Genomic DNA, 72,089 nt, shown 5'->3' with positions numbered 1-72,089 from the left:
CGGTTACTGAGATTTACGAAAAATAGTTGCGTACACGAGAAAGGTGTACTGTATTTAAAAGATATCGCATGTACATTACAGGTGGGTATAGGATTCGGGCCCATTTGTACCATGCACATTTAAATCTTGTGGTCTATCAAAATGATAAATTTTATTGTTTATGATAAACCTATGAACTCACCAACCTTTTGGTTGACACTTTAAAGCATGTTTATTCTCAGGTATTAAAGAAATCTTCCGCTGTGCATTTGCTCATTTTAGAGATATTACTTGGAGTCATTCATGACATATTTCAAAAGACGTTGCATTCGAGTCGATGAGTTCATCAAGATTATTATTAAGTCAATTATAGTTGGATATATTATGAAATGGTATGCATGCCATCAACTTTCGATGTAATGAAAGTTTGTCTTTTAAAAACGAATTCAATGTTTGTAAAATGTATCATTTAGAGGTCAAATACCTCGCAATGAAATCAATTGATATGAAACGTTTATAATCGATATGAACGGGTCATTAAATAGAACTCTCCTCTCTCTCTCTCTCTCTCTAAGATGTTTGGTGGGAGAGAAATGGGTGTGAAATGAGTTCAAGATAAGGTTGGATCAGTTTTGGGGCTTAAAACCCGTCCACAAAGTGAAAAGACCAAAATACCCCAAAAGATACCCTTAAAATGGGTTAAAAATGTCACTTCAGCGACTTTGTCGCGTTTTGTGACTACCTGTCACGTTACGCGACAACCAGGACGCGACAACACCAACTCGAACGCGATAAAGTGGTCAGGTGGGGGATTTCCAAGTCGTCGCGTTGCAACCTATTTCATAGCGATCCGCGATTAACCAAAACGCGATATGTAGTGACCCAAACTTTTCCATGTTTATATATATATTAAATGAAATTGTTATTTATATGATTAAGTGTTTCCAACATGTTAAGCAATCAAACTTGTTAAGACTTGATTAATTGAAATAGGTTTCATATAGACAATTGACCACCCAAGTTGACCGTTGATTCACGAACGTTAAAACTTGTACAAACTATACGATGACATATATATGGTTATATATATAGTTAACATGATTTTATTATAAGTATGTATCTCATTAGGTATTTTAACAATGAGTTATATACATAAAAATGAGACTATTAATTTAAGAAACTCGAAAACGATATATATAACGATTATCGTTATAACAACGTCTTACTAGGTACATATGAATCTTATTAAGATATTGATACACTTGGTTAATTATGTTAAATGATAATTAAATATATTATTAAGTGTATTAACAATGAAATACATATGTAAAAATAAGACTACTAACTTAATGAATTCGAAACGAGACATATATGTAACGATTATCGTTGTAACGACATTTAACTGTATATATATCATACTAAGATATATTATATATCATAATATCATGATAATATAACAATTTAACATCTCATTTGTTATAATAAACAATGGGTTAACAACATTCAACAAGATCGTTAACCTAAAGGTTTCAAAACAACATTTACATGTAACGACTAACGATGACTTAACGACTCAGTTAAAATGTATATACATGTAGTGTTTTAATATGTATTCATACACTTTTGAAGGACTTCAAGACACTTATCAAAATACTTCTACTTAACAAAAATGCTTACAATTACATCCTCGTTCAGTTTCATCAACAATTCTACTCGTATGCACCCGTATTCGTACTCGTACAATACACAGCTTTTAGATGTATGTACTATTGGTATATTGTAACATCCTCATTCGGGCCTAGATGTAAGATTACTAATGTGCCCTTAAGTTAGTGTAGTGTTATTATATGCTTTTATTTTTATTTAATGTTTGGTATTATTTAATGATGAGGTTAGGACCAGTTTGTGACAAGGGTCACAGAACAGGTTTGTTTATTTAATTTGGACTTCTTTTGGGTTGCCAAATGATGTACGAAAGATATCAGATAACTGATAAATACCCGTGTGCCACACAGTGTGGGATTTTAACCCACTTTTGATGCCTTATGCAGTGCATTTCTTGCACTTTCCAGACCCTTCCCAAATATTACCCCGTACCTAAATTCTTCCCCTTTGAAACCCTAATTGCTAAAACTAGTTCTTGAGCTCAAATTGTTCTTGGAATCGTGTTCTTTGTTGTCTACTGATTCTAACAAGGTAAGAAACATGTGTTTTTGTGTTCAATTCGTGGTTAAATTCATAGTTTTGTGTAAGTTTTGTAAAAAGCTTGATTTTGTGTCAAAACCCATGAATTTGATGTTGTTATAGTCCAAACTTTGTGGGTTTATAGTCTATAACATGTAGTGATTGAGTTGTGGTAAGTTTTGGTGTCAAAAATGAGCTCTAGATAGTTTTGGCGATTTTAGCTTGAAGTCCGTAACTTGTGTTCAGCTTCTGAAGAAGATGAACACAGTCGGCCGACTGTCGGTCGACAGTCGACCGACTGAGGGTTGAACCGGCCGATTAACGAAGACAACCGACCGACTGAGATTTACATTCGGCCGATTGAGGTAATACCAAGTGAGTCGACCGACTGAGAAGGTCAGTCGACCGATTGTGTAGACAGTCGACCGATTGGATCAGTTTAGCGGACAGTTTTCTGACAAAATTTTCTGTATTGTGTTATTTGGTGTTTATGGACATAAACTAACTCGTGTATATGTATTTCTCAGGAGAAAAGGAGAAAGAGAAGGTTCAGTGATTAGATAGCTGAACACCTTCTCGTTTGCCGGTAATCGGTGAGTGGGACTAACTGGAGAATATAGTATATAGAAGCATGTTATATTATGATTGCAATGCTTGTTAGATATACTTATTGTTGTGGTTAGTTAGTACTTGTGATGACTGCATGTTGGTTGATGCTTGTCTGCTGGAGCCCAGTGCGTCCCTATTGTGTGGTGGCCTCGGTAGGAGAGATCAACCTGCGGGTTGGGTTCCTCATGTGGTGGCCTAGACAGCCGTGGTGTATATATATGTGAATGACGCGTCCGTCGCGTGTGGATTATGTATATACATACGGTGGTGGAGGAACTTCTGGTAAGCCCCAGTCCGATCAGCTGGTGGTTAATGGTTTGGCCGAGCCGCCAGAGTCTCTGTAGACGGCACTTGGGTGATGTTTGTGTGTTAGAATAAGTGACATGATTAGTATAACACTTATGTATGCTATGGCCTGTAGTTAGTCGTTCTCACTTAGCTTCGTGCTAATTCCCCTCCATCTCCTCCCTGCAGGTTATTAGCTTTTGTAGATTATGCTTTTGGGGAGAAGACGGGCATGAAGATGTTATGTTTGACAGGAGTCAACTCTGATGTTGTCTTGCTTTATGAAAACAATAATCTTTTTGTAAATATGTCTTCTCTGAATAAACAAGTATTTTGTAATGACACGTGACACAGGTTGCATTAACAATAGTTAATGTGGATATCGTATTAAATTAATATTATGCTTCCGCCACGTATTTAAAAAAAAAAAAAATCAGCGGTGTCACATATATACACTCCAATGATCAGCTCTTAGCAGCCCATGTGAGTCACCTAACACATGTGGGAACCATCATTTGGCAACTAGCATGAAATATCTCATAAAATTACAAAAATATGAGTAATCATTCATGACTTATTTACATGAAAACAAAATTACATATCCTTTATATCTAATCCATACACCAACGACCAAAAACACCTACAAACACTTTCATTCTTCAATTTTCTTCATCTAATTGATCTCTCTCAAGTTCTATCTTCAAGTTCTAAGTGTTCTTCATAAATTCCAAAAGTTCTAGTTTTATAAAATCAAGAATACTTCCAAGATTGCAAGTTTACTTCCAAGTTTTCTAAATCCATTCCAAGTAATCATCCAAGATCAAGAAACCTTTGTTACTTACAGTAGGTTATCTTTCTAATACAAGGTAATAATCATATTCAAACTTTAATTCAATTTCTATAACTATAACAATCTTATTTCGAGTGGAAATCTTACTTGAAATTGTTTTCGTGTCATGATTCTGCTTCAAGAACTTTCAAGCCATCCAAGGATCCTTTAAAGCTAGATCTATTTTTCTCATTTCCAGTAGGTTTATCCAAGGAACTTGAGGTAGTAATGATGTTCATAACATCATTCGATTCATACATATAAAGCTATCTTATTCGAAGGTTTAAACTTGTAATCACTAGAACATAGTTTAGTTAATTCTAAACTTGTTCGCAAATAAAAGTTAATCCTTCTAACTTGACTTTTAAAATCAACTAAACACATGTTCTATATCTATATGATATGCTAACTTAATGATTTAAAACCTGGAAACACGAAAAACACCGTAAAATCGGATTTACGCCGTCGTAGTAACACCGCGGGCTGTTTTGGGTTAGTTAATTAAAAACTATGATAAACTTTGATTTAAAAGTTGTTATTCTGGGAAAATTATTTTTATTATGAACATGAAACTATATCCAAAAATTATGGTTAAACTCAAAGTGGAAGTATGTTTTCTAAAATGGTCATCTAGACGTCGTTCTTTCGACTGAAATGACTACCTTTACAAAAACGACTTGTAACTTATTTTTTCGACTATAAACCTATACTTTTTATGTTTATATTCATAAAATAGAGTTCAATATGAAACCATAGCAATTTGATTCACTCAAAACGGATTTAAAATGAAGAAGTTATGGGTAAAACAAGATTGGATAATTTTTCTCATTTTAGCTACGTGAAAATTGGTAACAAATCTATTCCAACCATAACTTAATCAACTTGTATTGTATATTATGTAATCTTGAGATACCATAGAAACGTATACAATGTTTTGACCTATCATGTCGACACATCTATATATATTTCGGAACAACCATAGACACTCTATATGTGAATGTTGGAGTTAGCTATACAGGGTTGAGGTTGATTCCAAAATATATATAGTTTGAGTTGTGATCAATACTGAGATACGTATACACTGGGTCGTGGATTGATTCAAGATAATATTTATCGATTTATTTCTGTACATCTAACTGTGGACAACTAGTTGTAGGTTACTAACGAGGACAGCTGACTTAATAAACTTAAAACATCAAAATATATTAAAAGTGTTGTAAATATATTTTGAACATACTTTGATATATATGTATATATTGTTATAGGTTCGTGAATCAACCAGTGGCCAAGTCTTACTTCCCGACGAAGTAAAAATCTGTGAAAGTGAGTTATAGTCCCACTTTTAAAATCTAATATTTTTGGGATGAGAATACATGCAGGTTTTATAAATGATTTACAAAATAGACACAAGTACGTGAAACTACATTCTATGGTTGAATTATCGAAATTGAATATGCCCCTTTTTATTAAGTCTGGTAATCTAAGAATTAGGGAACAGGCACCCTAATTGACGCGAATCCTAAAGATATATCTATTGGGCCCAACAAGCCCCATCCAAAGTACCGGATGCTTTAGTACTTCGAAATTTATATCATATCCGAAGGGTGTCCCGGAATGATGGGGATATTCTTATATATGCATCTTGTTAATGTCGGTTACCAGGTGTTCACCATATGAATGATTTTTATCTCTATGTATGAGATGTGTATTGAAATATGAAATCTTGTGGTCTATTGTTACAATTTGATATATATAGGTTAAACCTATAACTCACCAACATTTTTGTTGACGTTTAAAGCATGTTTATTCTCAGGTGAATACTAAGAGCTTCCGTTGTTGCATACTAAAATAAGGACAAGATTTGGAGTCCATGTTTGTATGATATTGTGTAAAAACTGCATTCAAGAAACTGATTTCGATGTAACATATTTGTATTGTAAACCATTATGTAATGGTCGTGTGTAAACAGGATATTTTAGATTATCATTATTTGATAATCTACGTAAAGCTTTTTAAACCTTTATTTATGAAATAAAGGTTATGGTTTGTTTTAAAAATGAATGCAGTCTTTGAAAAACGTCTCATATAGAGGTCAAAACCTCGCAACGAAATCAATTAATATGGAACGTTTTTAATCAATAAGAATGGGACATTTCAGTTGGTATCCGAGCGTTGGTCTTAGAGAACCAGAAAATTTGCATTAGTGTGTCTTATCGAGTTTGTTAGGATGCATTAGTGAGTCTGGACTTCGACCGTGTTTTCTTTAAAAATGATTGCTTAACATTTTTGTTGGAAACTATATATTATTAACATGTATATATTATGTGATATATTAATCTTTTAACATGTTTGATATTGTGTGATAGATGTCTACCTCTAGCACAAATCCCATTGACTCACCTAATAATAACGAAGAGTCGAATATATATTGGACTGATTCACAAGTTCCCGAAGAAGAACCGGAAGAAGAATCAGAACCGGAAGAGGAGGAACCGGAGGAGGAAATAGAACCGGTGGGGGAAATAATAAAACGGTTAAGTAAAAGAAAATCCTCAACCAACCGACCAAGGTTAATTATGGTCAATGGTGTTTCCGCCAAGGAAGCAAAATATTGGGAGGATTACCAATTCTCCGATGAATCGGATTCCGACGAGAATTCCGATGATGTTATAGAAATTACCCCAACTAAATTTAAAAAGGCAAAAGAAAATAATAAGGGAAAGGGCATAAAAATAGAGAAATCTAATTCCAACCCCGATGAACTTTATATGTATCGTCAACCCCCGAAGCCCTTAAGTTGTAACAATGACCCGGGAACCTCTAAACCACCAGGTTTTTCTAAACCGTTGTGGAAAACGACAGCTCGTATTAGGAGAACATCATATATCCCTAGAAACTTGGCAAAACGAACCAAAACCGAAGAAGAAGAAACGAGCGAGTCAGAATAAGATAGTTGTATTCGTGTGGTGTAATATATGTAATATAGTGTGCTTATGCTTTATGATATATGTAAAAATTGCTTGTATTAATAAGTATTTTTTTTTATGAATCTTACTCTTGTCTATTTTACAGTATAAAAACACAAAATGGATAGACAACCCAATATTTTAAGAGACCTACCCGGAGACATGATTGATGAAATCTTGTCTAGAGTCGGTCAGAATTCTTCGGCACAACTATTTACGGCGAAATCAGTTTGTAAGACATTCGAAGAACGTTCCAAGAATGTCTTGGTTTATAAGAGACTTTCGTTTGAAAGATGGGGGATATCACATTGGGAAACCCATAAGTTACGATGTGTTTACTTTGACGCATATATTGCGGGGAACCCAAATGCTATTTTACGCAACGGGTTAAGAAATTATTTTGACTCAATGTATCCGAATATAGGACTTCATGATTTAGAAAAAGCGGCTAACATGCAACATAAAGAAGCATGCTATGCTTACGGGTTAGTAATGTTCGCTTCTCACCAAAGTGAGAAAAAGAACATTGGGCTACAACTATTAAACAAAACGTTCTCACAAGTGACGGAGTCGGTAATTGGGGTAAGAAATGAGGTTTTTAGGTTATTACGAGACTGTTGGTCATTACGTAACCCTCGTCCCTTTGACGACGTTACAACACGCTGTCTTATCAACGGCCATAACGGTTATGTTCCACAAGACCAAGGATGGGAAGTAGTCCTAGTAAAACCAGAATGCATGACTTGTTTCAGGACGTATGAATTACGTGTCTTTATTGCCTTTGCTGAACGACTTGTGTACTAGCTAGAATTATCTTGACAACTATCTTGTATCAAAGTTATTGTGTGCTATATTTCATGCTTTATGTAAAATAAGCGGTATTGTAAGTTTATAAAATATTGTATAAAAGTTTGAACGCGAAATATTATTATAATCAGTTTTTCATATAGAATTGTAGTAGTTGAATTGTATATTAGCTACTAAGTATGAACTTAACGGGTAGGTACTACCCGAATTTAAACTTATAAAACGCTAATATGAAGAAAAAGCTTTTATAAATGAGTTCATATTATGCTACGAAATACTATTAACTACTCTTAATATTCTGTATGATTAACTTGTTCCATTTGACTATTTTGAAGGAAATGACACCGACTACTCGACACACCGTGAATATGAATGAAGAGGAATTCCGTACTTTTCTAGCTTCAAACATAGCCGCAGTACAGGCTGTGCTACATACCAACAATAACCTTGGATCTAGCAGTACAGGAAATCGTGTAGGATGCACCTACAAAGAATTCACTGCCTGCAAACCTTTGGAATTTGATGGAACCGAAGGACCGATCGGATTGAAACGGTGGACCGAGAAGGTCGAATCGGTGTTTTCCATAAGTAAGTGTACTGAAGAGGACAAAGTGAAGTACGCTACGCATACCTTCACAGGTTCTGTGTTAACATGGTGGAATACCTATCTAGAGCAAGTGGGACAAGATGATGCGTACGCACTACCGTGGTCAGCATTTAAGCACTTGATGAACGAGAAGTACCGTCCCAGAACCGAGGTCAATAAGCTCAAGACAGAACTTAGAGGGTTACGAACCCAAGGATTTGATATTACCACGTACGAATGACGATTCACAGAATTGTACCTATTGTGTCCGGGAGCGTTCGAAGATGAAGAAGAGAAGATCGACGCATTTGTGAAAGGATTACCGGAAAGAATCCAAGAAGATATAAGTTCACACGAGCCCACCTCCATACAACAGGCATGTAGAATAGCTCACAAACTAGTGAACCAGATTGAGGAAAGAATTAAAGAACAGACGGCTGAAGAGGCCAATGTGAAGCAAGTCAAAAGAAAGTGGGAGGAAAACGGTGATAAGAATCACCAATACAACAACAACAGCAATTACAATAATAATCGCAACAATTATCCCATCAATCGCAACTACAACAAACGGCCCAACAACAACAACAACAACAACAACAACAACAATAACAACAACAACTACAACAATCATCCCAACAACAATAACAACCGCAACAACAACAACAATCAGAAGCAGCTATGCCAAAGGTGTGAAAAGTATCACTCGGGGTTCTGCACCAAATTTTGCAACAAGTTTAAAAGAAATGGTCATAGCGCGGCGAAGTGTGAGGTCTACGGACCAAGGGTTAACAGAACGAAAGGAACAAATGGTGTCGGAATGAGTAATGGCGGAGCAAGTAGTGTCGGAGCAAGTTATGCCAATGTAGTTTGTTATAAATGTGGAAAACCGGGCCACATTATTAGAAATTGCCCGAACCAGGAGAACACGAATAGACAAGGCTGCGGAAGAGTTTTCAATATTAATGCGGCAGAGGCACAGGAAGACCCGGAGCTTGTTACGGGTACGTTTCTTATTGATAATAAATCTGCTTACGTTTTATTTGATTCGGGTGCGGATAGAAGCTATATGAGTAGAGATTTTTGTGCTAAATTAAGTTGTCCATTGACGCCGTTGGATAGTAAATTTTTACTTGAATTAGCAAACGGTAAATTAATTTCAGCAGATAATATATGCCGGAATTGAGAAATTAAACTGGGTAGCAAAATATTTAAGATTGATTTGATACCAGTAGAGTTAGGGAGTTTTGATGTAATAGTTGGCATGGACTGGCTGAAGAAGGTGAAAGCAGAGATCGTATGTTATAAAAATGCAATTCGCATTGTACGAGAAGAAGGAGAACCCTTAATGGTGTACGGAGAAAAGGGCAACATGAAGCTACATCTTATTAGTAATTTGAAGGCACAAAAACTAATAAGAAAAGGTTGCTATGCTGTTCTAGCACACGTCGAGAAAGTACAAACTGAAGAAAAGAGCATCAATGATGTTCCCGTCGTAAAAGAATTTCCCGATGTATTTCCGAAAGAATTACCGGGACTACCTCCACATCGATCTGTTGAATTTCAAATAGATCATGTACCAGGAGCTGCACCAATAGCTCGTGCTCCTTATAGACTCGCACCCAGCGAGATGAAAGAACTGCAAAGCCAACTGCAAGAACTATTAGAACGTGGTTTCATTCGACCAAGCACATCATCATGGGGAGCTCCTGTTTTGTTTGTCAAGAAGAAGGATGGTACATTTAGGTTGTGTATTGACTACAGAGAGTTGAACAAACTTACCATCAAAAACCGTTATCCACTGCCGAGAATTGACGACTTATTTGATCAACTACAAGGCTCGTCGGTTTATTCGAAGATCGATTTACGTTCTGGATATCATCAAATGCGAGTAAAGGAGGATGATATTCCAAAAACTGCTTTTAGGACGCGTTATGGTCATTACGAGTTTATGGTTATGCCGTTTGGATTGACTAACGCACCAGCTGTGTTCATGGACCTTATGAACCGAGTGTGCGGGCCATATCTTGACAAGTTTGTCATTGTTTTCATCGATGACATACTTATTTACTCAAAGAATGATCAAGAGCACGAAGAACATTTGAGAAAAGTTCTAGAAGTATTGAGGAAAGAAAAACTGTACACTAAGTTTTAAAAAGTGTGCATTTTGGTTGGAAGAAGTTTAATTCCTCGGTCACATAGTGAACAAAGAAGGTATCCAGGTGGACCCGGCAAAGATCGAAACCGTTGAAAAGTGGGAAACCCCAAAAACTCCGAAGCATATACGTCAATTTTTAGGATTGGCTGGTTACTACAGAAGATTCATCCAAGATTTCTCCAAAATAGCAAAACCCTTGACTGCATTAACGCATAAAGGGAAGAAATTTGAATGGAATGATGAACAAGAGGAGGCGTTTCAATTATTGAAGAAAAAGCTAACTACGGCACCTATATTGTCATTGCCTGAAGGGAATGATGATTTTGTGATTTATTGTGACGCATTAAAGCAAGGTCTCGGTTGTGTATTAATGCAACGAACGAAGGTGATTGCTTATGCGTCTAGACAATTGAAGATTCACGAGCAAAATTATACGACGCATGATTTGGAATTAGGCGCGGTTGTTTTTGCATTAAAGACTTGGAGGCACTACTTATATGGGGTCAAAAGTATTATATATACCGACCACAAAAGTCTTCAACACATATTTAATCAGAAACAACTGAATATGAGGCAGCGTAGGTGGATTGAATTGTTGAATGATTACGACTTTGAGATTCGTTACCACCCGGGGAAGGCAAATGTGGTAGCCGACGCCTTGAGCAGAAAGGACAGAGAACCCTTTCGAGTAAAATCTATGAATATAATGATTCACACTAACCTTACTACTCAAATAAAGGAGGCGCAACAAGGAGTTTTAAAAGAGGGAAATTTAAAGGATGAAATACCCAAAGGATCGGAGAAGCATCTTAATATTCGGGAAGACGGAACCCGGTATAGGGCTGAAAGAATTTGGATACCAAAATTTGGAGATATGAGAGAAATGGTACTTAGAGAAGCTCATAAAACCAGATACTCAATACATCCTGGAACGGGGAAGATGTACAAGGATCTTAAGAAACATTTTTGGTGGCCAGGTATGAAAGCCGATATTGCTAAATATGTAGGAGAATGTTTGACGTGTTCTAAGGTCAAAGTTGAACATCAGAAACCATCAGGTCTACTACAACAACCTGAAATCCTAGAATGGAAATGGGAAAACATTACCATGGATTTCATTACTAAATTGCCAAGGACTGCAAGTGGTTATGATACTATTTGGGTAATAATTGATCGTCTCACCAAGTCAGCACACTTCCTGCCAATAAGAGAAGATGACAAGATGGAGAAGTTAGCACGACTGTATTTGAAGGAAGTCGTCTCCAGACATGGAATACCAATCTCTATTATCTCTGATAGGAATGGCAGATTTATTTCAAGATTCTGGCAGACATTACCACAAGCATTGGGAACTCGTCTAGACATGAGTACTGCCTATCATCCACAAACTGATGGGCAGAGTGAAAGGACGATACAAACGCTTGAAGACATGCTACGAGCTTGTGTTATTGATTTCGGAAACAGTTGGGATCGACATCTACCGTTAGCAGAATTTTCCTGCAACAACAGCTACCATTCAAGCATTGAGATGGCACCGTTTGAAGCACTTTATGGTAGAAAGTGCAGGTCTCCGATTTGTTGGAGTGAAGTGGGGGATAGACAAATTACGGGTCCGGAGATAATACAAGAAACTACCGAGAAAATCATCCAAATTCAACAAAGATTGAAAACCGCCCAGAGTCGACAAAAGAGCTACGCGGACAGTAAAAGAAAAGATATAGAGTTTGAAATTGGAGAAATGGCCATGCTTAAGGTTTCACCTTGGAAAGGCGTTGTTCGATTTGGTAAACGGTGGAAACTAAATCCAAGGTACATTGGACCATTCAAGATTATAGATCGTGTCGGACCAGTAGCTTACCAACTGGAGCTACCTCAACAACTCGCGGCTGTACATAACACTTTTCACGTCTCAAATTTGAAGAAATATTTTGCTAAAGAAGATCTCACTATTCCGTTGGACGAAATCCAAATCAATGAAAAACTTCAATTCATTGAAGAACCCGTCGAAATAATGGATCGTGAGGTTAAGAGACTTAAACAAAACAAGATACCAATTGTTAAGGTTCGATGGAATGCTCGTAGAGGACCCGAGTTCACCTGGGAGCATGAAGATCAAATGAAGAAGAAATACCCGCATTTATTTCCAGAAGATACGTCAACACCTCCAACTGCTTAAAATTTCGGGACGAAATTTATTTAACGGGTAGGTACTGTAGTGACCCGAACTTTTCCATGTTTATATATATATTAAATGAAATTTTTATTTATATGATTAAGTGTTTCCAACATGTTAAGCAATCAAACTTGTTAAGACTTGATTAATTGAAATAGGTTTCATATAGACAATTGACCACCCAAGTTGACCGGTGATTCACGAACGTTAAAACTTGTAAAAACTATACGATGACATATATATGGTTATATATATAGCTAACATGATTTTATTATAAGTATGTATCTCATTAGGTATTTTAACAATGAGTTATATACCTAAAAATGAGACTATTAATTTAAGAAACTCGAAAACGATATATATAACGATTATCGTTATAACAACGTCTTACTAGGTACATATGAATCTTATTAAGATATTGATACACTTAGTTAATTATATTAAATGATAAGTAAATATATTATTAAGTGTATTAACAATGAAATACATATGTAAAAATAAGACTACTAACTTAATGATTTCGAAACGAGACATATATGTAACGATTATCGTTGTAACGACATTTAACTGTATATATATCATACTAAGATATATTATATATCATAATATCATGATAATATAACAATTTAACATCTCATTTGTTATAATAAACAATGGGTTAACAACATTCAACAAGATCGTTAACCTAAAGGTTTCAAAACAACATTTACATGTAACGACTAACGATGACTTAACGACTCAGTTAAAATGTATATACATGTAGTGTTTTAATATGTATTCATACACTTTTGAAGGAATTCAAGACACTTATTAAAATACTTCTACTTAACAAAAATACTTACAATTACATCCTCGTTCAGTTTCATCAACAATTCTACTCGTATGCACCCGTATTCGTACTCGTACAATACACAGCTTTTAGATGTATGTACTATTGGTATATACACTCCAATGATCAGCTCTTAGCAGCCCATTTGAGTCACCTAACACATGTGGGAACCATCATTTGGCAACTAGCATGAAATATCTCATAAAATTACAAAAATATGAGTAATCATTAATGACTTATTTACATGAAAACAAAATTACATATCCTTTATATCTAATCCATACACCAACGACCAAAAACACCTACAAACACTTTTATTCTTCAATTTTCTTCATCTAATTGATCTCTCTCAAGTTCTATCTTCAAGTTCTAAGTGTTCTTCATAAATTCCAAAAGTTCTAGTTTCATAAAATCAAGAATACTTCCAAGATTGCAAGTTTACTTCCAAGTTTTCTAAATCCATTCCAAGTAATCATCCAAGATCAAGAAACCTTTGTTACTTACAGTAGGTTATCTTTCTAATACAAGGTAATAATCATATTCAAACTTTAATTCAATTTCTATAACTATAACAATCTTATTTCGAGTGGAAATCTTACTTGAAATTGTTTTCGTGTCATGATTCTGCTTCAAGAACTTTCAAGCCATCCAAGGATCCTTTGAAGCTAAATCTATTTTTCTCATTTCCAGTAGGTTTATCCAAGGAACTTGAGATAGTAATGATGTACATAACATCATTCGATTCATACATATAAAGCTATCTTATTCGAAAGTTTAAACTTGTAATCACTAGAACATAGTTTAGTTAATTCTAAACTTGTTCGCAAATAAAAGTTAATCCTTCTAAGTTGACTTTTAAAATCAACTAAACACATGTTATATATCTATATGATATGCTAACTTAATGATTTAAAACCTGAAAACACGAAAAACACCGTAAAATCGGATTTACGCCGTCGTAGTAACACCGCGGGCTGTTTTGGGTTAGTTAATTAAAAACTATGATAAACTTTGATTTAAAAGTTGTTATTCTGGGAAAATGATTTTTATTATGAACATGAAACTATATCCAAAAATTATGGTTAAACTCAAAGTGGAAGTATGTTTTCTAAAATAGTCATCTAGACGTCGTTCTTTCGACTGAAATGACTACCTTTACAAAAACGACTTGTAACTTATTTTTCCGACAATAAACTTATACTTTTTCTGTTTAGATTCATAAAATATAGTTCAATATGAAACCATAGCAATTTGATTCACTCAAAACGGATTTAAAATGAAGAAGTTATGGGTAAAACAAGATTGGATAATTTTTCTCATTTTAGCTACGTGAAAATTGGTAACAAATCTATTCCAACCATAACTTAATCAACTTGTATTATATATTATGTAATCTTGAGATACCATAGACACGTATACAATGTTTCGACCTATCATGTCGACAAATCTATATATATTTCGGAACAACCATAGACACTCTATATGTGAATGTTGGAGTTAGCTATACAGGGTTGAGATTGATTCCAAAATATATATAGTTTGAGTTGTGATCAATACTGAGATACGTATACACTGGGTCGTGGATTGATTCAAGATAATATTTATCGATTTATTTCTGTACATCTAACTGTGGACAACTAGTTGTAGGTTACTAACAAGGACAGCTGACTTAATAAACTTAAAACATCAAAATATATTAAAAGTGTTGTAAATATATTTTGAACATACTTTGATATATATGTATATATTGTTATAGGTTCGTGAATCAACTAGTGGCCAAGTCTTACTTCCCGACGAAGTAAAAATCTGTGAAAGTGAGTTATAGTCCCACTTTTAAAATCTAATATTTTTGGGATGAGAATACATGCAGGTTTTATAAATGATTTACAAAATAGATACAAGTACGTGAAACTACATTCTATGGTTGAATTATCGAAATCGAATATGCCCCTTTTTATTAAGTCTGGTAATCTAAGAATTAGGGAACAGACACCCTAATTGACGCGAATCCTAAAGATAGATCTATTGGGCCCAACAAGCCCCATCCAAAGTACCGGATGCTTTAGTACTTCGAAATTTATATCATATCCGAAGGGTGTCCTGGAATGATGGGGATATTCTTATATATGCATCTTGTTAATGTCGGTTACCAGGTATCCACCATATGAATGATTTTTATCTCTATGTATGGGATGTGTATTGAAATATGAAATCTTGTGGTCTATTGTTACGATTTGATATATATAGGTTAAACCTATAACTCACCAACATTTTTGTTGATGTTTAAAGCATGTTTATTCTCAGGTGAATACTAAGAGCTTCCGCTGTTGCATACTAAAATAAGGACAAGATCTGGAGTCCATGTTTGTATGATATTGTGTAAAAACTGCATTCAAGAAACTGATTTCGATGTAACATATTTGTATTGTAACCATTATGTAATGGTCGTGTGTAAACAGGATATTTTAGATTATCATTATTTGATAATCTACGTAAAGCTTTTTAAACCTTTATTTATGAAATAAAGGTTATGGTTTGTTTTAAAAATGAATGCAGTCTTTGAAAAACGTCTCATATAGAGGTCAAAACCTCGCAACGAAATCAATTAATATGGAACGTTTTTAATCAATAAGAACGGGATATTTCACGATACATGTACTCCAAACGCGATACATGCAGCTCACTTTCATTTTTTCAGTTTCCAGCTTCAATTTAAGAGTTCAGGACTGAGGTTGACAGATTCTGATTCTGATGTAAATTCTGAAAATGCATAAGTGTTAGGTTCCTTTTTAGTGGCGCTTTCTGATGCACACATTTACTGACACTTTCAGGAACATTTTCTGATGCACAAAATTCAGGATGTTACATGGATCCTCTTATTATTCTTGTTAGTTATTTTTTATTTTTTTTTTATTTTGACAAAAAAACTATAACATTGATAACCGATCCGAAGATCAACGAGTGCAGACGATACAATGAGCCCAAAACAAGCCACACGAATTTAAACTCCCTATACTAACGAGTTCACCAACAGGGTGAAAACAAATCGCTAATACAAGGAAAGAAAAACATGACACAGCTATAACAGGAGGACTCAAAATTCCGGCTACACTAAAACACGACCCAACATACAACGGTGACCAGAAGAACGCTGGTCACAACAAACATATTAACGTGTGATGACCCGGAAATTTTTGACCAAATTTAAACTTAATCTTTAACGTTTCCGACACGATAAGCAAAGTCTATAAAGTTGAATCTCAAAATTTTTGAACTATTCAATTACCTTTCGATTGTTCTCAATGATTCGCGAACAATTATAGGTAAATAGATACATATATATACCATAACTTGAAAACGTAACAAAGTGTTGAGTATATGATACTGTGCATTAAACTTATTGGTTTGATTATCTGATTGATATATTTAGATACAGAGTTAAAAGATTATGCCAAACGATTGAATTAAAAGATAATTATTGAGTCCCTTAAGGATTATGATATTATTATGGGTCTCTGTTGAAAGGTCCACGTTGATTTGGGAAATCATTCATTCTTAACGGTATTCGGAATAAATGGTAAAGTGTTTGTTTAAATAACGTAATTTGGACACATACAATAATAAGGAATATCAACTGTTGGAATTAGATATATGAATAACTTGCGATATGTATTTTAAAACGTGTTTATTAATATCGAAAATATATATTTAACAATACGATAAAATATAATATTAACTTGGTCATAAAAACGAATTGTTATTATATATATATTAACAAATAGCGAGACGATGATTTATAGAAGTAAATGATCAAAATACTCGAAAGTTTAAGATATACTTTGAGTGGTATAGTTTAGGGATAATTTAAGGCTATATTTTGACAAAGGTACGTGACACGAAATGTAAAATACAAGTTTTCTCAGCGTACGAAAGGACATTTGAAAAACCGGAACTGGGACATAAGTCGAGTGATGACGTACGACTTATCGGAACAAAAATTACAAGTCAACTATGCATGTGAATTTAATATAATATATAATTAATTATATAAATTAAATATATTATATAAAATTATGTCGACAAACAAAAAGTTAAAAGTTTATGAGCTGGATCAGAGGGCCATGCGATCGCATGGCCTTGAAGCACAAATCCCATGCGATCGCATGGGGTGCTTTTTCAGAAAAGATTCTATAAATTGCACGATTTCAGTTCTCACACTCTTAATATTACTCCTAAGTATTTATTTATATTATTATTATTATTATTATTATTATTATTATTATTATTATTATTATTATTATTATTATTATTATTATTATTATTATTATTATTAAGATTAATATTATTATTAATCTTATTATTATTAGTATTATTAATTAGTATTATACATAAAATACTACGACGAGGTTATGAGCGTGTCACCTTCAAAATGGGTTTTCGAGCGGGATAGAGCTAAGGAAATTATGGGTAATGTTTGGGGGTATATTTATGAATCAAACCTAGTGTTTATCATCTCCGTTACGTCTACGTACTTTTCTACAATATTGAATCTCAATATTAATACGTTGAGATCTACCATTATTTAATATACCGAGTTTCGGTCACATTACGATGAACAACTTTATGTGCTGCTAAGGTGAGTTTCATATGATCCCTTTTACTCAATATATTTTTGGGCTGAGAATACATGCGACTGTTTATAAATACTGAAAATACTAGATTTATATGTGTGAGTTTATAGTATCCCTTTTTAAATACTTTAAATATTTTTGGGCTGAGAATACATGCAAATGCTTTATTAACCGATATACAATATTTATATGCGTGAGTTTCATTTGCTCCCTTTTTAATAGCTTTTGCAATCTATATTTTTGGGCTGAGAATACATGCACTTTATTTTAAACACAATGGATACAAGTACATGCTAAATTCTACACTGAGTTTGAACCGAAAATCCCTTAGCTTTGGTAACTAGTAACTGCCGGTTATAAGAACTGGTGGGCGCGAGTAGTTATATATGGATCCATAGGGCTTGATATCCCCGTCCGAGTTAGAGCGCTAGCCTTTTAACGGACGTATGCTATTTGAGAAGCGTACACGTTGGTTTGCGTGTACTATTAAGATGATTATACAAAGGGTACAAATTATATATACGTTAAGTTTAGTTACCAGGGTTCTCAATCTTGTAGAATATTTTGATAAACGTTTTTGGATGAAACAACTAAAATCTTGTGATCCATCTTTATATACAGATTATGCGAAACATACAAACTATGAACTCACCAACCTTTATGTTGACACTTGTTAGCATGTTTATTCTCAGGTTCCCTAGAAGTCTTCCGCTGTTTGCTTATATGATAGACAAGCTATGTTCATGGAGTCTTATATGGCATATTTTTCAAGAAAACGTTGCATTCACCAATTCATCATCATGTACCTTATTTTGACTGCATTGTCAACGGAAGTACTATTGTAAACTATTATATACGGTGATTGTCTATATGTAGAAATCATCAGATGTCGAAAACCTTTGATTTAAATATTCATTTATGGTGTGCCTTTTCAAAAGAATGCAATGTTTACAAAAAGTATCATATATAGGTCAAATACCTCGCAATGAAATCAATGAATGACGTGTTTGTCCATATGAATTTGGAGCGATCGTCATATAACGAGACAGAAATCATACAACGAAAAATAAAAAATAACCGCCTTCATCCGTCGCAAGATCGTCGAAAAAACTGCCAGAGGAAAATCCGGCCACTCAACTGACATCCACGACCGTTCCAAGGCAAGAGAACGTCTCCAAAGATCCGATCAGCGAACACATAAAGAGCTCCGACAAATCCACGACAAAAAAATTCAGGCTGGAAAATATGACCCGAACAGCCACCACCTCGCACCCTCGAAACCCAGAGCCAGAAGCCAAAAATACCGGCAGCAAATACACCCTCTGAAACCAGAATGCCAACTTGGCACTCGTCTCCTGGCCCAAAAAATGAATCGTTACCAGGAAAACCAAACTCCAGTGAAGAAATAACAATTCCGGCGAGGCACACTCCAAACAGAAATACAGTCAAAACAGAAACCCGGTGGTGAAGCCCACAAGTACAACGGCGGACGACAGAACGTCGCCCAACCGGTGCACCGAGGAGGAGCACCGCCGAAGTTCTGGCGAGACTGAAGGGAACGGAGATGGTTCAGGAAGCATGTCCGGTCAAAACAGAAAACAGAGCCGACGACCACCGTGGCTTCCGATCATCCTTCAACAACTTCCACGAAAACGGAGGCAGTCAAAGAAGGAATTGCCGGAAAAACCACAACAGTCGCCAGGAAAAAAAATGAAAAGTGAAGAAATACGGGCCACCGTAGAGGTGACGATGGCCGGAGAAGGGACCAGAGGTGTAGATCTACAAAATGCAAGTGAGATAAAGAAAAAAGATGATCGGAGAAGAAGAAAAAAATGGGAGTTTAGATCTGCACACTTCCCAAGTTAGAGGAAAAAAATTTCAAAAGTTTTTACTGTTTTTTTCATTAACTTGAATATATAACAAATCCGCCTACTGTCCATTATTATTCTTGTTAGTGTGCATCATCAATTTAACATACATAAAAGGTAGTAAGGTAGTAAGCTTGTAAAGGAGTAGCAAAGTTTGGACGGTGGAATTGGGTAGTAGGAAACAAGGTTTCGTTATATTTGTTTACCATGGGACCGACTTTCCTTTTTAAATTAAAAAGGTAAATATAAATAAAATATACATGAGTTACGGAATATTTTGGAACGGGCATGGCTTTGGTAAATAAGATCAGCTCAGTAAAAACTTACATGTTGTGATGCTGTCACAAGGTAGATAATTTTTACCTATTGATAAGTTCTAGACGGGTCACGAAAAATTCACCATTCATTGTGGTAAAATTTGATTCCGTTAATTCATTTGACTAATTTGACTTACCGGATAATTTAACTACTCCGTAATCCGTACTAGTTATTTCGTATTATATAAAAATCCATACACATAAGTAAAAAACTTAAAATGAAAAATATATTATTTTTTTTTTTGAAAAGCAATATGCATAAAAGAAGACAAAACTTCATTCCTCTTCCCTGAACTTTACCTCACCTTGACTCCCTGTCCTTTTTTTTTTTTTTTTTGCATCCCTCGTCCCTAATGTATCATAAATCTACATCTCTCGTCCTCCCGTCTATTTTCTGTCTATTTTGTCGTTACCCTCCTATCACGTGCAGAGCATTTGGGGGTAAAAAGGTCATTAAACTACAGATGAGGAGCGTAATTATGTCTTCTTCTTCAATATTCAATTTAATCTCAAAATCATAAATCATAAACCCTAATAAAATCAAATTCATTCATCTTCTTCCTCTTCTTCCATAAATTACCCCTCAGGTTGTTCAGTTATCAACAATTATTAATTTTAATTATTATTCTATGATATAAACAGAGATCAATTTAGGGTTTTCTCCCCTAATTCTTCACAATTGAACCCAGATCAATTTAGGGTTTTCTCTCCCTTAAATCGAGCACGTTTTTTCTCCTAATCATACGCAATTAACGAGCACGTTGTTCCTCCTAATCATACGCAAGACACTGTAATGGAAACTCAGTAAATTTGATGAAATGGAAACACAGCAAAAAACTATTGAAACAAATGTGATGATAATTAAATTCAAGTTGATCCCATAACAAATCTATCAGTAATAATACAAATTACTTTCTGTTCATGCTTACAAACTATGTTTCCTTTTTCCTCGAAATACAAATTGAAAATACCCAAATGACATCAAAAGTCAAACCTATCGTTTCCTTCGAGTAGTCGAGCTTCTTCGTTCAGCTTCTTTTTCAGCAACCAAAACACAAAACTCAGCACCAAGCATCTCATGTATATCAATACCCTTATCGGAGCTTAAGTCAACAATCTCCAAAATCACATCAATGGTGATACTGAATCCCAATGTCTACAATACCCTAATAGCATTTGCAATCCTGCATATGTTTTGCCGAGTCTCCAATGGAGTATAAATTTGTTCTTGTTCTTCAATACTCAATAATGTTTTGTATATTTCATTCTGCAATTCAGGTTTACCAGGTTCATCTTCTTCCATGTTATCTTTGACTTCAACATGTTCACCGACCCATATGAACCCATCGTTAATTGCGTATGATTAGGAGAAAAAAGGGGCTCGATTTAAGGATTTAAGGGGGGAGAAAACCCTAAATCGATATAGGTTCAATTGTAAAAGAATTGGGGTTTATATCATAGAAGAAGAAAAGATAATGACAAAAATACCCCATATGATATATGCACATGATAAGAGTTAACAACTGGTTTTGACAGAAAGTAGACGGGAGGACGAGGAATGTAGATTTTTGATATATTAGGGACGAGGAATGCACACACAAAAAAAAAGGACATGGAGTCAAATTTGATGTAAAGTTCAGGGACGAGGAATGAAATTTTGTCATTAAAGAAACACAAAGATACAATGCAAAGAATATACAACACAAAGCTATACAACCCCGAAGCTAGCAAACAACACTAAACTATACACATCCCAAAGCTAGCAAACTATACAACGCAAGAAAACAACGCAAAATATACACCGCAAAAAAAGAACAAGAAAACTCAACCCGGATGTAACGACTCAAAATTTGATGTCCAAAAGTTTGGTGTATGTTGCGAGGTTATGCGCGCGTTCACCGTTTGGGTCATAACTTCCTCATACGAATTCGGATTGAGGCGAATCAAAAGCCCAGACGATCGTAATTCGAACGCGGACGTTTTTAATTTCAAGTTGTGAGCTGGAAGGCTCTAGGAGCGCCGCTTTTAGACCTGTTTGGGTGCTGTTTGTATTTTTGGGCTTTTAAATGAAGGGCATTTTGGTCAATTCACCTATGAACGTGTATATGGTTGGGGGAGCAGATTCTTATCCTCATTTTATCCCCTTTTCACTCACAAAACTCTCTCATCCAATTCTAGAGAGATAAACCCATTTCTAGAGAGAGAAAGCTTGATTAGAGAAGAAGGAGCTTGATTCTCTTCAAGGTGCAAGAATTAATGTTGTTCATCTTCCTTCTATATACGTTTTGATGGTGATGGTAAATTCTAACTCCGAATTTCATTTGTTTGATTGATGATTCGTGTTGGGGTTTGAACTTGTAAGTTCTTAAGAAAACCCATTTAGCTCATTAATGGAAGATTGAAGCTAGTAATTGGGATTGTTGACCCTTGTTGGTGGATTTTGGGTTGGGTGATGTTTTGGCCATGTTAAGGTTAGCAATTTGAAGTTTAATCACTAGGTTTAGCGATTTTGGAAGTATAGGAACCCATTTGGGTGTATTTGGAAGATAAATTTTGGAATGGGTCAAAATTAGGGTTTTGAGTCAAATTGGGGAAGACAAGTATTTAACACTTAAGTTTTGGTAAAATCAAGTATGTAAATACTTGATTTAGGTGTTAATTGATGTTTTAAAAATATAATCACTAGCCGTTAGTGATTTTGAGTATTTTTGGGACTCATGTCAAAATGAGCAATTTGATTGGGTCAAATTTGATAATGACGCTAATTTTGGATTAAATGGGTGTTAAACACTTTTGTTAAGTGTTAAATGACGTCTTTGAATGAAAGTAATCGTGGGAAGTGATTTTGGGTTAAAATGGTATTTTAACATAAGTCAAACGTGGTTAAAAGCAGTATGGGTTAATATTGCACGTGTTATGGTTTTGGAATACTTGGCGTTTGAAATGATTACTACTTAAGTAGTAATTGAGTGTTAAGATCTAGATTTGGTCTAATTGGTGTAAAGTATGATTTGGGTTAAATTGTACTTTGTAGAATGGGTTTGAATTACCACCCGAAGTGGTAGTTGGTTTGTGTCCATTAGGTGTTAAATGGGAGAGTTTTAGCGAGCAAGGTGTAATCCCTCGGTTAAGGGATGTTTGTGTCGGGTTCTCTTTTAGAGAATGGCTATTTAAGTGTATATTGTACTTATGTGTGATATAGGTGGTTACTTGCTCAGATTTGAGGACGGAGATCATGTTATACATGACTTGTGCGGGCATTCCAAGGTGAGTGGAATAATTATATATGTATGTATACGGTTTATTTATTTGCAGGATATGGGTTTAAAGTTCGATGTGACGATACCATATCCTTGTGTGTGTTATTGTTCGATGAGGGTTTAAAGTTCGGTGTTGACGATACCTCATGTATGGATTTAAAGTTCGATGTTGACGATGCCATACCACTATTGTTTGTTGGATGAAGGTTTAAAGTTCGGTGTTGACGATACCTCAAGTATGGATTTAAAGTTCGATGTTGACGAAGCCATACCACTATTGTAGTGACTCTTGATGAGGGTTTAAGTTCGATGTTGATGATACCTCATATGTGGGTTTTAAGTTCGATCTTGATGATACCACATTAAATGGGGCGGATGGGGTTTAAGTTCGATGTTGACGATACCATTCGCGGGGCTAGCCTTGAATACTAACGGGTGTTTTGAACATCGATGTTTTATGTTGTGACAACCCGAAAATTTCGGACTAAATTTCAACTTTATCTTTATATTATTCGGACACGATAAGCAAAGTTTGTTAAGTTAAATCTCAAGAATTTTAAACTGTGTTCATACATTCATTTAACCTCGACCAAATACCGACGATTCACGAATCATTATATAAATGGATATGATTGTATATATATGTATATATATTATAACTTGAAAATATTAACAAAGTATTAAAAGTATAATACTTTACATGAACGTATTTGTTTCAGTAAGATCATTGATGGAATTAAAGGATAATATCAAATGATTGATTTATCAGATACATTGTATGATTACGAGTCTCTGTTGAGAAGTCCACTTTGATCTAAGAAACCTTTCCTTTTAAACGGTATTCGGAATAATTGGTAAAGTGATTATATGTAAGATCAAAAGTGTCAATTAACGGGAACTAGTCAAGGGTTAGTGAAAATTCCTGTTTGATTTTCAATTCATACTTTGCAATATTTTCCTTGTGACTTTGATAAGATAACTTAGATGTTGGGTACCGAAAAGTTATGTAAATAGACATTTTACATTAAGATGATTTCATACGTTTATTTAACCTTTGGGCTTTATCCCACGCTTCACCAACAAACTATACATTCAAACACTTGAAACCTATTATGAATATACATAACTTTACTTTTCTAAAACATTTTATGATATAATGATTTCCATTATGATTCTTAAATTTATTTAGTTTTGAAAAACAAAATTTTCATATTTATTGATTGAATTTCAAGCGTACAAAAACATTTTCAGTTTAAAAAGAACTTTATTATTAAAACGTTTTATAAGATAATCTGTATATAAATTTTGAAGGATTTAATTAAAGCCTATATTATAAATTACAAGTATATATATATATATGTGTATATATATATATATATATATATATATATATATATATATATATATATAGTATTTCAAAAACGTGAACGTGATACGACATAATATTTTTCTATTATTTAAATGATTATAAATGAACGTTGAAATATAATTATTTTTGAAAAACTAAACGAATATTCAGAATTTATATTTCGAAATGAATATATATATTTTACAAAGTAATAAGATATAGTAATAACATAAGTTATAAAACGTTTTGTCTTAAAATAATATACTTTGGTAAACACGAAAACATTGATTTATAGAAGCAAATAACCACAACACTCAAATGAAGAGATTATACTTTGGGTAATATAGTCTATCGATGATTAAGTCTAATTATTGTTAAAGGTACACGTCGCGTAACGTAAAGTGTTAGTTTTCTAAGCGTACGAACATGCGTTCGAGAAACCGAAACCGGAACATAAGTCGAGAGTCAACATACAAATTATCGGAACAAATTTTACAAACTAAATATGTATGTAAATATTATATAATATATAAATAATTATATATATTAAATATATTATATATATATATATAAATAATTTAAACAGTTGGCCGCCCCAATAATCGAGGTGTGAGCTGGACAATGGAGCCATGCGATCGCATGGCCATTGCCCACTAGAACCATGCGATCGCATGGTGGACTTTGGTGACACAAGTCTATAAAATTTGACGAATTTGGTTCATTTGTGCACACCTCTTCCTCTGATCCTTGTATTACTCCGTAATTATTTTATTTATTTTATTATCAATTATTATTATTATTTTTAATCCAAATATATTATTAGTAGTATTAGTATTAGTAATACTATTATTATTACATAAAATACTACGACGAAGTGTTGTCTGAGTTATTTCAAACGGGTTTTTCGAGCGGGATAAAGCTAAGAAAATTATGGGTTATAGCTTTGGAGGTTATGGGTATAGCTCGTGAGTCAAACTAGTGTTTATCATCTCCGTTGTGTCTACGTACTTTCCTGCAATATTGAATCACAGTATTGATACGTGAGCACTCATAACTTAACTTTTATATATATTAATAGTGTATCCCTGACTAGTGCTCGAGTATATATGTTTATGCATGTTTGTATGATTAATTTTCGTCGTTAAATAGTTTATGATAGATCATGAATTTATTACATATGCTACTGATATAATATATATGATATGCATGTCGTTGGAAAGCTGACGAAAAATCAATAACTTTTCATTTGAAAATTGTGTGATTTCGATGAACGGATTAAAAGATATGGTCAACTAAATTATTATGAATTTTAGTATTATTATTAAAATGATTATTATTATTACAATCGTCGTTATCGTTATCGTTATCGTTATCGTTACTATCGTTATTATCGTCATTATTATTATTATCGAATAATTAATATTATTATTATTATCATTATCGTTATTAATATAAGTATTATCATTTAAAATTGTTATTGTTATTATTATTACTATGGTTATTATCATTAAGGTTATTATTAATATTATCAATATTATTATTACTAATATTATCAATATTAATATTATTATTATTATTATTATTATTATTATTATTATTATTATTATTATTAAAATAATTAATATTTTTATCAAAACTATCATTTTATTATTATCGTTATTATTATTATTATTATTATTATTAAAAGTATCATTAATATTAAAACTATTATTTTTATTAAAATTATGATTCTAATAGAAATATCATTGTTATTATTAAATATCGTTATTATTATCATTTTAGCATTATTATTATTGAATAGAATTATTATTTTTATAAAATATTATCATTATTACAGTTAATAATAAAAAGTATCGTTATTATTAAAATTATCATGATTAGAATAATCATTTTATTATAATTAATATCATCATTGGTAAATATAAATATTTTTATTGTTATTATTAGTAGAATAATTATTATTATTATTATTATTATTATTATTATTATTATTATTATTATTATTATTATTATTACAAAATAATACAACTTTTACTCATTATTATTATTATCAATATTATTTTATCAAATAAATATGTGATACAAAGATATTTTTACCACACGTAATATAATTACATTAATAATACATACTACTATATTTTTATGATATTAAGTGAACTTAATAAATTTTATTACTTGAGATTTATACATTTTTTTATCATATATAAATTTTAATATAATTTTTTTATTAACAAATAACTTTTATTATTTACTCTAATAAAATCTGATAAATATATTTAAATATATAAAACGACTATATTTAAGTTATATAATAAACATGTATAGATTTTGGAAGTCATGTTGGGTCAAAATGACTTTTGTTGACTTTTGCATATCGGTCTCGAGCATTAGGATTGTGATACACTACGACTTGACCTAAATTGTTAGACAGATATTGACCAACATATAAATATATATACTTAATATAGGTTCATGAATCCGAGGCCAACCCTGCACTTGTTCAATGCCGTCATTTGAATTTTTACTACAAAATACAGTATTGTGAGTTTCATTTGCTCCTTTTTTAAATGCTTTTGCAATATATATTTTTGGGACTGAGAATACATGCGCTTTTATAAATGTTTGACGAAATAGACACAAATAATCGAAACTACATTCTATGGTTGAATTTTTATACCGGATATCGCCCTTGTTGAACTTGGTAGCCTAAGAATTGGTGTTTATTATAATTGCCACCAATTGACACGAATCCTAAAGATAGATCTATGGGCTTTGACATGCTCCAGTCAGAGAATTTGAACTGCTTTAGTACTTCGATTTTTCTCTACAGGCGAGTGGTTCTGTTTTGGGGATATTCTAGATGTATTTTGTTAATGTCGGTTACCAGTGGTTCAATCCATATGAATGATTTTTATGCAGATGCATGATGTTTATAAGAAATAAAAATGAAAATCTTGTAGTCTATTAAATTAATGGAAATGATTATTTATGATAAACTAATGAACTCACCAACCTTTTGGTTGACACTTGAAAGCATGTTTATTCTCAGGTTTGAAAGAAATCTTCAGCTGTGCATTTGTCATTTTAAAGATATTACTTGGAGTCATTCATGACATATTTCAAAAGACGTTGCATTCAAGTAGTTGAGTTCAATAAAGATTATGATTAAGTAAATGACAGATTAGGTCATTTATAGTTGGATATTATGAAATGGTAGGCATGCCTATAAACTTTCGATGAAATGAAAGTTTGTCTTTTAAAACGAATGCAATGTTTGTAAAATGTATCATATAGAGGTCAAATACCTCGCAATGTAATCATATGTTATTGTATTCTTCCTTATGGATTAGGACGGGTCGTCTCATATGTGTTGTTTATTATTTAGCATTTATATTATTGAGATTATGTGCTAATGATGCTAGTTTATACGTTCGAAAATGCTAGCTTGTGTGCATTGATATGCAGAATATTATGCGTGGTTGTGTAAGTGGGTGCAAGTAGGTAAATTGTATATGTATATATATAATTATTGCATTCACTAAGCTTTATGCTTACTCTCTCGTTGTTTACCTTTTTACAGGTATTGTGTTTATGAAGCTAGCTAGTTGTTAGGCTAGATGCGTAGGAGCGCTTGGGCTTGATGGGGTAGCTTTTGGATGTTATGGACTCGGATTGGGGATTTGGTAGTCCCCGAGATTATGCTCTTGGTATCGGGTTGGGTTGTAGAGTCCTAACTCGTCTAAATGTATAATTGGGTCGCTTTGTGTGATGACCCGTCCTAATCCACCTGGACGAATACATCAACATCTGGTCCCATTGCGAGGTATTTGACCTCTATGTGATACGTTTTGTAACATTGCATTCGTTTTAAAAGGTAATTCATAAATGAATATATAAATTCCAGGTTTTTAACATCTGATGATTCCTACGTATAGACAATCACCATTTAAATGGTTTACAATAATACATTTGTTGACAATACAGTCAAAATAAGGTACATGTTAATGGTTTGGTGAATGCAAGTTTCTTGTATATAGCATGTATGACTCCAAGCACATAACTTGTATCACGTATCAGCAAACAGCGGAAGACTTCTAGAAACCTGAGAATAAACATGCTTCAAGTGTCAACACAAAGGTTGGTGAGTTCATAGTTTTAATATTACACATAATCCGTATATCAATGTGGATTACAAAAGTTCAGTTGTTTTATTCAAAACGTTTATCAATAGGTTTTACATAAAAGGTGGACCACAAGATTTTAGTTGTTTCATCCGAAACGTTTATCAATCGGTTCTACAAAATTGAGCACCCTGGTAACTAAACTTTAATGTTTATATAATTTGTACCCTTTGTATAATCATCTTAATAATACACGCAAACCAACGTGTACGCTTCTCAAATAGCATACGTCCATTAAAAGGCTAGTGCTCTAGCTCGGACGGGGATATCAAGCCCTATGGATCCATATACAACTACTTGCGCCCGCCAGTTCTTATAACTGGCAGTTACTAGTTACCAAAGTCAAGGGATTTCCGGTTCAAACTCAGTGTAGAATTTAGTATGTACTTGTATCCATTGCGTTTAAAATAAAGTGCATGTATTCTCAGCCCAAAAATATAGATTGCAAAAGCAATTAAAAAGGGAGCAAATGAAACTCACGTATATAAATATTGTATATCGGTTAATAAAGCATTTGCATGTATTCTCAGCCCAAAAATATTTAAAGTATTTAAAAAGGGATACTATAAACTCACTCAAATCAGTTTTAGTTTTTGTATTCATTTTATAAAACAGCGCATGTATTCTCAGCCCGAAAATATGTATAAAAAGGGATCAATGAACTCACTGTTTTATATTGATATACGATATTGCAGGAAAGCACGTAGACGCATCGGAGATGATAAACACGAGGTTTGATTCACAAAAATACCCCCGAACATTACCCATAACCTCCTTGGTAATAACCCATATTTTCCTTAGCTCTAGCTCGCTCGGAAACTCGTTTTGAAAATTACTTGGACAGCACTCCATCGTAATATTTTATGTACATTATTATTTTTGAATCGCAAAAATAATAACACTAATAATAAAAATAATAAGATTAATAATAATCTTATTAATAATAATGATAATAATAATAATAATAATAATAATAATAATAATAATAATAATAATAATAATAATAATAATAATAATAATAATAATAATAATAATAATAAATAAAATAAATACGGAGTAATATATGTTAAAACAGAAGCAGAATGATCGAGTTTTTATAGGTGTGGCCTGTCCCCAGACCCCATGCGATCGCATGGTTCTGAAGGCCATTGGCCATGCGATCGCATGGCCCATTTTTCCAGCTCACAAAATTTTGTCCTAATGCTTGTCGACATAATTAAATAATATATATATATAATATATAATTTAAATTAATTAATTATATATTATATTTTATTCCCGTGCATAGTTGATTTGTAATTTTTGTTCCGATAAGTCGTACGTCATCACTTGACTTATGTCCCGGTTCTGGTTTTTCGAATGTCCTTTCGTACCGTTAGAAAACTTGCATTTTACGTTTCGTGTCACGTACCTTTGTCAAAATATAGCCTTAAGTTATCCATAAACTATACCACTCAAAATATATCTTAAACTTTAGAGTGTTTTGGTCATTTACTTCTATAAATCATCGTCTCACTATTTGTTAAAATACATTTTTAAAATAGTGTTTTACTGTAGCAATTCACTGTAGCAAAGTCAATTTTTTTACTGTAGCAATTTACTGTAGCAAAGTAAATTTTACTGTAGCAAATAGTGATTTTCGAAAACACTGTAGCATTTTGGGTACTGTAGCAATTTGAAAATACTGTAGCAAATTAGTGTTTTACTTGTTTATTTTAAACGTTTTAGTTAACTTATCTAAATATCAATCGAATCAATAATCGAATGTTACTATCGTTTACTAAATAACTTGAAATCATATATATTCAAATAGATATATAAACCAATAAGTTTAATGTACTGTAACATGCAATTAAAACTTTGTTACGTTTTCAAGTTATAGTATATATATGTATCTATTTACATATAATGGTTCGCGAATCGTTGAGAACAACTGAAGGGTATTTGAATAGTTTAAAATTTTTGAGATTCAGTTTTACATACTTTACTTATCTTGTCGAAATCATTAATCATTTAAGATTAAGTTTAAATTTAGTCGAAATTTTCGGGTCATCACACTTTGTTTCAACTAATGATTGGTCATGGTTATGTAAGACTAAAATGTGTAAACGGTGGTAATTTGTGTCATAATGAACTTGTGTTTGGGTTCTTGGAGTGTAAACTCATGTTTGGGTAATTGGGTTGGGATGAAACTTAGTCAAATTTCGAATCTGCAACATTCAGGTGCAGGAGCGCCGCTTTTAGGGCAAAAGCGCCGCTCCTGGTCAGCATCTAGTAGTCTTTTTGATCAGTCTCAGAAGCGCTGCTTTTGGCAACAAAAGCGCCGCTCCTTAGTTACAAAAGCGCCGCACCTGTGGTGAGATGCGCCGCTCCTGCTAAAAAAAAAATTAGTCGGTTTTTAATCTAAACGGGTTTGAGTCGTTACACCGGATCATGATTGATAATACGAGGAAAGTTTATGATATTTGGATTCAAAAGCCATTGGTGCCAATCTAAATGAACCAAATTCGACCGGTGTTTAATCCACTCAAAAGATTTTGTTTGAATTTCATTGATTATCTTTGAAGTCGCCCAATTGTCGTTTGAGAAAACTTTAGCATTTCTATTCCGCCAAATAAAGTATCCCGTTACCCATTCAATTGCTTGCCATATTTTCGTAGAAAGTTTAGAAGTACCCGATATACTCGTGCCACGAAAAACATTGTCCACCCCCAAGTTGCATCTCGCGTTCGGATCCCACCATTTAAAAACACCCACCCAAACCGACTGAGCATACATACAAAAGAATAAAGCATGCTCGACAGATTCACTAGCGTTACCACATGTAAGACCCGAATAATTGAAGTGTACACATGTGTATATAAGTGTATTGTGCGGTACTCGAATCGGGGTTTGGTTGTATATATTTAAAAAGGCAAAAGGAGCTGGACTGGGAGAGTTGCGCGCCGCGCCATCTGTCTGTGACAGATTCTCTCTTTCTTTTAAATTAGATATTTTGAGGGTATTTTGGTAAAATCACTTGGAGGCCGGATTTAATGCCTTAGATCAGTTTTGGGGAGTTCATTTACTCCTTCCACAACTACCAACACTTATCCAAATCAATTCTAGAGAGAGTGTGGCTTTTAGTGAGGGAAACCCCATTTTGGAGAAGAAGAAGAAGGTTTCTTGCTTAAGTCCAAGCATTAAAGTTGTTCGCCTTCCCTCTAGCTTCGTTGTGATAGTTGTGGTATGCTCTAATCTTAATTTCTTTGTTTAATTTGATTTAGGGCTAGGGCTTGGGGTGAAGATGAACATAAAACCCATTTTGTTAGTGTTTTGGGTGTTCTAGGGTAATTTGAATCATGTAGACTCAATATTGGGTTAACTAGGGTTTGGAAGAGTTAATTGTTGTTAGAGAACCCTAATTAGCTAGTAAAATTGCTAGAACACCATGATTTATGTAAATGGGTGTAAATGGGTTAGTGGTTGACCCAAAATGGGTAGGTTGACTTTGAAAGTGTCAAATGGGTCAAAATGAACCTAAGCTAATTAATATGTGTGGTTGAAGCCTAAAACTAGTGTTAAAATGTGTAATGAACCTACTTTGGTTAATGATAGGGTTTTGTGATGAGTTAACCCGATTTTAGGGTTAAGGGTGCAAATGGATCGGATTTGCACCATGGGTCAAATTAACACTAGGAGTGAGCTTTAGAGTGTTGACCAACTTGAGTTGTGATTTTGATATTGTGATAAATGTAATAGGTGCGTTACATTGAAGTGTTCAAGCTCGGTTATCTTTCACCAAGAGATTTTGAGGTGAGTGGAATAATTATGCATTCGTGTATATGGCGTGTTTATTTGTGGGTGTTATGGTATGAACCATCGAGCCGGTAGTACCATAGCATGTGTGTAAATTGATGTGAACCACGAGCCGGTAGCATCGAGTGTGAACCACGAGCTGGTAGCACTATAAAATAATTGATGTGAACCACGAACCGGTAGCATCGAGTGTGAACCACGAGCCGGTAGCACTATAAAATAATTGATGTGAACCACGAGCCGGTAGCATCGAGTGTGAACTACGAGCCGGTAGCACTATAAAATAATTGAAATGAACCACGAGCTGGTAGCATCGAGTGTGAACCACGAGCCGGTAGCACTATAAAAGAGTATGACTCAATTGCGTATGGTGTGAACCACGAGCCGGTAGCACCATAGCGTTATGGTTAACCTTGGGAGTTTTACGCGTCGTTATATATATATTGTGTACGTATAATGTTGTATTGACGTGATGTAGCTAACCTTCTGGCTGTAGCTTATTGGCATTGTTCGTAACGTTGTTTGCGAACTTACTATATTGTTGGTGTTGTTAGCTTGTGCTTAGTGAACGTACGGTATGCTAGGTTTAGCTTGCCTTATACTTGGATGCTTCGGTATGCGCTATTTGATTATTATTGTGGCGTGTCCATTTTATACATATATATGTATGTAGTATATTTTCACTCACTAAGCGTTAGCTTACCCTCTCGTTGTTGACTTTTTTAAAGATTGCATGGATGCGGAGGCAAGGGTAAGCGGGGACTAGTGGACTCGCGTAGTTGCTTTAGAAGGCTTGCTTTTGGATTGATTAGGATTGGGTAGCGTATCCCCAATCGCCATGCTCGACCTTAATTTTGTATTACAAATCATGTGGTTGAAAACTTGTATTTTCGTACGAAAGTCGTAAAACGGCCAATGTGGGCCCGGTCTTCGTAAAACTAATTTTATTAATGGAACGTGTTAGTTCTACATATATTAATGTATGGTTAAAAGCGTTTTGTCTAAATACGTCGGGAAGTGGTCAAACATTTTCGCATTTCATGACTTTTTGGACAGGCCACTTTGGCGCGTCGCGCGGCCATATGGCGCGCCGCGCCATGTGCTGTACCAGCAAAATATTTTTTTTTTCTCTGCGTTATTGGTTGGTTAACGGGTTGGGTTGTTACAAGTGGTATCAGAGCATGGTCTAAGAGATTTAGGTGACTTGAGATAGGTGCCTAGACTTAGACTTGTGTGTGTGCTTAATTGTTGCGGGACTTGTAGGATTACGGGTCGGAATGGATTTAGTTAGTGCCTTGTTTATAGATTGACTAACTTGTATATTAGTAATGCGGATATTATTAATATATTATTGTGATGTGATAATAATTCTCGAGTGTGTTTATATCGCGTAGGATTTTGTTTGTGCTTTGTTTATGTTGCGGTTGCATATATCATTGAGCGAGACGGTCATTGTACTAACGAGCCGATACGGCGTGTATACGTAATAAGGACTTGCAAACCTTATTACGGGTGCAAATCGTGTCTAGTAAGTGATGTACGACGAGTGTTTAGCAAGATGGGACGGTGTTGTGCGTGTGGTTTATACGTTCGTGATCTAATCGTTTGCATTCCTTAGAATGAAAACGGAAGATGGATGCGGAACGAGTGAGCCTATTCACGAAGGGAAGGATGAGTTAACGTTAAAGATTGAGGCTGTGTTTGAACGATATGTCTCGATTTTCACCGGCAGAGTTAGAGAAGTAACCAAGGAGTTGGTCGAAGGACAAATGACGAAGGTGGTCCGAGACCAAGTGACTAAAGTTGTAAAGGAAGAGTTTGAAAAGAGGTTTCCCAAACCTCGAGGTAGCGATGATGAAGATGTACTTGCAAGGTTAGGATTACATGGTGCTCATGGTAAGAGGGCACGAAGTACGCCTGAAGGCGTCGAGAATGTGAAGAAGAAGAGTAAGAAGGGTTACAAGCTTACGTGCTTTAAGTGTGGGGAACGGGGTCATTTGGCACAAGATTGTACGGTGGTGCCTTTAGGTACAATCAGATGTTTCATTTGCCGAATGGAGGGACACCGAAAGTCAGAGTGTTCTGAATCGCATGACGATCGGGTCAGGAGGTTAGAGCGCGAATATATGATGGGAAGTGGAGCACAGAAGCCCAACAGCGCTACATCAGGTACTTTTAGTACGAAATCATATGTCATTCGTTTGTAATAACATGCGGTATGTGCGTAAGTCTTAGCTAAACTTTATTCTCCGTTGGAGATAATTTGTAGCAAGCGGGCGGTCCACGTTTATGGTTCCGGTTTGCTCTCAGCAGAGCGTATAAGTGGTGTGTTGTGCCTTGACTCTATGGTGTGAATTCTTGGGTACTTAGGCATTTTGGTTAGTATCGGGTTGTTTAGCTCGTTCGAGTGAGACCCTTAAGGTCTCAATTGTGTTGTGCATGTTATTGATATGGGTGACGTTCCTAATGGAAGTACTCTATGGTGACTTTGGATTGTCGGGCGAAGGGCGTAAGACTTGACGTAACCAAGCATTCCTTAGTATTTGGGAAATGTCTCTACCAAGCCATGGAAATGAGTTTTGGTGTTCGGATGTTAGAGCGTGTTCGCTCTCGTGTTGAAGTTGATGAAACATGAGGTTCGACGGGTGGGATGAAATCCGAGAAATCGAGTGTTTTGGATCTCGATGTATGTTGGTAAAGGATTCTACGTGACGCGACATTAGGTGCCTTTTTTTATACCTACTAGCGTGGTGTTCGACTCCGATTGTGTTGCGGTTACATTGTACTCAGGGTACCGAAGTGAAACCCTTAGGTTCATGAGTGATCGGGTGAAATTCGACAAACTAAAGCAATTGGATGATTGCGAGTGTATAGTTCGTGTAATTTGTGGTACACTTTTCGTTCGAAATGTTCAAGGATAGGTTAGGATCCTTGGTATGCTCAAAGTTGGAGCAAGACATGGTGATGGGCCGTGCGAACCCAATTATTGGTAAAGTCTACCTTTGGTAGCATTGTACGGGTGTACGAGATGCGGTTATGGAACGTAATTCCAAGTAGAGGAGTTACACTCCCGCACGAGGAGGTTTTAGTGTGAGATTTCGGACAATGTTTTAGTAAACCGAAACTTGTGTCGGGACCTAGATTTGGTCGATTGTGGTAGAGTACAATTTCGGTTAAATTGTACTTATGATTTTGGATTTGAATTATCACCAAGGTGGTAATGTGGTAAATCTCGTTGAGAGATAATGGACGTGTTTGGTAAGCAAGGTGAAATCCCTCAGTTAAGGGATGTATGTGTCGGATTCTCTTTTAGAGAATTATTGTTTTGTACCTATGTTTGATATAGGTGGTTCTTGCTCGATTGTGTGGATGGTTAGTGGTATCCGTTAGGGTTCACTATAGTGTAACAGAGTGCGATGTTGCACTACTCGTTGTTCGAGGCCAAAAGTACGTATGTGATTGGTGAAGCATGACCTTCGGGGTCCGCTGACTTCATCATAGTATTTTTGATTGGTGGAGCATGACCTTCGGGGTCCGCTGACTTCATCCGGTGTTGAGTGATCTATTGGTTGTTTTATACATCGATGGTGGGATCGTGAGGACCATGTTGTGTGATTAGTGATTGCGATAGCCGTGTTTTGCTCACGTGTTGTTACGGGTGTGACAATAGTCGATTTTGGACACCTTAGGATTAGCGTTGCCATAGTCGTTTTGGGCGCTTTTGGTTTTAGTCGTTGCTTATGATGTTAGGATAGTGGCGTATTGGTTGTATTGCGCACTACAAAGGATGTTTAGTGGTAAGAGTAATCCGTGAGGATTCATGTGGTTCGATCTTCAACGTTCGGATTGTTGACTTTAGGTTGAGACTTGGTCACTTTTAGCGTTGTCCGTGGTAAAGGTACGCTAAGGAATTTATATCTCGGTACGAGGTTGGTTGAGTTTTTTCCCGATATGGGAAATTGAGCAGGTTTTAGTGCTTGGATTGTGGTTTTGATAAATCACGGTTGACGATTTTAGTTGTTAAAAGTGATCCGTTGGGAAGAATTGTCTAGGAAAGTTCGTATTGGGACTTGAGTGAGGATCGTTGAGTAGGTCCGGATTGGTTAAGTGGAGAAGATCACGAGGACGTGATCGAGTTTAAGTGGGGGAGAGTTGTAAGACCCGAATAATTGAAGTGTACACATGTGTATATAAGTGTATTGTGCGGTACTCGAATCGGGGTTTGGTTGTATATATTTAAAAAGGCAAAAGGAGCTGGACTGGGAGAGTTGCGCGCCGCGCGGCCTGGTGGCGCGCCGCGCCATCTGTCTGTGACAGATTCTCTCTTTCTTTTAAATTAGATATTTTGAGGGTATTTTGGTAAAATCACTTGGAGGCCGGATTTAATACCTTAGATCAGTTTTGGGGAGTTCATTTACTCCTTCCACAACTACCAACACTTATCCAAATCAATTCTAGAGAGAGAGTGGCTTTTAGTGAGGGAAACCCCATTTTGGAGAAGAAGAAGAAGGTCTCTTGCTTAAGTCCAAGCATTAAAGTTGTTCGCCTTCCCTCTAGCTTCGTTGTGATAGTTGTGGTATTCTCTAATCTTAATTTCTTTGTTTAATTTGATTTAGGGCTAGGGCTTGGGGTGAAGATGAACATAAAACCCATTTTGTTAGTGTTTTGGGTGTTCTAGGGTAATTTGAGTCATGTAGACTCAATATTGGGTTAACTAGGGTTTGGAAGAGTTAATTGTTGTTAGAGAACCCTAATTAGCTAGTAAAATTGCTAGAACACCATGATTTATGTAAATGGGTGTAAATGGGTTAGTGGTTGACCCAAAATGGGTAGGTTGACTTTGAAAGTGTCAAATGGGTCAAAATGAACCTAAGCTAATTAATATGTGTGGTTGAAGCCTAAAACTAGTGTTAAAATGTGTAATGAACCTACTTTGGTTAATGATAGGGTTTTGTGATGAGTTAACCCGATTTTAGGGTTAAGGGTGCAAATGGGTCGGATTTGCACCATGGGTCAAATTAACACTAGGAGTGAGCTTTAGAGTGTTGACCAACTCGAGTTGTGATTTTGATATTGTGATAAATGTAATAGGTGCGTTACATTGAAGTGTTCAAGCTCGGTTATCTTTCACCAAGAGATTTTGAGGTGAGTGGAATAATTATGCATTCGTGTATATGGCGTGTTTATTTGTGGGTGTTATGGTATGAACCATCGAGCCGGTAGTACCATAGCATGTGTGTAAATTGATGTGAACCACGAGCCGGTAGCATCGAGTGTGAACCACGAGCCGGTAGCACTATAAAATAATTGATGTGAACCACGAGCCGGTAGCATCAAGTGTGAACCACGAGCCGGTAGCACTATAAAATAATTGATGTGAACCACGAGCCGGTAGCATCGAGTGTGAACCACGAGCCGGTAGCACTATAAAATAATTGATGTGAACCACGAGCCGGTAGCATCGAGTATGAACCACGATCCGGTAGCACTATAAAAGAGTATGACTCAATTGCGTATGGTGTGAACCACGAGCCGGTAGCACCATAGCGTTATGGTTAACCTTGGGAGTTTTACGCGTCATTATATATATATTGTGTACGTATAATGTTGTATTGACGTGATGTAGCTAACCTTCTGGCTGTAGCTTATTGGCATTGTTCGTAACGTTGTTTGCGAACTTACTATATTGTTGGTGTTGTTAGCTTGTGCTTAGTGAACGTACGGTATGCTAGGTTTAGCTTGCCTTATACTTGGATGCTTCGGTATGCGCTATTTGATTATTATTGTGGCGTGCCCATTTTATACATATATATGTATGTAGTATATTTTCACTCACTAAGCGTTAGCTTACCCTCTCGTTGTTGACTTTTTTATAGATTGCATGGATGCGGAGGCTCGGGTAAGCGGGGACTAGTGGACTCGCGTAGTTGCTTTAGAAGGCTTGCTTTTGGATTGATTAGGATTGGGTAGCGTATCCCCAATCGCCATGCTCGACCTTAATTTTGTATTACAAATCATGTGGTTGAAAACTTGTATTTTCGTACGAAAGTCGTAAAACGGCCAATGTGGGCCCGGTCTTCGTAAAACTAATTTTATTAATGGAACGTGTTAGTTCTACATATATTAATGTATGGTTAAAAGCGTTTTGTCTAAATACGTCGGGAAGTGGTCAAACATTTTCGCATTTCATGACTTTTTGGACAGGCCACTTTAGCGCGTCGCGCGGCCATATGGCGCGCCGCGCCATGTGCTGTACCAGCAAAATATTTTTTTTTTCTCTGCGTTATTGGTTGGTTAACGGGTTGGGTTGTTACACCACATAAGGGGCAAGAAGAAGTATCGATAGCGACGCCTCGTTTCTCTAACTCTACTCTAGTTGGCAACCGATTTTTAATAGCCCTCCACACGAAAATCCCAAGTTTTAGGGGAAGGAAATTGTTTCGTAAAGTTTCGGGCTCGTTTGAGTTACCTTCTAGAAATAGGTCGTCGAAAATCGAAGCAATCACTCTAGATGAGTAGACTACTTTGCCACTTGGTTTGAAAACCCATTTACTATCTCCCTCCCTTAGACTCTCGATCGACTTAACTCTATCCTCGAGTTTCTGCAGCTCCCCATTAAGACGTCCCGTAAGTTGCCTTTTCTGTTTCCATGTACAATGAAACTTACCGCTGTCCATTATAACCCTTTCATTAACGGACATCAAATTGTCGACTTCTAAACGAAAGAGTCTAGGAAAATCCTGCTTGAGATTTGAATCCCTAACCCAAATATTCTCCCAAAATAGAATGTCCCTTCCGTCCCCCATTTTCCGCTCAAAGAAATCATCCACATCGATGCCCAAATTCAGCAGATCTTTTCGGATTTTGATGATGTTCCACCACACTGAACGATGCTTGACAAGAGAACCATTAGTAAACGACCCTAAAACGCCATCCCGCCCATATATACTCTTAATCACATTAACCCAAAGAGCATTATTTTCACTTTTGAACCGCCACCACCATTTACATAAAAGAGAAATGTTTTTTGCTTTAAGAGACTCCACGTTTAGCCCACCCTTCCCATATGATTTAAGAATAGTGTCCCATTTAATGTCCATATATTAATTTTTTAATTATATATTTTGAGGTTACTTACATTTAAAATATTGATTTTGTAAGCCACAAATGTTTGAAAATGATATTGTAAATCACCTAATTTTTATTTTGTTTCATATATACTAAATACGCCTATCAATTTTTTAGAAAACTTTATAATGAACAAATACACGTATTTTTTTTCTTAGTTAACGTTAGTTATATTATTTTGTTCTTCTTTTTGGAAGAGAGCATTTGCATATCTATCTATATATCTATAAATAGTGACTCCATGAGTCATAAATATGCATATTAAATTAAATTATGGTAAGAAAATAAAAGAAAAAATTACTTAGTTCAAAAATGTAGTTAACCTCATGTTTTAAATTATTATGTGATTTACCAACATAATAAAAAAGGTTTAATAAATTACTACTATTCGGTAGAGGAAAAGATGAGTAGAATAAAAGATGGAATTAATTAGTTTATAACTATTTAATTAGCCCTTTCATCATCCATGAATTTATACTTCAAACTATGTTTCAAAGTTGGTATAAATATGTGACAATACTAAAGAAATTTATATGAACACGATTTTCACTCACAACCAAACATTCATATAAGTTACATATACATTCTAATTCCATGTTCAACTATCTCTTTCTATTACTTTTTTAAACCGCAAAAGTCAGGAATACAAGGAGTACAAGCCATTTAAAAGGCTTACAAATCGTAGTTTGAAGTATTCATATAAGTTACTTTTTTTTTTTCTAATTCCATGTTCTAATTAGTCTCTTTCTATTACTACTAAGGAGTACAAGCCATTTAAAAGGCTTAAAAATCGTAGCCTAAAATTTAATAAAATGGGGCTGTGTGTGAGATGGGAAAATATTGAGTGTTTGTCTTTTGGAGAAAAATTAACGAGTCGCTAAATTGTTAGTGTTGTGACTGGAAGTTCTGAAATTTAGACTCTGTTTCAAGCTAAATGAATTTTTAGAATATTGTAATTGGTTGACTTTTTATATTGTTATTACCATCTACTATTAAAATATCAATCGATATTAATTAATTATTTCATACAAACAATGTAGTGTGATGTTACTTGCTAATGTATTACTTTATATCCATACAACAAGGTTAATATTGGTGCTGATTTTGGCTACTTAATTAATTCATGGTTATGTGCATTTAGATAAGAATTTCATACAAATAAGTAAGGTTTTTTCATTTATAAGTAATTATTTAATATTGTATTTACAACATCTGATTTTGATTATCCTTTCATTCACGAGGGATATAAATTTTTTATACACATTGTAAAATTATCTGTGATTGATCTTCATATTTATATGACTATGGTAGTATATGTCCGGTAATAAAGTTTACATACAAATAACACAGAGATCTAAATTAAATGGACAAATGAGTATGTACACGAGAATTGCTATTATATTAATATATGTAAAATAAAATAATTCAAAATAATTGATGTTACTAATACTATGTAAAAAAAAAAGGAATTACCTACAGAGTGTGATATAGGTAGTGAACAATAGTGTGAAATTTTTGCTCAAAATTAAATGTTTTAGTTTCATTTGCTCTATGTAATTATTTAAAACATCTGTTTCGGATGAAAATATCATTATAACGAATGATACATATATCTACATTTGAAACAAGCATATAATCACATGCATATAATTACATCATGCGCTATATTACAATGAAGAGGATATCGGTTAGATTATAACTGGTTGGTGTCATAAAATAACATCGAAATGTTTCAAGTCGCAAAAGTTATTGACAACTATGATTAGGTACAAGAAAACCACATTACTTTCAAGCACAATTGTCCCATATGATACTTCCTTCGTTGGAAAAGATCATAATTTTTTCATCTGTAACACTAGAAAACGATTCTATAACACCAAGAACACACCAAGTCAGTTACACCAACAATTTGTAGTGTATTATATTTAAATAAATAATTGGGCTATATGTATTCCTATTAAACATTTGGGCTGTATGTTGCACTACGTAAATAACCAATTGGGCTCCAGTTCCAATTCAATTACCAAAGTGGGATGTAGTAATATGTAAACTTCTCTTGAGTGGGGTCAAAGTAGGATGCCAGATGGGGTCAATTATTGAGAATACAAAAACATATGTCTACTAAAATATAAAATACTAGCTTCTAATTTTATTTTCGTTGGTGTCATTTGACCACACCAAGTACTATGTGGCTCCGCCACTGTCCGTTATGGAGGAACATTTTTGCTTGGTGGCAAGCCACAACAGGTGTTCCAACCGATATCCTCAACGCTTTTAATGCAACCACGTACAACATAGGCTCAGAGAACACAAACATGGCGATGTGGGCGACAAGCAGAATTCTTCTCTGGATCATATGGAGGTGGCGGAACAAGCTCGTTCATGGTCCAATCGATCAGAGACAATCAATCAAAGACGAAGACGTTATGATTAGTCTCCGAGTTATCTCGCACCTATGGTTATCTAATAGACGGAGGGTGATTCATGGGGAATTTGAGTCTTGGAAAACTAATCCTAAAAGTGTAATTGTGTAAGGGTGTTTGGTGCTATTTGGGAGGCCATTTTTTTCTTGTATTTTTGGTGTAGTTTCCTGGATCTCACTTGATCCAGGTCTGTAATTTGGAGCACGCTTCTTGTGTGTCTCTTTTTTTAATAAATATTTCGCCTTCAAAAAAAAAAAATATTCTTTATGTATAATCAGAAGTTTTTTTTTTAATTTAATTACTAAAAAAACACTTTCATATTACGAAAATGAGAGCCAAATTAATTATTAATTGTGAATTATGATATTATAAACATAAATATAAATTTATATTTAAATAATAAATAAAATTATAAAGAAAGCAATAAAATTCGTCCATAAAATGGCTCCATAAAATTCGTCCATTTACATTACTATTTTAATTTAATTGATCTTGCACGCAATAGAATCAAACTAGATTTTAAGAGCCCGTGCGTTGCACGGCTGCTCTAAAAAATAGTTTTCTTAATCGTTACTATTTGTACAACATTGTTGTTTGTTGTTAATACCAGTTTAATGACGAAACACTTTTGTAGCATATGTATTAAACTAAAGAAATGGCAAAAATGACTTTCGTAAACGCTATGAGTTATTGGTAGTAGTTCAAAACAAAAATATTAAAAAAAACGGAGTGTTACAATTATCGTAAACGCTTAGAATGAATTTACTTACATTGCAATAATCATTTATTTATAGTTATTGTTAGCAAGTTTCCTTTCGTTTCTCCTACACTAATTATGATCTTATTTTGGAAAGGAATTAATAGTAAAATTACAGTCAATATGAAGAGAAGACTTGGTTACGACTCTTTGAACACTTGACCCGTTTAGGCTTAAAAAGTGTCAAAATCGGTAACAATCAATGTTCATTTAAGTGAATTTTCCGAAATCTGATTCAAATCCAACATAGCACACATACATGTCTATTTCACCGAGCCTTACTACTTAGATGCTTTCAGCAGTTATCCGCTCCGCACTTGGCTGTAGGGGAGCGTTCCGCCTTAGAGTGAAGCACCCGCGCCCGTTTAGGCTTAAAAAGTGTCAAAATCGGTAACAATCAATGTTCATTTAAGTGAATTTTGAAGTTGTGGCATGTTGAAATGAATCTTGGGTAGATGTTGATTGAAATGGGATATTATGACCAAAATGAAGAAAACTAATGGTTGCAACTATGAAACACTTTACCCGTTTGGGCCAAAAGTGTCAAAATGAATCATTAGCTTTTATACATTTTGGAAAAATTGTTGCGTCGAGTTTGTTATTGGATAGTGAGTTTTCGATTTCATGAAGCTTTACATGTATCTCAAGCTTCTGAAACTCCTTTCATACGAATTTCATGAATGTGAGTAAAACAATGAGGATGATGGCATAAGAGTACACATACGAAAGGAAACGATGGAAGCTAACCTTTAAAAAATAACATCTAAACACATGTATTCTACCTCCTGTAACAGAAAAAAATCATGCATCAAATATATGTAATACTAATACTAATGTCTTCAATATCATATGCTTATATATCACAACATCTATAATCAGCAGTTAGCATACGAATGAAACGATAAAAACTCTTTTAAAACTAAATTTTACATAGATTCATCTAATCGATTATTCGGAAGATTTTCGCCGCAGCGACTCAAGCTTTTGAAAATGCTGGCATACTTGGGGCATACTGTCCTAATGCACTGTCATTAAAAGCCCAAAACAGAATATCAGAAATCAGAAATATACTATAAGTTTTAGTAGTTTTATAGGATAAGGAGTTGAACAATTGTGGAAATATAAAAATTACAGTCCACCAATCATGACATAGAACATAATGGTAATGGAAAGTCCTACATTAGTGCAAAAGAGTGAAGTAGTTTCGTTAACAAAATACCATCCATACCACAAAATAATTGCATAGAAACGAAAAACAGTGAAGTAGTTGCTCTATCGATTACTAAACATATAAGCATTATGTTGTCGTGCACCTAAGCCCAAAATTTGTTACGGTATTTTCACATAAGACAAAACGCGGCTACGTACCTTCAGGTTCAAGCTAACGATCGGAGTGCAAAAGAGCAAAACTTAATTCGGTCAATTGATACATAAGCAAACAAACCAACATCTATCCACATAACAATAAAAGAAGCTACAAAATTTAATTCGATTAATAAATTCATAAGCAAAGGAAAAAAAAAAAAAAAAAAAAAAAAATTTTTTACACAAATGCCTAATTTTCATAAATGAAATACAATATGTATCTAACAAATGCCAGATCTAGAAACCTATAACAAACAAATTTGCACAAAAGTTAGGTGCAAATTAAAGTGTGTAGAGACTACGCGTATTATTCAGTAACAAATGCAAGTAAGTAAAATTTTAGAAATGGATGAATAAATGGTTTTAGAATGAACAAATTTTAGCAGAACAATAAAAACTTTTGAACACCGTCAAAAAGCAATCGAAAAGATATTTTTTAAGGAAAAAAAAAAATTTAGGGTTTGGTTCATGCGTAACTTGAAATTGATGAGCTAATAACATAAATCATACCTTAAATGTTACAGATGTAGAAACTTTAATTCCCGAATTCCTTTCACAGTTGGTTTGACATGGTTTATACGTCCACAGTTAGTCACGACCATAAGAAAAGAAGGAAAACAATACAAACACAATGAACTATAAGGCAAACAAATCACCTGCAATTACTGAACAATACATCTGTAACGAACCAAACGCAATTACTGAACAACACATCTGTAATGAAGCAAGACCCGACCAACACCCAAAAAAGTAAATAAAAAAAAAAGTGATTTAACGAAATAGCTAAAGCTTAAGACATAAAATGGCTATGAAATAGAGTATATTTTAGCTTCAAGAAGTTATGTTAGTTAAAAGGATATAAAATGATATTGAAGCTCATAAGGTCCTTATATTTTAGCTTCAATGTTCTTTTTAATTTTATACAAACAATTTTTCCAAAATGTATAAAAGCTAATGATTCATTTTGACACTTTTGGCCCAAACGGGTCAAGTGTTTCATAGTTGTAACCATTAGTTTTCTTCATTTTGGTCATAATATCCCATTTCAATCAACATCTACCCAAGATTCATTTCAACATGCCACAACTTCAAAATTCACTTAAATGAACATTGATTGTTACCGATTTTGACACCTTTTTAGCCTAAACGGGTCGAGTGTTCAAAGAGTCGTAACCAAGTCTTCTCTTCATTTTGACACTTTTTTTTGTTAGCAAGTTTACTAATTATTGCTTTCAGAACATAAGATGAAACACACAAACTGAAATTATAAAGGACTGATATAATCAATCAGACCACGTGTCAATTTTTAACTAAACATAATAACAAAATTTCCTGTGGGACACCTATTTATACCGAAATCAAACAAACCTTAATTGCATATAGGTCAAAGAAAAAGATGACTCCGGGAAGTGACTGTTGACCAACTTCTGGGCTTTTATAATGTTATGTTATATAGAACTGCAGAACAAATAAATAAATCAGTGGTTTAACTAAATATGTATATCAGTTATGCACTAAATTCATATATCCGACACATTAATAAAAAGGAATCAACGATTAAACTCTATAAGTTGTTGGAAATTGTCTGAATTAAAAGATTAATTGTTAGGGTTTAATCTATGTTAAAATTTGTACCTGATTGATCCATGTATCCTCCAAATCACGAATTCACAGTCGATTGAGCAATTTTACAGATGAATAGAGTAGCCCTGTAGAAGCGTAGATCACTCAAAACAACATGAGTCTGAGTTCGTCGTTTGTATTTCAATTCGATTTAGTATACGATGAGTTCATTCCCAAAATTGATAGGGTATTGTGCAGAAAACCTCTGTCAACTTACGACCCGTTTAACGTTCCAACTGCTGATTTTGTTTTTCCAAATTGCAACCCGTTTACATTTGTTTTGAACATCTCTATGAGAACTAAACAATATATGATCATTAAATAAGTGGAACAGCATGTTGATAGTGTTAAGGAACGTACATCAAGTGGTTATTTTCTCGTTTCAAAGCAAGATAACATATGTCTCATATTCAATGACCCAAACACATTCAACCTTGTAAGCGGTGTTCTCGCCTTCGAAAACTATACTCAACTAATAGGATCACAATTAGGGTCTCAAATATAACAACCGAAAATAATGAGCATAACGAAGTTTATCACTTACTAACCTCCTACATAATGAAGTTTAATTTAGTCCCTCAAGTCTCAATCATAACCCTTTTGTCATACATTTCTATCTTCTAGCTGAGCTATATAAATGACTACAAAATGCAAATAAAAGAAAAAGAACCCTCTATTAAAGATCAATAAAACAAACAAAAGATAGAATTGAGGAGATGTTTAATAAGATATAACATGTTATGATGGAGCACTACCAATTCCAAGCAGGAGGATCTAGTTGCAATCTCTAATAACCTCTCATAGTTCACGTAATTTGTCTGCATACATCTAAAAAACTGATTCAGCTCACAAACCTAATTCATATCAAATCAAATTATCGAATCGAATTATATATGTTATAACAGATACATTAAATACATGAAAAGATATACAGTAAACAAAGGTATTCAAAATCGATTTAAATAAAAGATTGAGTGTTGCAAATCAAATCAATTACCTGTTTATAACATTGAATTCACCGGTTCTGCTTCATGAAATTGACCGGAATCGATAATACTGATATTCGTAACCCTAAATTTAATACAATGAAAATTCGAAACAAAGTTTATATCATTCTATGGGTAATTGATTCTCCGTTTAATTCCTTGTATCAACATCATATAAGATTGAATCTGGAACCACAAACCGTCGATTGGAATGAATTGGGGTGAGTATTTTTTGAGGAGAGATGGATGTATATTTTGATGTTCGAGTTTTATTTCTTTTTTTTTATTTAATCGGATAAAAGTTAATCAGAATTGTTGTTATGTACACGTGTAGTGTAATTGGATTTTTTTGCATTTTCATTGTGATGTTTTAAAAATACACTTGGAAAAAAAAGTGGGGAGACTGTCAGATTGCCACATCAGATTTAATATTCATGCTTTGTAAAATGTAGAGAAGAGAAGAAGAAGAGATAATATCGGGCTGAAGGAATATTCATTTGAGTCCATAAATTAAGTTGAGATTCAAGGGACCAATGAGAGCGCGACACGTGTCGCGAAAATCACATGTGATTGAAAAAAAATGCAAAAATTTTTTTTTGGTAAATTTTTTTTCGAAATTTAAAAAAAAAAAATTTTTTTTATTATTTTTTTTTTACAATCACATGTGATTGAATTGTACAATCACATGTGATTGGATTTGTCATGCATAATCACATGTGATTGGGTTTACAATCACATGTGATTGGGTTTACAATCACATGTGATTGACATGCATAATCACATATGATTTTTAAAAAAAAAAATTCGGAAAAAAAAATTTTCGGAAAAAAAATTTGAAAAAAAAAAATTTTCGAAAAAAAAATTAAAAAAAAAATTTTCGAATTTTTTTTTCCAATCACATGTGATTTTCGCGCCACATGTTGCCATCTCATTGGTCCCTTTGTTTTCAAGCAAATTTATGGATGCAAGTGATTACAACTCTTTTCAAATTAAATTCAAGCGAGATTAGGTAATGTCAAATAAAGAATTACACAATTGTTCTATTAAAAAATCAAACTCACTCCCCTAAAATTGAGCGAATGACGGATTATGCTACCATGCACAAATGTTTTTCTCCCGCTTATCATCTCACAAATCGTTTAATTTCTGATGTTTCTGCAAAATCTCAAAATCGATGTAGTTTCGTGGCGGCTAGAATCAAAATCGGTAATGACTTAAACCTATCTCAAATCAAAATCGCTCGAGTTTGATATGATTCCCTGAATCACAAAATCGAACGTTTGTGAACTTTCTCTCCACAACACGATCGTTCCGGTTTTCTTTCGACTTTAAACGCAATTCCAGATTTCCAGGTAAATTAATTACCCTTAATTACAATCCCTATCAATCCAATTATATGGTTTTTGTCGGGTATCCAATTGCAGGTGAGTTTACAATGGCTGTTGGCCATTATATTGCAGGATTAACGTTGTGGATTTTGAAATATCTAAGAACTTTTTTGTTGTGTTTTGATTTCATACAACTATGTTTAAGGAATATTTGAGTATTTTTTGGATTGTAAGATATGTTTGCACATCAATTGTTTGATTAAATGCTTGAATGAATATATAAACGTTGCAAGTATGTTTGATGTTTTTATCTTATCAGGTTTCATTTCGAATGCAGATTAATGTTGATCTTCTACTAAAGAGTTCAGTTAACCCTCTCTACTAGAAGGTTTGATATATTATTTAATCAAACGTAAAATATAATTAGAATGGAGTGTTATGAGAGTAAAAAACTTACAATACTGTATGAGATTTTTTCACTCGAGTATAACAGACATTTTTTATTCTATAAAAATTATGTATAAATATTTCATGCCGACAGTTTTTGTTTCTTTTTATTATAACAGGTTGGTTTGAAGGGTGGGCAATGGAAGCAAATTTTGCGGGTCTTTAATACACCAATCGGAAAAATTGAAATGAAACTGTTAATTTATCCAGATGATACTAAGATTGCTCGCAGTTGATTGGTATGCTTACTTGTGCATTGTTATCATCTTTGAATATGATATGATTTGAAGCCAATGTGTTATTTAGGATATGAAGAATTGCATATATCATCAGCGTTTGATGAAATATGTTAATGTAAAATTGGAATATGTATTACTTTATTACTTTATATTGATTTACATATGGATTATGGACATGATTATGGGTTTTATTAGGTTTCTTGCTGATCGCACTTTGGTGCCTAAATAAATATAGGATGCGTTTTTTGAGAAGATACAGCAGCTACATGATGATGACTAAGGGTGCTTTTGTTTTTGTCCATATGGATCATATTATAAAGATGAAGAACTATTTCTTTTAAATAAAATGGTGATTGGGCAACAACAAGCCACTCTGATTCAAATGCCATTTCTACTAATTCATTCAAAGTTTATCTATTTTTCTCTCATGTGTTTCATTCAAGTGATGATAATTTTATTTGGGCTTCTTTCCTAAAAAAGAAAAAACTTGAACTGATTTGTCTATTTACATTTTTCAGATTAGACTTTCTTTTTGTTCTCTGCAACGTGTTAAGCTAAAAGAGCGTAATACTTCAGTAACTAATTTGTGGCTCCAAGTACACTATTGGGATGCTACATGATCCTCCTGCAAGAAAAAGCACTACATAAATTAATTGACGAGGTTATATGCATTTGAATACATTTCAGATTCAATACAACTTACAACATCAACCCGTTTTAACCAAAAACATCAACTTATGTTAAAAGCTACTCATTTATTGTTACATCAGAGTTTACTAATTGCACATTTTATCTACTTTTTTAGTCACATTTATGGTTGTAATCACAAATTGTAACCACATTAATTGTTACATCAGAGTGAACAGCCTCTGATTTACATTAACATTACGTAAAAAAGGAATGATACATTTTAACCACTAACTAAGGTATTATCTGGTTTTTGTAGGACACGACTTGCATTCATTAAAAACACGGGTACATGTGATCTGTTCCTTTTCGATTATCAGCTATCTACGATTATAAACAAAAGTACACCGAGGGAGACTAAACGTGCTAGCATTGTATGTTGACTCCCATATTTATGACTCACTTAACACATCGTATAATTTTGCTATATCAAGACTACTAACAGTGAATTGATGGGAACTGTAAAATTATAAAGTTATGGAAACATTTTTTCATACTTATAACAAGTGTTATACGAAGTATTATGTATAGTTTCTACCATACTACTTATAGATTATTCTGCTATAGCTTAGGTTGATGATCCAATAGTGTTTCCGCCTCTGTTGCATGCTATTGTAAACAAGCAGTTTGTCCTCCTCATTAAGCTAACGTCTTACAACATTGACAACCATTAGTACAGAGTTAACTGTATTTGTTGTCAACATGCTTAACTTAATTTAAATTTACTGTGTAGGTGCCAAAAGTAGAGAAGCTTGATAACTCTAACCCTGTGTGCTAGCGAATGGACACTTGACAATTCTTTGCTTAAACGTAAAAGCGAATCTGCCACAAAGTTGGTGAATATTGAGACTCCAACGGATGGTACGACATTAGCAATTGAGTCAAGATTCCGAGAATGGAAAAGTTGTGATTGGTTGTCAGAGTAGTTAAGTTGAAGGAAGACTTAAATTTTTATATTTTAATCGATAAGTTTGTTGGTTTATTTTGACTAGTAGAAGATATGTTTATCCCACATTGGTGGGAGGAAGATGTGAGGGGTGAGTGACTTGGTTATATAAGAGGGGCTAAGTCTTCATTCCAAATCGCACCAATCAATACACTCTAAGTATTTGATTATTTCTTTCTTTCTTACCCTTGTTTAAGAGTTGTATTAGTTAAATATTTTGGAGAGTGTAGTTGGGTTAAGAGAGTCGTCTATATCATTGTAACAATTTGTGATATAGTGTATTTCTCTCTTTGGGGGCCGGTGGTTTTTCTCCTGTTTTGGAGTTTCCACGTTAAATCTTGTGTTGTGTATTGTTCTTATTTCTTTACTATTATTGTTGGGCTGGGTGGTGGGAATTAGTGAGGCCGTAATTTCCCAACAACTGGTATCAGAGCGTCAGGTTTGACGGGGGTCTCGGTTATAGGAGTCGGAGTATGCTCTGTGGTTGCCACGTGAGTGGATCGTCCACATCAGAAACGAGTTCTATTGATCGTATAGGGTATCTGGTTAGACAATATTTTTTCTGATTCGTATTAATAGTTGGATTTGTTAGTGGCCTAGTTGTGGATTTCCGATTTAAAGGGTCCTGGCTACCTGCTACATCTTTTGGCTATTCGAAACGTGAGCAAAATTAGAGAAAGTTGTTGTCTATAGGATACGGATACGATGTCGAAGTTCAGTCCAATGAGGTTTGATGTAGAGAAATTTGATGGGATGATCAATTTTGGCTTATGGCAGGTTCAAGTCAAGGATGTGTTGATGCAGTCCGGTTTACACAAGGCTTTGAAGGGTAAACCCACCCTTGTTCCTGGCAGTGATTCTAGCAGTAAGTTCGATGAAGAAGAATGGGATGATATGGATTTGAGGGCAGCAAGTGCGATTCGTTTGTGTCTTGCAAAGAACGTGCTTGCAAATGTGCACGGGTTATCAACGGCAAAGGAGCTTTGGGTTAAACTAGAGCAGTTGTACCAGGGCAAGGGCATCTCAAATCGGTTGTGTCTTAAAGAACAATTTCATACTCTGCGTATGGATGGGGGTTCAAAGATTTCAGATCATCTAAGTATTCTTAACGGTATTGTTTCAGAACTGGAGGCTATTGGAGTTAAAACGGATGATGAAGATAAAGCTTTGAGGTTGATATTATCTTTATCATCGTCTTATGAACACATGAAACCTATTTTGATGTATGGGAAGAAAACTCTGAAGTTTGAAGACGTTACTAGCAAGCTCCTATCCGAGGAGAAAAGACTGGAAGGTAACGGGGTCTCGTCATCAGGAGATACGATAGTGTTGTGTTCGGATAGGCAGAAGAGAAACTCTAGAAAGAATCTGACATGCTGGAAGTGCGGGAAGACTGGACATGTAAGGGTTAATTGTCCCGGTGGAGCTAATCCGGCAAATGGCTCCAAAGACGCTAACATTGTCTCCGTTGTTACGGAGAGTGACGAATTCCTCTGAAGTCACGTCATCCTCATGGTGTGTCCGCGCCACCGTGGAAAGGGATGTTCGTTAGCGGTTCCACAATTACACATGGGCATTGATTTGGCGTTGATGCAGGCTGTGTGGTGGAAACTGATGTTGTAGCTGATGGGACTTTCGGGAAAGCCAAACAAGGAAGTTGCACCATAAAGTTTCAGCTGGTTGTTCAACAACATGTGCCGAGGTGAAATGCTTGGAATGTGATATTCTAAGTGCTATACTCTTAATGGTGGAGTATGATAATTCTGTTAAGAGTTATGATTGTCTGTGATGACAATGATTGTCGGTTTAGACAATGTTCGATGAAGATGCAAGTTTTGTCTCTTGGGAGATAATGTCAACGGCATGAAGATGAGGATCTTGAAGTTGTCGTCGAGGAAGCGTCTACATCGGTTATCCTTGCAATGTGGAAGCATGGTTATCTTCTTCTATCCAAAAGGTGGAGATTTGTTGGTTTATTTTGACTAGTAGAAGATATGTTTATCCCACATTGGTGGGAGGAAGATGTGAGGGGTGAGTGACTTGGTTATATAAGAGGGGCTAAGTCTTCATTCCAAATCGCACCAATCAATACACTCTAAGTATTTGATTATTTCTTTCTTTCTTACCCTTGTTTGAGAGTTGTATTAGTTAAATATTTTGGAGAGTGTAGTTGGCTTAAGAGAGTCGTCTATATCATTGTAACAATTTGTGATATAGTGTATTTCTCTCTTTGGGGGCCGGTGGTTTTTCTCCTGTTTTGGAGTTTCCACGTTAAATCTTGTGTTGTGTATTGTTCTTATTTCTTAACTATTATTGTTGGGCTGGGTGGTGGGAATTAGTGAGGTCGTAATTTCCCAACAACAAAGTTGTTTGTTGATTTTATTTTGTAATGTGTTTTTTCTTTTATGTTCCATGTGAACCAGCCCCATATGCTAAGTCTATGACGAATAATACCATTTGGATTCTGAACAATTTTTATTATTATTAATTACTGTACTATTTTAAAAAAATTTTCAAGAATAAGATGGAGCATTGAGCTGTTTATTTTGGTGTTTGTGTTGTAATATGCTAAAGTCAATATTGGATCACAATTTTACTATTTCACCTAACATAAATGATTGAAGAGTGCGGATGAATAGTACAATTTTAGTAATATAAATATGCACTCAGTTGTAAAGGATATTGTGCACATTCATCATTCAATAATATATTTACTCCCTTATTTCTTCTTTATTATTAGTAATCACAAATTGAGCAATGGGCTACTAAAAAGGTAGTTATTGTAATAACCCGATTTTTTTCGTCAACTTTTCGTTGAAAACTTAACAACCGGTACTTAAAATCTACAATTTTGTATGTTTTTTTTTTAAATATACTAATACTATTATTAATATTGATTAGATTTTTTTTTTTTTTAAAAACACTAAGGTTAGTGAAAACGAGAAAAATATATTTTAAGACAACAAAAAGTATGATTATTAATTTTAATAATTATTATGTTATATAATAATTGAGTTTTGAAAAATCAATTTTATTAATTAGGATATTCTTAAACTAAACTCGAGAAAATTAGTTTAAACATTCATGTTTTCAGTATCAAATTTAAAAATATAATAAATAAGTATTTTATGAAACACACAAACCAGGTATGACGTCAAGAGTTTAAAAGGTTTCAAATAATATAGATATATATATATATATATATATATATATATATATATATATATATATATATATATATATATATATATATATATATATATATATATATAATTTTTTTATAAATATAAAATTAACCAGTCATTGAATCATATTAAGATAAAATACATTGGATCTTAGCTAAAGGATAAAAATTTAATTATAACATGTGACTATACAGTAATACCCGTGTTTACCTAATTATTATACCCGTGATATATCTATTTACCTGTGACTACACATTAATACCCGTGTATATTAATTATTACATCCGTGATATCTATTATTGAGATAGAAATATACCCGTGACATATCTATCTATTTATAACCCTAATTCATTTCATCAAACACACACATACGTACATATTCTTCCCCTCCTCAAGAACACCCACTACTATTCATCATCATCATCATCAATCTTTCATCCTCAAGAACACCTTCAATAATCACTTGATCATAAAATCGTTTACATATTCGGACTCCTCTCGAAGAGCTCTACACATCTATACCAACAATTTCTTGATTAGGGTAAGTTTTAAAAACTCTAATTTTTGGGTTTTCATGTTTTTGTTACATTTTAGGTTAGATATAGTGTCTAGTGCTCAAGTCCTTGTATGTATGCATGATAGTATTCGTTAATTTGATCGTTTGATGACTTTTTGATGAATCACGAATTTGTTTTGTGAGAGGTCATAAATTTGAAATTGTTGAATATATAATATTATGAGATAATCAGAATCCTCTTGAAAAACTAATAAGTTTGGGCTTTGGAATTTCGAATTTTCGTTACCGTATGCTCATGTTATGCTTAATTGAAGTTTTAACTCGTTTTTATGAATGATCACGTTTTTCATTAATATGATACTGATATGAACATGATATTTTTAGTTTATGAAATGTTTATATATGAAATCCTTGTGAAAAATTAATAAGTTTGCTCGAAAGAATCATCGAATTTCGTTAAGAATTGCTCTCGTTATGTTTATTTGAAGTTTTAACTTGTTTATGTTTAAATCCGAATTTTCTGGGCAAAATCCTTTATGATTTGGAATTTTATTTATTTACCATCTGTTAGAAAATTAAAAATCACTCAAGTTAGGCTAGGATATCATGTGAAACGGATACGTATTGCTCATGTTATGATTTATTGATTTCGGTTTAAAAATTCGTAATTGAAACTGAGAATCTGGAAAAGTATACTATATATTCAGGTCTTGAGAGGTATATAATTGTATTCCTTGCGAAAAAATATTTGGTTTTCATTTAGATATTGTCAAATTCTGATAAACGAGTCAAAATCTATCGTCAAATCAAAGTTACAATTTTATATTATTTAAAACCGAACAGAGCAGTTATCTCGGGATGCGTGCGACCTGATCTCAGATTTCTGGGTTCACGGTTGCGTGGGTATCGAAAAATTAATAAGTTTGGACTCCAGAAACGCGTCATTTGGATACCTTTTGGATTTGATATGATTTTTCAAAGTTTATACATGTTATGTAAAAGTGCTGAAACGTTTCAGCATTATAGTCTGGTACGTTTTCAGTCACTGCGATCTTTTTGTTTATAGTTAGAGGCTGTGCTTCGAATATATTATAGTGTACTAAATTGCGGAGATTTTGGCATGTATTTCAAGTCAAACGGAGTTGAACTTATTTTTATAAAAATTCCAGAAGTTGACTGCATTGTTTAAACTAAATATTACGTGCAGTTGACTTTGTTTGACCAAATGAGTTTAACGGGTCAAAATGGGTAACGATCAGTGTAGACAAGTCCCATACGTCGATTTAAGTAAGTTTGAAGGTTGTAGTGTTTTAAAAATAAGTTTTGACACGTTTTGGTTAAATTGGGTGTTTATGACTCATTTGGGTCATAAGGACCTATTTTGACCCATACACATAATTTCGGGAATTCGAGTTTACAAACACGTCAATAATGTCATTTTAAACTTGTGTTATGATAATGAAACATTCAGGTCTCCCGGATTGAATTTTGAGTCGTCAACACAAAATATTATTAGTTTTTGTAAAGTGACAAAAATGACTCTTGGACATACTTTGCGGACTCGTAAGTTGAAATCGGTTAAGTTTGGATAAAAACTATTATTTGTTATTGAAAGTATTCACGACAGGCTTTAAAACAATATATTATATGTATGATATTGTCGAGCCTAAACTAGTCTAAAACGAGTACGAAAACTGGGCGCCGCTGCTGATCCATGCTATTAACAGCACCAAATTTCAGCATTTTATGTTTTGAGGGGCTGTTTTCGCAAGGTCATAACTTTCAAACCGTAACTCCGTTTTTGTCAAATAAACTGGCTATAGAAAGATGGTATGATATACTTTCCAATGGTCACGACCAAAGGTACTACATCAAAATTGGTGGGACCAGAAATCAGCTGCAAAATACCAAAATATACATATATGTAAATAATAATTTTTGCTAAGTAAAAATGTATTACTTAAGATTGACCTATGTTTGACTATTTGACCCAACTTGAGTAATATTATGAGATTGTTGACTTGTGTTAACCATGTTGACTGTGTTCGACTACGTTTGACTTACATTTGACTTACATTTGACTTACATTTGACTTACATTTGACTTACATTTGACTTACTTTGACTTATGTTGACTTTTGTTGACTTTTGCTAAATTTTGCTAAATTTATGAGTCGGACTTGAGCAATAGGACTATACTTACCCTATGGACCGACCTAGCTTATTAGACACTTATTGACCAACATATATTCTCTAGGTTGAGGTCTACGGTTACTTGCATTCCGATTTTCGATCACACCTCTGTGATTTATTTCTGAAGTTGTCAGGTGAGTTTCATTTGCTCCTTTTTATATATATTTTTGGGACTGAGAATACATGCGCTGTTTTTATAAATGTTTTACGAAATAGGCACAAGTACTAAAACTAATTCTACGTGAGTTTAAACCAGAAATATACCCTTAGCTTGGTAACATTAAACTACTTGTCTATGTACGGTAGGCGCGAATCCTAAAGATAGATCTATTGGGCCTGACAAACCCCATCCTGACTATGAGATGCTTTAGTACTTCGAGGTTATTTTAAACACACCTGATCTGGTGTACTTCAGAGGGTAAAATATGAACGTTAAGGCTTGTTACCGGGTGCCTACAACTTATAGAATACTTTTATACACTTGCGAGTGTACATATATTTATAGACGGAAATATTGTGGTCTATTAAAATAATGAAAATGATTGTTTATGATAAACTAATGAACTCACCAACCTTTTGGTTGACACTTTTAGCATGTTTATTCTCAGGTTTTTCAAAAGTGCTTCCGCTGTCTGCTTGCTATTTGCTCAAGGTGCTGCATGGAGTCTTTTATGCCATATTTTCAAAAAGACATTGCATTCAAATATTATTGTTATAATCTGTTATTAAATAAATTGATGATTTAGTCATTTTGTATAAGTTGTCATATATATTTGGGATATGTCTATATTTTGGTAAACTTTCTATGTATAGAAAGTATTTAAAAAAAAATGAAAGCAATATTTTATCAAAACGTATCATATAGAGGTCAAAACTCGCTGTGGGACCGTAGATAACGTACCGCGTCAATAGCGATTTTGGCGGGTCGTTACAAGTGGTATCAGAGCGTTGGTTCTAGGGAATTAGGTGCATTAATGTGTCCGACCTGGACCGTTAGGATACATTAGTGATCTAGTCTAGAACCGTGTCGTTACACTTATATGTGATTATGTGCATATTCTGATATTAATATAATATTATTATTACTATCGGTGAGAAAGTATTTCTCCCTTTGATTACAAGCCTTCTCATGCTCAAACGAGTTCATTTTCAACACCCGGTCATTGAAAAACCAGGAAGCGTCATTCAGGACTTTCGAAATTTCCGACATTCCTACGTGAGTTATTACTTATATATTTTTATAGATATCATATGTGTTATATTATGTGCTTATATGCTTCGATTCAGAAACTCCTGACATCTCGAATTGTAAATCGGAAGAAGTCTTATCCGACTCACGAAGATTCTCAATAGTTCCAAAGACATTCTTACGTCATTACCCTTTCAATATTATTAATTAAAATAAATATTATATTCTCGTACTATTTTTAGTACACCCCTTTTTGAAATCATTTTGATTTATAAATTCTGGAAAACGACACTTGTTTTATATCCATAAATATTTTAGAGTAATGTTGGAACGGAAGTATGAGTTAGTGTAATATAATTACGCTTGATCAACGTGGTTATATTACGGTAAGTCATGCAGAAGTTCTAATGGAACGTGATGGTGGTAATGCTTGATCAACCTTATCTTCACCACGTACCATGTTACATGACTCTGTTTTCTGTGCTGATATCTGAATATACCAAGACTCTAGATGTGACATCATTTGAGTCACGTGTGGTTCCTTCTCATCTTTGTCATATCACACTTGCACTCCGAGCAGTTTATTCAAAGGTATTCGTATCAAAGGACTATGATCTCGTTTTACCTAACTTTCATATTTAACTACAAGATGCTCGATCTTTCTACGTCAAGACGAACATTCTATCCTCACTTGTTTCTTAAACGCCGTTTAATCACACCAACCAAAATTTCGGGACGAAATTTTCTTTAAGGGGTAGGTAATGTAATAACCCGATTTTTTTCGTCAACTTTTCGTTGAAAACTTAACAACCGGTACTTAAAATCTACAATTTTGTATGTTTTTTTTTTAAATATACTAATACTATTATTAATATTGATTAGATTTTTTTTTTTTTTAAAACACTAAGGTTAGTGAAAACGAGAAAAATATATTTTAAGACAACAAAAAGTATGATTATTAATTTTAATAATTATTATGTTATATAATAATTGAGTTTTGAAAAATCAATTTTATTAATTAGGATATTCTTAAACTAAACTCGAGAAAATTAGTTTAAACATTCATGTTTTCAGTATCAAATTTAAAAATATAATAAATAAGTATTTTATGAAACACACAAACCAGGTATGACGTCAAGAGTTTAAAAGGTTTCAAATAATATAGATATATATATATATATATATATATATATATATATATATATATATATATATATATATATATATAATTTTTTTATAAATATAAAATTAACCAGTCATTGAATCATATTAAGATAAAATACATTGGATCTTAGCTAAAGGATAAAAATTTAATTATAACATGTGACTATACAGTAATACCCGTGTTTACCTAATTATTATACCCGTGATATATCTATTTACCTGTGACTACACATTAATACCCGTGTATATTAATTATTACATCCGTGATATCTATTATTGAGATAGAAATATACCCGTGACATATCTATCTATTTATAACCCTAATTCATTTCATCAAACACACACATACGTACATATTCTTCCCCTCCTCAAGAACACCCACTACTATTCATCATCATCATCAATCTTTCATCCTCAAGAACACCTTCAATAATCACTTGATCATAAAATCGTTTACATATTCGGACTCCTCTCGAAGAGCTCTACACATCTATACCAACAATTTCTTGATTAGGGTAAGTTTTAAAAACTCTAATTTTTGGGTTTTCATGTTTTTGTTACATTTTAGGTTAGATATAGTGTCTAGTGCTCAAGTCCTTGTATGTATGCATGATAGTATTCGTTAATTTGATCGTTTGATGACTTTTTGATGAATCACGAATTTGTTTTGTGAGAGGTCATAAACTTGAACTTGTTGAATATATAATATTATGAGATAATCAGAATCCTCTTGAAAAACTAATAAGTTTGGGCTTTGGAATTTCGAATTTTCGTTACCGTATGCTCATGTTATGCTTAATTGAAGTTTTAACTCGTTTTTATGAATGATCACGTTTTTCATTAAATACTGATATGAACATGATATTTTTAGTTTATGAAATGTTTATATATGAAATCCTTGTGAAAAATTAATAAGTTTGCTCGAAAGAATCATCGAATTTCGTTAAGAATTGCTCTCGTTATGTTTATTTGAAGTTTTAACTTGTTTATGTTTAAATCCGAATTTTCTGGGCAAAATCCTTTATGATTTGGAATTTTATTTATTTACCATCTGTTAGAAAATTAAAAATCACTCAAGTTAGGCTAGGATATCATGTGAAACGGATACGTATTGCTCATGTTATGATTTATTGATTTCGGTTTAAAAATTCGTAATTGAAACTGAGAATCTGGAAAAGTATACTATATATTCAGGTCTTGAGAGGTATATAATTGTATTCCTTGCGAAAAAATATTTGGTTTTCATTTAGATATTGTCAAATTCTGATAAACGAGTCAAAATCTATCGTCAAATCAAAGTTACAATTTTATATTATTTAAAACCGAACAGAGCAGTTATCTCGGGATGCGTGCGACCTGATCTCAGATTTCTGGGTTCACGGTTGCGTGGGTATCGAAAAATTAATAAGTTTGGACTCCAGAAACGCGTCATTTGGATACCTTTTGGATTTGATATGATTTTTCAAAGTTTATACATGTTATGTAAAAGTGCTGAAACGTTTCAGCATTATAGTCTGGTACGTTTTCAGTCACTGCGATCTTTTTGTTTATAGTTAGAGGCTGTGCTTCGAATATATTATAGTGTACTAAATTGCGGAGATTTTGGCATGTATTTCAAGTCAAACGGAGTTGAACTTATTTTTATAAAAATTCCAGAAGTTGACTGCATTGTTTAAACTAAATATTACGTGCAGTTGACTTTGTTTGACCAAATGAGTTTAACGGGTCAAAATGGGTAACGATCAGTGTAGACAAGTCCCATACGTCGATTTAAGTAAGTATGAAGGTTGTAGTGTTTTAAAAATAAGTTTTGGCACGTTTTGGTTAAATTGGGTGTTTATGACTCATTTGGGTCATAAGGACCTATTTTGACCCATACACATAATTTCGGGAATTCGAGTTTACAAACACGTCAATAATGTCATTTTAAACTTGTGTTATGATAATGAAACATTCAGGTCTCCCGGATTGAATTTTGAGTCGTCAACACAAAATATTATTAGTTTTTGTAAAGTGACAAAAATGACTCTTGGACATACTTTGCGGACTCGTAAGTTGAAATCGGTTAAGTTTGGATAAAAACTATTATTTGTTATTGAAAGTATTCACGACAGGCTTTAAAACAATATATTATATGTATGATATTGTCGAGCCTAAACTAGTCTAAAACGAGTACGAAAACTGGGCGCCGCTGCTGATCCATGCTATTAACAGCACCAAATTTCAGCATTTTATGTTTTGAGGGGCTGTTTTCGCAAGGTCATAACTTTCAAACCGTAACTCCGTTTTTGTCAAATAAACTGGCTATAGAAAGATGGTATGATATACTTTCCAATGGTCACGACCAAAGGTACTACATCAAAATTGGTGGGACCAGAAATCAGCTGCAAAATACCAAAATATACATATATGTAAATAATAATTTTTGCTAAGTAAAAATGTATTACTTAAGATTGACCTATGTTTGACTATTTGACCCAACTTGAGTAATATTATGAGATTGTTGACTTGTGTTAACCATGTTGACTGTGTTCGAATACGTTTGACTTACATTTGACTTACATTTGACTTACATTTGACTTACATTTGACTTACATTTGACTTACTTTGACTTGTGTTGACTTTTGTTGACTTTTGCTAAATTTTGCTAAATTTATGAGTCGGACTTGAGCAATAGGACTATACTTACCCTATGGACCGACCTAGCTTATTAGACATTTATTGACCAACATATATTCTCTAGGTTGAGGTCTACGGTTACTTGCATTCCGATTTTCGGTCACACCTCTGTGATTTATTTCTGAAGTTGTCAGGTGAGTTTCATTTGCTCCTTTTTATATATATTTTTGGGACTGAGAATACATGCGCTGTTTTTATAAATGTTTTACGAAATAGGCACAAGTACTAAAACTAATTCTACGTGGGTTTAAACCAGAAATATACCCTTAGCTTGGTAACATTAAACTACTTGTCTATGTACGGTAGGCGCGAATCCTAAAGATAGATCTATTGGGCCTGACAAACCCCATCCTGACTATGGGATGCTTTAGTACTTCGAGGTTATTTTAAACACACCTGATCTGGTGTACTTCAGAGGGTAAAACATGAACGTTAAGGCTTGTTACCGGGTGCCTACAACTTATAGAATACTTTTATACACTTGCGAGTGTACATATATTTATAGACGGAAATCTTGTGGTCTATTAAAATAATGAAAATGATTGTTTATGATAAACTAATGAACTCACCAACCTTTTGGTTGACACTTTTAGCATGTTTATTCTCAGGTTTTTCAAAAGTGCTTCCGCTGTCTGCTTGCTATTTGCTCAAGGTGCTGCATGGAGTCTTTTATGCCATATTTTCAAAAAGACATTGCATTCAAATATTATTGTTATAATCTGTTATTAAATAAATTGATGATTTAGTCATTTTGTATAAGTTGTCATATATATTTGGGATATGTCTATATTTTGGTAAACTTTCTATGTATAGAAAGTATTTAAAAAAAAAAATGAAAGCAATATTTTATCAAAACGTATCATATAGAGGTCGAAACCTCGCTGTGGGACCGTAGATAACGTACCGCGTCAATAGCGATTTTGGCGGGTCGTTACAGTTATGAACTCCTAAATTTATAACACGTTATCAGCACGAAGTGCTCCGTATAATCAAGGTTTATCTAAGCAAGCACAAGTCACTAATCAAGGTAAGAAATTCTTTAACGATATCTTCTATTATTTATTAGTAAGGTAAATATTATTATCATCATAAGTAATATTATATTTATGTAATCTAACTTTTATTAACTTCACTAACATTTATATTTATGTTATTTAAGTTATATATGGTCGGTTATACCGCCTGAATTATATTTATGTAATCTAACTTTTATTAACTTCACTAACATTTATATTTATGTTATTTAAGTTATATATGGTCGGTTATACCGCCTGAATTATATTTATGTAATCTGAAATGTCCCGTTCTTATTGATTAAAAACGTTCCATATTAATTGATTTCGTTGCGAGGTTTTGACATCTATATGAGACGTTTTTCAAAGACTGCATTCATTTTTAAAACAAACCATAACCTTTATTTTATAAATGAAGGTTTAAAAAGCTTTACGTAGATTATCAAATAATGATAATCTAAAATATCCTGTTTACACACGACCATTACATAATGGTTTACAATACAAATATGTTACATCGAAATCAGTTTCTTGAATGCAGTTTTTACACAATATCATACAAACATGGACTCCAAATCTTGCCCTTATTTTAGTATGCAACAGCGGAAGCTCTTAATATTCACCTGAGAATAAACATGCTTTAAACGTCAACAAAAATGTTGGTGAGTTATAGGTTTAACCTATATATATCAAATCGTAACAATAGACCACAAGATTTCATATTTCAATACACATCCCATACATAGAGATAAAAATCATTCATATGGTGAACACCTGGTAACCGACATTAACAAGATGCATATATAAGAATATCCCCATCATTCCAGGACACCCTTCGGATATGATATAAATTTCGAAGTACTAAAGCATCCGGTACTTTGGATGGGGTTTGTTAGGCCCAATAGATCTATCTTTAGGATTCGCGTCAATTAGGGTGTCTGTTCCCTAATTCTTAGATTACCAGACTTAATAAAAAGGGGCATATTCGATTTCGATAATTTAACCATAGAATGTAGTTTCACGTACTTGTGTCTATTTTGTAAATCATTTATAAAACCTGCATGTATTCTCATCCCAAAAATATTAGATTTTAAAAGTGGGACTATAACTCACTTTCACAGATTTTTACTTCGTCGGGAAGTAAGACTTGGCCACTGTTGATTCACGAACCTATAACAATATATACATATATATTAAAGTATGTTCAAAATATATTTACAACACTTTTAATATATTTTGATGTTTTAAGTTTATTAAGTCAGCTGTCCTCGTTAGTAACCTACAACTAGTTGTCCACAGTTAGATGTACAGAAATAAATCGATAAATATTATCTTGAATCAATCCACGACCCAGTGTATACGTATCTCAGTATTGATCACAACTCAAACTATATATATTTTGGAATCAACCTCAACCCTGTATAGCTAACTCCAACATTCAAATATAGAGTGTCTATGGTTGTTCCGAAATATATATAGACGTGTCGACATGATAGGTCGAAACATTGTATACGTGTCTATGGTATCTCAAGATTACATAATATACAATACAAGTTGATTAAGTTATGGTTGGAATAGATTTGTTACCAATTTTCACGTAGCTAAAATGAGAAAAATTATCCAATCTTGTTTTACCCATAATTTCTTCATTTTAAATCCGTTTTGAGTGAATCAAATTGCTATGGTTTCATATTGAACTCTATTTTATGAATCTAAATAGAAAAAGTATAGGTTTATAGTCGGAAAAATAAGTTACTAATCGTTTTTGTAAAGGTAGTCATTTCAGTCGAAAGAACGACGTCTAGATGACCATTTTAGAAAACATACTTCCACTTTGAGTTTAACCATAATTTTTGGATATAGTTTCATGTTCATAATAAAAATCATTTTCTCAGAATAACAACTTTTAAATAAAATTTTATCATAGTTTTTAATTAACTAACCCAAAACAGCCCGCGGTGTTACTACGACGGCGTAAATCCGGTTATACGGTGTTTTTCGTGTTTTCAGGTTTTAAATCATTAAGTTAGCATATCATATAGATATAGAACATGTGTTTAGTTAATTTTAAAAGTCAAGTTAGAAGGATTAACTTTTGTTTGCGAACAAGTTTAGAATTAACTAAACTATGTTCTAGTGATTACGAGTTTAAACCTTCGAATAAGATAGTTTTATATATATGAATCGAATGATGTTATGAACATCAGTACTACCTCAAGTTTAGTAGGTAAACCTACTGGAAGTGACAAGAAATGATCTAGCTTCAAAGGATCTTGGATGGCTTGAAAGTTCTTGAAGTAGGATCAGGACACAAAAACAAGTTCAAGTAAGATTTTTACTCGAATTAAGATAGTTTATAGTTATAGAAGTTGAATCAAAGTTTGAATATGAATATTACCTTGAATAAGAAAGATAACCTACTGTATATAACAAAGGTTTCTTGATCTTAGATGATTACTTGGAATGGATTAGAAAGCTTGGAAGTAAATTAGTAAACTTGAAGGGATTTTTGAAGTGTTCTTGAAGTGTTCTTCCTATGATGATTATAGCTTGATTCTTGAAGTGATTTTTGATAAAGATGATGATTAACTACTGGAAAAATACGTTCATAATAGTGTGTGTGTGTGTGTTGAGAGAGAATTAGAAAGAGAATTGGAAGTGAAATGGAGTGAATGCTGAGTGGTAATTGGTGAGTGGTGAGTGGGGTTAAAAGGAGTTTTAGTTAGTTGACTAGCTCATGGTAGAAGTTAAAATTGATTAGTCATACATGACATAATCAAGAGTGGAATCCCATGCTAGTTCCTATTGGTATATACCCATAGTAAGTACGTTTTGAAGCTGTGTATAATACGGGTAAGAATACGACTAGAATTCTTGATGAAAGAAAAGAATGGGAAAGTAACTGTAACCATTTTCATTAAGTATGAGTGTTTTGATATATGTCTTGAAGTCTTCCAAAAGTATTTTAATACATCTAAATACACTACATGTATATACATTTTAACTGAGTCGTTAAGTCATCGTTAGTCGTTACATGTAAGTGTTGTTTTGAAACCTTTAAGTTAACGATCTCAATTAATGTTGTTAACCCATTGTTTATTATATCTAATGAGATGTTAAATTATTATATTATCATGATATTATTATATATTAATATATCTTAATATGATATATATATACATTTAAATGTCGTTACAACGATAATCGTTACATATATGTCTCGTTTCGAAATCCTTAAGTTAGTAGTCTTGTTTATATGTATATAACTCATTGTTAATATACTTATGGAGATACTTACTTATCATAATCTCATGTTAACTATATGTATATCCATATATATATCGTCATGTCATTTTTACAAGTTTTAACGTTCGTGAATCGCCGGTCAACTTGGGTGGTCAATTATCTATATGAAACATATTTCAATTAATCAAGTCTTAACAAGTTTGATTGCTTAACATGTTGGAAACATTTAATCATGTAAATATCAATCTCAATTAATATATATAAACATGGAAAAGTTCGGGTCACTACAGTACCTACCCGTTAAATAAATTTCGTCCCGAAATTTTAAGCTGTTGAAGGTGTTGATGAATCTTCTGGAAATAGATGTGGGTATTTCTTCTTCATCTGATCTTCACGCTCCCAGGTGAACTCGGGTCCTCTACGAGCATTCCATCGAACCTTAACAATTGGTATCTTGTTTTGCTTAAGTCTTTTAACCTCACGATCCATTATTTCGACGGGTTCTTCGATGAATTGGAGTTTTTCGTTGATTTGGATTTCATCTAACGGAATAGTGAGATCTTCTTTAGCAAAACATTTCTTCAAATTCGAGACGTGGAAAGTGTTATGTACAGCCGCGAGTTGTTGAGGTAACTCAAGTCGGTAAGCTACTGGTCCGACACGATCAATAATCTTGAATGGTCCAATATACCTTGGATTTAATTTCCTTCGTTTACCAAATCGAACAACGCCTTTCCAAGGTGCAACTTTAAGCATGACCATCTCTCCAATTTCAAATTCTATATCTTTTCTTTTAATGTCAGCGTTGCTCTTTTGTCGACTTTGGGCGGTTTTCAACCGTTGTTGAATTTGGATGATCTTCTCGGTAGTTTCTTGTATAATCTCCGGACCCGTAATCTGTCTATCCCCCACTTCACTCCAACAAATCGGAGACCTGCACTTTCTACCATAAAGTGCTTCAAACGGCGCCATCTCAATGCTTGAATGGTAGCTGTTGTTGTAGGAAAATTCTGCTAACGGTAGATGTCGATCCCAACTGTTTCCGAAATCAATAACACATGCTCGTAGCATGTCTTCAAGCGTTTGTATCGTCCCTTCGCTCTGCCCATCAGTTTGTGGATGATAGGCAGTACTCATGTCTAGACGAGTTCCTAATGCTTGCTGTAATGTCTGCCAGAATCTTGAAATAAATCTGCCATCCCTATCAGAGATAATAGAGATTGGTATTCCATGTCTAGAAACGAATTCCTTCAAATACAGTCGTGCTAACTTCTCCATCTTGTCATCTTCTCTTATTGGCAGGAAGTGTGCTGATTTGGTGAGACGATCAACTATTACCCAAATAGTATCAAAACCACTTGCAGTCCTTGGCAATTTAGTGATGAAATCCATGGTAATGTTTTCCCATTTCCATTCTGGGATTTCGGGTTGTTGAAGTAGACCTGATGGTTTCTGATGCTCAGCTTTGACCTTAGAACACGTCAAACATTCTCCTACGTATTTAGCAACATCGGCTTTCATACCCGGCCACCAAAAATGTTTCTTGAGATCCATGTACATCTTCCCCGTTCCAGGATGTATTGAGTATCTGGTTTTATGAGCTTCTCTAAGTACCATTTCTCTCATATCTCCAAATTTTGGTACCCAAATCCTTTCAGCCCTATACCGGATTCCGTCTTCCCGAATATTAAGATGCTGCTCCGATCCTTTGGGTATTTCATCCTTTAAATTTCCTTCTTTTAAAACTCCTTGTTGGGCCTCCTTTATTTGAGTAGTAAGATTATTATGAATCATTATATTAATAGATTTTACTCGAATGGGTTCTCTGTCCTTCCTGCTCAAGGCATCAGCTACCACATTTGCCTTCCCCGGGTGGTAACGAATCTCAAAGTCGTAATCATTCAACAATTCAATCCACCTACGCTGCCTCATATTCAGTTGTTTCTGATTAAATATGTGTTGAAGACTTTTGTGGTCGGTATATATAATACTTTTGACCCCATATAAGTAGTGCCTCCAAGTCTTTAATGCAAAAACAACCGCGCCTAATTCCAAATCATGCGTCGTATAATTTTGCTCGTGAATCTTCAATTGTCTAGACTCATAAGCAATCACCTTCGTTCGTTGCATTAATACACAACCGAGACCTTGCTTTGATGCGTCACAATAAATCACAAAATCATCATTCCCTTCAGGCAATGACAATATTGGTGCCGTAGTTAGCTTTTTTTTCAATAACTGAAATGCTTTCTCTTGTTCATCCTTCCATTCAAATTTCTTCCCTTTATGCGTTAATGCAGTCAAAGGTTTTGCTATTCTGGAAAAGTCTTGGATGAACCTTCTGTAGTAACCAGCTAGTCCTAAAAACTGGCATATGTGTTTCGGAGTTTTCGGGGTTTCCCACTTTTCAACAGTTTCTATCTTTGCCGGATCCACCTTAATACCTTTTTTGTTCACTATGTGACTGAGGAATTGAACTTCTTCCAACCAAAATGCACACTTTGAAAATTTAGCGTACAATTCTTCCTTCCTCAATACTTCTAACACCTTTCTCAGAAGTTCACCGTGTTCTTGGTCATTCTTTGAGTAAATAAGTATGTCATCAATGAAAACAATGACAAACTTGTCAAGGTATGGTCCACACACTCGGTTCATAAGGTTCATGAACACAGCTGGTGCATTAGTTAAACCAAATGGCATGACCATAAACTCGTAATGACCGTAACGTGTTCTGAAAGCAGTCTTTGGAATATCATCTTTTTTCACCCGCATTTGATGATACCCGGAACGTAAGTCAATCTTTGAATAAACAGACGAGCCTTGTAGTTGATCAAATAAGTAGTCGATTCTCGGTAGTGGGTAGCGGTTCTTGATGGTAAGTTTGTTCAACTCTCGGTAGTTGATACACAACCTGAATGTACCATCTTTCTTCTTGACAAACAAAACAGGAGCTCCCCACGGTGATGTGCTTGGTCGAATGAAACCATGCTCTAAAAGTTCTTGTAATTGGCTTTGCAGTTCTTTCATCTCGCTGGGTGCGAGTCTGTAAGGAGCACGAGCTATTGGTGCAGCTCCTGGTACAAGATCTATTTGAAATTCAACGAATCGATGTGGGGGTAATCCCGGTAATTCTTTCGGAAATACATCGGGAAATTCTTTTACGACGGGAACATCATTGATGCTCTTTTCTTCAGTTTGTACTTTCTCGACGTGTGCTAGAACAGCATAGCAACCTTTTCTTATTAGTTTTTATGCCTTCAAATTACTAATAAGATGTAGCTTCGTGTTGCCCTTTTCTCCGTACACCATTATGGGTTTTCCTTTTTCTCGTATAATGCGAATTGCATTTTTGTAACAAACGATCTCTCCTTTCACTTCTTTCAACCAGTCCATACCGATTATCACATCAAAACTCCCTAACTCTACTGGTATCAAGTCAATCTTAAATGTTTCACTAACCAGTTTAATTTCTCGATTCCGACATATATTATCTGCTGAAATTAATTTACCATTTGCTAATTCGAGTAAAAATTTACTATCCAAAGGCGTCAATGGACAACTTAATTTAGCACAAAAATCTCTACTCATATAGCTTCTATCCGCACCCGAATCAAATAAAACGTAAGCAGATTTATTGTCAATAAAAAACGTACCCGTAACAAGCTCCGGGTCTTCCTGTGCCTCTGCCGCATTAATATTGAAAACTCTTCCGCGGCCTTGTCCATTCGTGTTCTCCTGGTTCGGGCAATTTCTAATAATGTGGCTCGCTTTTCCACATTTATAACAAACTACATTGGCATAACTTGCTCCGACACTACTTGCTCCGCCATTACTCGTTCCGACACCATTTGTTCCTTTCGTTCTACTAACCCCTGGTCCTTAGACCTCACACTTCGCCGCGCTATGACCGTTTCTTTTACACTTGTTGCAAAATTTGGTGCAGAACCCCGAGTGATACTTTTAACACCTTTGGCATAGCTGCTTCTGATTGTTGTTGTTGTTGCGGTTATTATTGTTGTTGGGATGATTGTTGTAGTTGTTGTTGTTGTTGTTGTTGTTGTTATTGTTGTTGTTGTTGTTGGGCCGTTTGTTGTAGTTGCGATTGATGTTGCGATTGTTGGGATAATTGTTGCGATTATTGTTGTAATTGCTGTTGTTGTTGTATTGGTGATTCTTATCACCGTTTTCCTCCCACTTTCTTTTAACTTGCTTCACATTGGCCTCTTCAGCAGTCTGTTCTTTAATTCTTTCTTCAATCTGGTTCACTAGTTTGTGAGCCATTCTACATGCCTGTTGTATGGAGGCGGGCTCGTGTGAACTTATATCTTCTTGGATTCTTTCCGGTAATCCTTTCACAAACGTGTCGATCTTCTCTTCCTCATCTTCGAATGCTCCCGGACACAATAGGCACAATTCTGTGAATCGTCTTTTGTACGTGGTAATATCAAATCCTTGGGTTCGTAACCCTCTAAGTTCTGTCTTGAGCTTATTGACCTCGGTTCTGGGACGGTACTTCTCGTTCATCAAGTGCTTGAATGCTGACCACGGTAGTGCGTACGCATCGTCTTGTCCCACTTGCTCTAGATAGGTATTCCACCATGTTAACGCAGAACCTGTGAAGGTATGCGTAGCGTACTTCACTTTGTCCTCTTCAGTACACTTACTTATGGCAAACACCGATTCTACCTTCTCGGTCCACCGTTTCAATCCGATCGGTCCTTCGGTTCCATCAAATTCCAAAGGTTTGCAGGCAGTGAATTCTTTGTAGGTGCATCCTACACGATTTCCTGTACTGCTAGATCCAAGGTTATTGTTGGTATGTAGCGCAGCCTGTACTGCGGCTATGTTTGAAGCTAGAAAAATACGGAATTCTTCTTCATTCATATTCACGGTGTGTCGAGTAGTCGGTGCCATTTCCTTCAAAATAATCAAATGGAACAAGTTAATCATACATAATATTAAGAGTAGTTAATAGTATTTCGTAGCATAATATGAACTCATTTATAAAAGCTTTTTCTTTATATTAGCGTTTTATAAGTTTAAATTCGGGTAGTACCTACCCGTTAAGTTCATACTTAGTAGCTAATATACAATTCAACTACTACAATTCTATATGAAAAACTGATTATAATAATATTTCGCGTTCAAACTTTTACACAATATTTTACAAACTTACAATACCGCTTATTTTACATATAGCATGAAATATAGCACACAATAAATTTGATACAAGATGGTTGTGAAGATAATTCTAGCTAGTACACAAGTCGTTCAGCAAAGGCAATAAAGACACGTAATTCATACGTCCAGAAACAAGTCATGCATTCTGGTTTTACTAGGACTACTTCCCATCCTTGGTCTTGTGGAACATAACCATTATGGCCGTTGATAAGACAGCGTGTTGTAACGTCGTCAAAGGGACGAGGGTTACGTAATGTCCAACAGTCCCGTAACAATCTAAAAACCTCATTTCTTACCCCAATTACCGACTCCGTCACTTGTGGAAACGTTTTGTTTAATAGTTGTAGGCCGATGTTCTTGTTCTCACTTTGGTGAGAAGCGAACATTACTAATCCGTAAGCATAACATGCTTCTTTATGTTGCATGTTAGCCGCTTTTTCTAAATCACGAAGTCCAATATTCGGATATATTGACTCAAAATAATTTCTTAACCCATTGCGTAAAATAGCATTTGGGTTCCCCGCAATATATGCGTCAAAGTAAACTCATCGTAACTTATGGATTTCCCAATGTGATATCCCCCATCTTTCGAACGAAAGCCTATTATAAACCAAGGCATTCTTGGAACGTTCTTCAAATGTCTTACAAACTGATCTCGCCTTAATTAGTTGTGCCGAAGAATTCTGACCGACTCTAGACAAGATTTCATCAATCATGTCTCCGGGTAGGTCTCTTAAAATATTGGGTTGTCTATCCATTTTGTGTTTTTATACTGTAAAATAGACAAGAGTTAGATTCATAAAAAAATACTTATTAATACAAGCAATTTTTACATATATCATAAAGCATAAGCACACTATATTACATATATTACACCACACGAATACAACTATCTTATTCCGGCTCGCTTGTTTTTTCTTCTTCGGTTTTGGTTCGTTTTGCCAAGTTTCTAGGGATATATGATGTTCCCCTGATACGAGCCGTCGTTT

The 72,089-nt window shown here is 34.1% G+C and overlaps 1 protein-coding gene and 2 long non-coding RNA genes across 6 annotated transcripts; 1 reads left to right on the top strand and 2 right to left on the bottom strand.

Moving 5' to 3' along the window:
• Positions 1 to 21,212: 21,212 nt before the first annotated feature.
• On the bottom strand, positions 21,213 to 39,905 carry LOC139842590 (uncharacterized). The gene is made up of 2 exons (XM_071832710.1): positions 39,120 to 39,905; positions 21,213 to 21,374 (listed from the first exon to the last, which is right to left on the bottom strand). The coding sequence occupies exons 1-2, from the start codon at positions 39,903 to 39,905 to the stop codon at positions 21,213 to 21,215; spliced, it is 948 nt and encodes a 315-aa protein (XP_071688811.1).
• Positions 39,906 to 43,909: 4,004 nt separating this feature from the next.
• On the bottom strand, positions 43,910 to 45,351 carry LOC139845049 (uncharacterized). Its single transcript, XR_011758185.1, has 3 exons — positions 45,135 to 45,351; positions 44,989 to 45,028; positions 43,910 to 44,138 (listed from the first exon to the last, which is right to left on the bottom strand). It is a non-coding gene; the product is annotated as an uncharacterized lncRNA (long non-coding RNA).
• A 2,763-nt stretch (positions 45,352 to 48,114) lies between these two features.
• LOC139845048 (uncharacterized) lies at positions 48,115 to 51,179 on the top strand. 4 transcript variants are annotated; one of them, XR_011758184.1, is made up of 6 exons: positions 48,115 to 48,439; positions 48,753 to 48,803; positions 48,982 to 49,101; positions 49,337 to 49,762; positions 50,048 to 50,076; positions 50,522 to 51,179. It is a non-coding gene; the product is annotated as an uncharacterized lncRNA (long non-coding RNA). The 4 variants fall into 4 exon arrangements; XR_011758182.1 differs by having other exon boundaries at positions 50,048 to 50,162; XR_011758181.1 differs by having other exon boundaries at positions 50,048 to 51,179.
• The last annotated feature ends 20,910 nt before the right edge of the window (positions 51,180 to 72,089 follow it).

The sequence above is a fragment of the Rutidosis leptorrhynchoides genome, chromosome 4 (genome assembly GCF_046630445.1).
Source record: "Rutidosis leptorrhynchoides isolate AG116_Rl617_1_P2 chromosome 4, CSIRO_AGI_Rlap_v1, whole genome shotgun sequence".
NCBI lineage: Eukaryota > Viridiplantae > Streptophyta > Magnoliopsida > Asterales > Asteraceae > Rutidosis > Rutidosis leptorrhynchoides.
The sequence above is the reverse complement of the archived record's forward strand: the minus strand, read 5'-3'. Positions and strand labels throughout refer to the sequence as shown.

Coding starts and splice junctions, on each gene's coding strand:
- LOC139842590 (XM_071832710.1), bottom strand. CDS start 39,905: ATGGACATTAAATGGGACACTATTCTTAAATCATATGGGAAGGGTGGG. Junction 21,375..39,119: donor CTTCTTGCCCCTTATGTGGT/GTAACAACCCAA, acceptor AGGGTATTGTAG/ACATTGGGATTCAGTATCAC.